The sequence below is a fragment of the Numenius arquata genome, chromosome 2 (assembly GCF_964106895.1).
Source record: "Numenius arquata chromosome 2, bNumArq3.hap1.1, whole genome shotgun sequence".
In the NCBI taxonomy this organism is placed as follows: domain Eukaryota; kingdom Metazoa; phylum Chordata; class Aves; order Charadriiformes; family Scolopacidae; genus Numenius; species Numenius arquata.
In genome coordinates, this window is record NC_133577.1 from 101,265,294 (window position 1) to 101,337,382 (window position 72,089).

General features: G+C 38.4%; 2 protein-coding genes across 2 annotated transcripts; one reads left to right on the top strand and one right to left on the bottom strand.

Annotated features, from left to right (window-relative positions):
* Positions 1-4,623: 4,623 nt before the first annotated feature.
* PNPLA8 (patatin like domain 8, phospholipase A2) lies at positions 4,624-46,957 on the bottom strand. The gene is made up of 10 exons (XM_074168005.1): positions 46,708-46,957; positions 44,341-45,554; positions 43,077-43,226; positions 41,711-41,862; positions 39,896-39,990; positions 34,953-35,124; positions 30,159-30,216; positions 27,731-27,925; positions 7,808-8,003; positions 4,624-5,755 (listed from the first exon to the last, which is right to left on the bottom strand). The coding sequence occupies exons 2-10, from the start codon at positions 45,460-45,462 to the stop codon at positions 5,481-5,483; spliced, it is 2,415 nt and encodes an 804-aa protein (XP_074024106.1). The 5' UTR covers positions 45,463-45,554; positions 46,708-46,957; the 3' UTR covers positions 4,624-5,480.
* A 15,983-nt stretch (positions 46,958-62,940) lies between these two features.
* Positions 62,941-65,146, top strand: LOC141478603 (arg8-vasotocin receptor-like). The gene is made up of 2 exons (XM_074167634.1): positions 62,941-63,856; positions 64,947-65,146. The coding sequence occupies exons 1-2, from the start codon at positions 62,941-62,943 to the stop codon at positions 65,144-65,146; spliced, it is 1,116 nt and encodes a 371-aa protein (XP_074023735.1).
* Positions 65,147-72,089: the final 6,943 nt, after the last annotated feature.

Below are 72,089 nucleotides of genomic sequence, written 5' to 3' on the forward strand. Positions count from 1 at the left end.
GCAAGTCTTGTCCTTTAGCTTACTATCTTTTCCTTCTTGAGGTATTTTTAAACAGCAGCAAGTAGTCTCCTTCCAGCCCTTGTTTTGTTAGACGAAACAAGCTGAGCTCTCTTAAATCTTCCCTTTGGCAACCCTTCTTTGCATCTGTTTTAGCCTGAATATCTCTTTCTCTAATAGCAGTGACCAAAACTATAATTATGTTCAACTGCTGCTGTCTGCGCCTTGTGCAATAGAATCGGTATCTTCATACCGCTGCTGGAATGGACACTGCCAGGAAATATCCTAAAATCAGTGATCAAACTTCAACATTTTAAAGTTTTTTGTTTTTTTTTCCTTTGGTAGTGAAACCTCTTTCAATTAAGATCTCCTTCTGCATAGATAATTATAAACTAAGAGATGACCTAGAGGCTTTTTCTCCTTCAGACTTTGCATAAAGGGAGATTATTTTGTGTCTATACCATTTAATTTCTTGGTCTGGACTCTTTCTTCCTTTCAAAATCAGAGCAAGGACATTATGTCAATTTTGCAAAGATTTGACATTATCCCTGCATTGGGTCTGTCTGAGATGGAGTTAATTTTCCCCACAGCAGCCCTCATAGTGTTGTGCTTTCTGTTGGTAGTTAAACTAGTGTTGATAGCATTTTGGCTGCTGCTGAGCAGCGCTCACACAGCATCAAGGCTCTCTCCAACATATCCCCCTCAGCAGCAGCTGGGGGTGGGCAGGATCTTGGGAGGCGACAGAGCCAGGACAGCTGACCCAAACTGACCAAAAACATATTCCATACCACATGACGTTTTCCCAGCAATAAAAGCTAAGAGAGAGGAGCAGAGTTGGGGGGCATTTGTTATTATCACGTTTCTCTTCTGGAGCAACCGCTATGCATACTGAAGCCCTGCTTCCCAGGAAGTGGCTGGACATCACCTGCTGATGGGAAGTAGAGAATAAATCTTTTGTTTTCCTTTGCTTCCACATGTGGCCTTTGCTTTTGCTTTACTAAACTGCTTTTATCTCGACCCACGATTTTTTTTCCATCTTATTTTCTCCCCCCGCTGTCCTGCTGAGGGAGGGAGTGATAGAGCCACTTGGTGGGCACCTGGCATCCAGCCAAGGTCAACCCACCATGATCACTTTCTAAACTAGAGCACGAACTCCCTGATTTTCTTTCCAGGATGAAAACCTGGCTCGTTTCAAATGGGAATGCTCATCTGGGCAGATAAACCTTGTTGTCTTCTCTGACTTGATGAGCAACCTGGAATGGTCATCTACTATCCTCTTGTGATTTCTAATTTAAGGTTGAAAATTCACATTGATTTCTCATTCTTTCGGGTTTATTCACATTTTCCTGGGCAAGGAATTCTCTGGTGCATTGATACGTATCCTTCTTTTTGTAGCTGTGACTGCTGACTCAATTTCAGTTTCTTAATGGGAAAAACCGCACAGCATTCCCAAGGGTACTTCTTCAAAGCAGTATTCCTTTAGCGTGATGTTCTGCATTAGATTATTCCTTCTCCCGTTGTCAATTTTACATTTTCATTCCTCAGAGGCACTTTTTTTCATTCTAGCCTATTTTATTCTCAAATTCGTGCTGCACTGAAATCCTGTTGTTCAAAATATTCATGATCCCTCCTAGATGCACCTGTGAAGAGAATTATCATGTTATTCAATCCATACAAATAATTAGTTAAAATATACTAGATTTTGACCCATCGCTAATCCCTCTGCACCTTATCAACAACCTCAATTTAAAATTATTTTCCCTTATTTATCCAGTCCTAATTCCTATACCGTTCTCCTTATTCCATTTTCTTCTACTAAAGTATCCTGCGGGATTCCACATCTAATGCCTCAATAAACTTCCCAAAAATAATTTTCCTTTATACACAGTGCTGTAGGAACACATCCACGATAGCTGGGATCCCTTGCAAACTGCTAGCATATTTTTTTGAAGTAGCTAAAACCTAATTACAGCTGGAGTTGTGAAACTGTTGCGCCTGCACATTTTAAAGTGGTTTAGAGGAGAGAACAAACTCCTAATTAGTGCCTGATAGACAGTGGAGCACTTGCAACACTGAGGATCAAAGAGTGCCGTTTGAAAGGATTCAATACGTGCATCTTGTGAATTTATACACACAGTGCCCTAAAACAGTCTGAATTAATTACTCTATAGCTCAACTCAATTCCGTGTGTACTTTTAAAAGCCACACCTAAGAAAAAATATTGTTACAGCAATAAAGAGGGGGAAAAGGGGTGAATGAAGATAAGATGGTAGCTTCCAGCAAAACCAGTGTAATCACAAATCCAGATCTTGCCGTAACTGAAATAAACTCTTCCTTCCCTCTCCTCAAAAGAGCAATACGTAAAAAATTAGCAATACATTTAAAAAGAATCAGAATCTTTTCATAGAATGAACCAATATAAATATAGTCTTTTCTTCTTGCTCTTTTTATGTAGCCTTGACCTCATTGGTTTAAGAGCTGAGATGTTTTTACCCTCTCTAGTCTCAAGAGTGAACCAGTGTTTCATGAGAGATTTACCCAGTGCTGCTGCTATCACGTATCTTTACATGCACGCGCTCTATCTCAAATATTACTATTTATGCAACTCAGGACCAAACTTTCTTTAATGCAAACCAAAGATTAAAACCAAGCTTTACAGAGGTCTAACGTGAAGCCCATGCACTTCCCATGTCCCAGTTTGTGGGATGAGGCCACACGTGCTGGGATTTGGCAGAGAGAAAGCAACCAGCTGCAAGTACCATTTTGCAGGTACCCTTTTGAAGGAGGCAAAACAGTACTTGCCTTCACTCCTGCGAGCCGGCTAAACGCATTCATGTGTATCCACTTGGAAAGGCCACCTTGAGCAACATGGAGACAACACAGATGGCTTCGCAAGTATACTGTAATTTCTTAAACATGGCATCTAAAAAGGCAGCCAAATAGCTGCACTCATCAGCCTGGAGTAAACAATGTAGTCTGGAAGGTGGATTAGAAAAGCCAAGGCTCTATACAAAATGACTGGTTTTTCAATAGAGCTGTAGTGGAAGCTTTTTAGGCAGCTCATGAAGAACTAGAAAAAGCCCTCATATTTAAATAAAGCTAATTTGAGATATTCTGCACTCATTCAAAAGACAGGTAGCTTTCCTGGTTTACATTCTCTAATCAACTCCTAGTATAATGTTAAGTTTATCCACGAGAAGAGTGCAGAGTAAGAGGAGAACTTCTCAATGAAGTAAAATTCTTGCATTACGGCACACCTGCAAAGCCCAGTTCAGTACAGGCACTTACCCCACTGTCTGAAAATTAGTAACTCACAGGTTTTATTTGTATACAAATTAAGTGGAAATGTTATCACTTTTTTTCAAAGAGCTATGACTGGAAACTTATGAATTCAGACTAATGCTTTTGATAGCCTTATAGATGATGCCATCACTTTGCTCTTTGCCAGGGGAAGAAGTGTATTATTTATGTTGTTACATGAGACTCTCCTGTATTGTCTATTTTTATTTAGGATGCTGGCAACACACCTTCACTGTAGACTTGATCAGAGTAACGCTTGATCTCGTCATTCTTTTACTTGGTTCTCAGTAACTGGAAGGAAAAAGGGGAGTTATATAAAGTGCAGCTGCACTAAGACCATAAAACTTTCCTTTTTGGTATTTTTATTGCCCTATTTAAGTAACTACTTTTGGTGTTCATAGTTTAATAAACAAGAAGAGGGGGATGGGTGGGGAATGAACAACATGCGCTTGTTCACTTATCTTTAAGGTCCCATAGCTTTTAAACTTTTTTTTCCACTGTTTTTCCGTTTTTCCCTTCCTCATGTACTGAATGACAAAGGCTTCTTTAGTCCTTATGCACCATGAATTTGTTTGCATTGGGAACAATTTAAAATATGTGAAGGCTACAGCTTACGTACCAATGACACTTCTGAGCTTCAACGGCAAAAACAAGCCAGAGAACTGAGCGAGCACCAGAGAAGTCTGGATAACCCAGTAAAATGTCACAGGCAAAAATAAATCAGATTAAAAAAAGAACAGCCCAAATCAAATGTTTTCTTGCAGAGTCACAGAATACTATGTAGCCACTGCTAAGACAATGCAGTATCTCAGCTGCCTTCCTCCAAGTTCCTTTCCTAAAGGCAGCCTAATAACATTCCCAATGTTTCAAGACAAGTACAAGGTGGCTATCAAAGTAAGTGTTATTTTTAGTAGATAACGCAATGACAGGTGATCAGTCCTGAAAGGCAGAGTGACAAATGCACTGTTTTTTTGGCGAAATTGGACATTTTATCTACTGCATAAAACATACATTTTATCTAGTAGATATTTTTATGTAGTGTAGCAGTCTAAGAGGTAAAAACTCTCCCAGAAACCCGTCAAGCAACCTTATTAACGTGTACGTGCCCAGTGTGGCACAGCAACTGCCTCTAACTCAAAGATCGCTGCAGTCACACTGTTCTGAAGAACTCATGTGTGCCTTCCCGGTGTTAAAAATGCCGTTTCATTGATGTTCTGCATCGTCCCAGCTCACCACGAGCAGAAAGGTGCAAAGGAAGGAGTAGTAAGATCCGTAGTAAGCTCTAAATGTAACGTCACAACTCTAATTTCAAGAGGATGCATATATGAAAGTTAAAAGACAAAAGGAAATGCATAATTTATTATTTCATGTATCAACTGCTAATTTTTTCCCAACTAGAGACACCCAAAGTTTGGCATTCAAACCTGAAGCTTCTATAGTAAGCTCCTGATTCACTTAGAACTATTTCAATATTTTATTTTCTTTATCCTGTGACAGGAACAGCTGCTAAAGCAAAGTTCTGGGGCATGGGATTATTTTCAAATAATGAATGAACCAATCTGAAGTTATCCGATGAAAACAATAAGCAGCAAGTCCTTAAAATCAGTTAATTTTGATAATTTAATATGCCAGTTGTAGTCATCCAAACATGTAAATACTGTTATGTACAAAACCCGCTGAAAATAAAAAAAAAAGAATTTAAATGTTATCTTTCAAATGTAGAAGTGCAATTAACACAGGCAACATTTTTGTAAGAACATTGGATTTCTATTAAATTCACTGGCTATGGAGGAGCCTAACAGGTATACTGCCTAAAGTGAATGAGGATTTTATTTTTTGTTAATTTTCAGGAAGTCTGGTAGTTGATAAATAAAGTTTTACTGCCACCATAATTATGGTACATACATCCAAAATGCATAACACAATTGTTTTCATAATTTCCAATTTTACTGACTTGAACGAAGTAGAGCAACAGCAAGATCCCTAAAGTTCAAAAAATAAGTAACACCATAAAACCTTGTATCAAGTAAGTGTGCACAAAACAGCCACCCTGAATTGCCTTCTCTGAATTCTGACAGCTTTGCAAAGATGTCATTTACTCCCAACACACACTCTTGCGTTACAGTACTGAATGGATTTTCTGGTACAAGATTTATATTTATGATCTTTCATGCATTACATATTCACAATTTGGAAAGAAATGGAAGGCCTTCATACATGTCAGCCTTTAATCTCATCCAGTCCTGAAGTCTCTGCAAAGTTGATTTTTCTTGTGTTAATATTTTTGCAGCTTTTCTCAGTTTTTCTTCGTTTCGTTCTAAATAGCGAATTCCATCTGTCTGCAGCTGATTGAGCTTCTCTTTACGACTTTCATCCAGAGGTATGTCTTCATTCATAAGAGGGTTAAATCTGAAGTAAGTATCTGGAGGTAAGAGCGCATCCAGCATGGTGTGAACTTCTGTATTGAAAACAAATGAAAGAAACAGTTATATTTACATGAGAGAAACAGTCTTCCAGGCAAGTGCTCTGGAGTGACACAGTAAGTGTGAATATGTGCAGCTTTGCTGAGCAGATGTTTCTCTACCGCTGCCTTACCAAAACCCCTTTCTCATTAGAAGGTTTGCAAATGACCCTGTAACTCTGTTTACTCCGGAAAAGCTTTCTCTTTTATTCTAAGACAACTTCGCTGGTATGACAATTAAGAAGGTTTTACAGCTATTCAGATTTGTAATCACATGTACATTCCATTCCGTTGCAAATGAGAGTGCATTCTGAAGAGCAGGCATGTACTGTACATACTCCCAATTCCGGATAGCCACGAGTTGTTACACTCGGTCCTAATGGAAGTAGGCATCATGAAACCAATAGCTATATATTCTTCTCTAATCTCAAGGACTGCAGTAAGAGAGATGTAGGTTTAAAGTTTTCTTTTGTGTGCAACTACTTCATTTTTTACGTATTACTACACATTTTCGGTTTGAATTTAACATTCATTTAATTTAAAATGTTCATGTTAAATTGTAACAGTTCCGTTAACTAGTACAGTAACAAACTGGCTATGAAATGTATTTTAGGTTCCTCTCGCTCTTTTTTCCTCTCTTTTATAAACCATTTTCTCTCTCCTTTTAGATTTCTTCTATTTGTTGGCTCCCTTAAAATTCCATTTCCATTACTTCTTTTGTCTCTCATTCTCCTTCATCTCCATCTTCTTTGCATTCTTACCATGCTTCCTCATTCTTTTACTGTTATATAAAAATTTTAAAGCGAAAAAACCATCATGGGTAAACAAGAGCAAAAGATTCTTGTTAACTTGAAATCCTCTCTGCTTGGTCCCTCCTCCTCTAAATTCCTCTACTGTCTCTGTTCTTGTCTCACCACATCCAGTCTTTCTTGCCCTATTTAATATTCTCTTTTCCCTTCAGAATATAACTTTCCATTTGCTCAAATCTACTCTCTGCTCTTTCCGTTCCCTCTCCTTTGGTCTCCACAATAAACTTTCCTCCTTTTCCCCAATCAAATTTCTTGCCTGATTTTTCTGCTGCAATGAAACATTTTTCCCGTAACGGAATGTCTCTCCTTCCCACTGCCTTTCCATGATTGTGCAAAAACCAAAGGTGGCCCACAATCTAGCTTCTTCTTACTAAAGATAGTTGACAGAGATCATGCAGCAAGGGATCTAGACTGTAAGAGTATTTCTTGACCCCTAGCTTTTTGCACTAGCAGTTCCCTTTATAAGACGAAAAAAAAAAGCATCTGCATATTAGTATTTCCTGTTTATGAAAACAAAACAGATGTAAACTGCTAGTGGTAGAGCTCCAGTGTACTCCCATCCTAGGAACAGAGTTTATTTTGGAAAACACATGCTTGGTTCCTCCTGACAGCAATGGAAGTCCTGACCAGTGACAGATACAGTCTAGTCCTTGGAAAAGCACATGTTAAAAACGTGTAGAGAAGAACTAAAATACTTCTTCTAAAGCTGTTGAAAACCAGTGTTCTATATTAACTTTTAAGCTTTTCTGTTTATGGGAAAACAAACCAAGTAAGAAAATACAATTTTTCTATTGAAACGAATTCCTGAGTATGCCTTTATTCAGAAGCACAAGTAAAAACGTATCACTTTGTATAAATCCTGCTGGACTATCATTGTCATTCTGATTTTTAAGGTATCTTTTATCTCTAGTATACTTATGTCATCAACCTTATATTAACACCTGAGAACTCATGACTAAAAGAGTTTAGCAACAACATAGTGAAGATGAAGACTCACAGAGATAAGAGCTAAGAAATGCATTCACATCATCTCCAGAAAAACTGTAATACTGGTACTAAAACACCAACTATACATAATGAGTTATGGAGAGATGCGTTTCAAGCAGTTTCCATGGGGCGGACTAAGAGGAAAAGGGGAAAGACAAAAGATTGCAGATTGCTCTCAGAATTGAAACTAGAATTCTAAAAAACATAAAAGCCTGAGAACAGTCACAATACAAACATATTGTAAGACACCAACCTTCTGTGTCAGTTGCGCTGCTGATAACATTTGTGAGTTTGGCTTTCAAACTGGTGTACGTGACGTTGGTCTTTCCCTCGCTTTCGTATCGACCAGTGCCCAGCGATACGAGACACTGCAATGGAACGCTGGGCCAGAGACACTTGCACTCATGAACTGCCAGCGCAGAAGGATTATTTAGAAGCAGTCCTCCATCCTGTAAATTAAAAGTAAGTACAAATGTTATATGTTATGTGTAGAAGAGGTAGGCTGAAACAGCAGCATTTACTGGACTATCTGAAGAAGTTATGACTTTGTCTTCTGAAGATCTTTTAGGTAAGACAGACACACATATTCACAACTTTTTAAACAATCAAAAAGTCCGCATCCTAAAATGTTTATTACTGGTATTACATAGATACATTCTGTAACTAAATCCAAATCACTACCTGTAGATTCCAAAATAAGTAAGTAAACAGATCACAAAAGCTAAGCTTGGCAAAGCTACTTTATAAGCACAGTCATTATCTAGGATGCTATAGCCTGGAGCAAGAGTTGGAAAATCACAGAATCATTTAAGTTGGAAGGAACCTGCTGAGTTTTCTGGTCCAATCCCCCTGCTCAAGCAGGGTCACCTAGTGCATGTTGCCCAGGGCCATGTCCAGTTGGGTTTTAGAGTTATGTCCAGAAATGGAGACTCCAAAACCTCTCTGGGCAACCTGTTTCAATGTTTGACCACCCTCACAGTAAAAACTTTTCTTGTGTTCAGATGGAATTTCACGTACTATTGTCTTTTGTCCTTCCAGCGGGTACCACTGGGAAGAGTACTGCTCCTTCATCTTCATTCCCTCCCATCCTTTATTGGTACACATTGGTAAGATCAACCCTGAGCCTTCTCTAGGCTGAACAGTCCCAGCTCTCTCACTCTCTCCTCATATGAGAAATGTCCCAGTCCCTTAATGATCTTTGTGGACCTGCACTGGACTTGCTCCAGTATGCTCATGTCTCTCTTTTACTGGGGAACTGGACGCAGTACTGCAGATGCAGCCTCAGCAGTGCAGAGAGGAAGGCTCACCTCCCTTGGTCTGCTGACAACACTGCTCTTGATGCAGCCCAGGATGCTGTTGGCCTTTTTTGCCACAAGGGTGCATTGCTGGCTCATGTTCAGCTTGTCCACCAGCACCCTGAGGTCCTTCTCCGCCAAGCTGCTTTACAACCAGTCAGTCCCCAGCATGGGTTGGTGCATGGGTTATCCCTCCCCAGATGCACGACTGCCCTTTCCCTCATTGAACTTCATGAGAGTTCCCCAACCTGTTGACGTCTCTCCCAGTGGTGGACCAACCATCTGGTGTACCAGCCATTCCTCTCAGATTTGTACCATCTGTGAACTCTGTCCCATCATTTAGGTCATTAAGGAAGACTTTAAATAGTATTGGCCCCAGCACTGACCACTGGTGTACACCTCTAGTGACTTGCTTCCAACTGGACTTTGTGACACTGATTCCAGCCCTCTGGTCCTGGTCATTCAGCTGGTTTGCAATCTACCTCACTGTCTACTATCTAATCCATACCTTGTCAGCTTGTCTATGATGATGTTATGGAAGATAGTGTCAAAGGCTTTACTGAAGTTGAGGTAAACAACATCCACAGCTTTCCACTTGTCCACCAAGCTAGTCACCTCATTGTAGAAGGCTACCAGGTTGGTCAATCATGAGTTCCCCTTTGTAAATCCATGCTGACTACTCATGATCACCTACTTGTCCTTCATGACTTTGAAAATCCTTTCCTGGAGGATTTCTTCCATCAGCTCCTGAGGGATTGGGCTGAGGCCAACTAGCTTGTAGCTCCCCAGAGGTTTCTTCTTGCCCTTCCTGAAGACAGAAGTGATATTTGCTCTCCCAACCTCTTCCAATCACCGTGGTAATTTAAAAATCACCTAGAATCACCTCACAGTGGCATCAGCCAGCTCCATCAGCACTCTTGGGTGCAACCCATCAGGCCCTATGGGATTCCTGAAAACCATTTTTACCAAAAAACCATTTAAAGACTGAGACAAAGGCAGCGTTAAGCATCTCAGCCTTTTCCATGTCATTTGTCACCAGCTCCCCTGCCCCTTTCAGTAGCGGGTCCATGTTTTCCCTAGTGTTCCTCTTGCTGTTTATATACTTGTAGAATCCTTTGTTGTTGCCTTTTACATCCTTCTCCAGATTCAACTCTAGGCCAGCTTTTGCTTTCCTGACTCCATCTCTGCAAGACCAGACAGGAGCTCTATACTCCTCCTGGGTCACTTGCTCCTGCTTCCACCTTTTGTGCACTTCCTTTTTATGTCTGAGTTTAGTTAGGGCTTTCTTGCTCATCCGTGTCTGCCACCTTTGCTTGATTTCCTACTTGTTGGGATGGTCCTTTCTTTATCTTGGAGGAAGTGATCACTGAGTACCAGCCGGCTCTCCTGGACCCCTCCTCTCTTCAAGGCCATAGCCCATGGGATTCTTCCAAGCAGACCTCTAAGGAGGATGAAGTCTGCTCCCGTGAAATCCAGGACTGTAGTCCTGATTTTTTCTCCGCTCTCTTCTCTTAGGGTCTTGATCTCCATCATCTCATGGTCACTGTAGCCAAGGCTTTCTTTAACTTTCATGTCCATGGCCAGTTCTTTATTCTTCCTAAGCATCAGGTACAGCAAAACACCTTTCGTTGTTGGCTCTTCCATCATCTGTGCCAGGAAGCTATCATCAATGCACTCAAGAAATCTTCTAGATTGCTTGAGCTCTTCTGTATTGTACTTTCATCAGGTATCAGGGTGATTCAGGTTGCCCCTGAGGACCAGACCCTGGGAACATGAGGCAGCTTTAAGTTGTCTGAAGATCAGAATTCAGCCCAAGACTAATAGGAACAAAGGCTACTCATATAAGTCTGCAAGTGAGGAGAGACATCTTTTGCCAGCAACGTCAAAATTATTGGTGATTAGGCTGGGAAAAAATACTTTAGGACTAATAAGAATCAGTATGACTGACAGTAAGTCTGAGAAGGATTCAGACAGAGATTTTGATCCAGCAAATCTCAAAAAGTACGTTCAGCCTTTATTGAAAGTAAAGTGATCATCACTCTAATTAAATGGATTACTTTGGACTTTGAATTCAACAGGACATTCTCTATTGTGAATGCCTTAAAAAAGCAGTTACAAAGGCAAAACTTAAGCTGAAAACATTATCAATACCAAAGACGCAGATCTTCATAGCCATTCAAAAATCTACACAAAACACTACATGTAAAATATAAAAGAAACAATATTGACGACAATAAGCATTATGCAAAAGCTCCTTATATCCTAAAGCTCCCCGAACTCCCTATACGCTACACCTGACCATCACGTTAGAAGAATAATAAAAAAAAAAAAAAAGCAACTCTACTCAGGAATAGCTTAGAATAAAAAACTGTTTTGGAGTCGATAAACACTTTACAGAAACTCCTTTTAACTACAGCTGTGTGAGATAAATTAAGTAAAAACAGGATTACTGAGCTGAGGTTTTTTTGAGTTTTTTTTTAAAAATTAAGCTTTCATTTCAACCTACAAAAAGCTCTTTGAATTCCTTCTGGATACTGTCCGCTTTGCTCAAAACAGTGCTAAAATGAATGGTCTCTTCAGTGCCCATTATCCTTTGCTTATGGTTAAATTAACTTCTACAAAGAAAACTGAACACAAGGATGTTTTTGTCCTTGATATAATTCCCCATGAATCTTAAGCTAAAAACTAAATAGTTATCTTTGTAGTGCTTACTTTCTTCTTTAAATCCTAGATTAAAAATAGGCTTACCAAATAATTGCCACTGATCTTGTCAATATAATTTAATTAAACATGATTGCTTCACCATGGGAAAATGAGTTTCATCAAAAGTTAGGGGGTATATAATACTAGAATACTACAATATTTTTGTAATATTGACAAATAAAAGATCAAAGAAAGGTACAGTACACATACCTGCACACACCAAACGCGTACTGTCATGATACCAACAGCTCTGTGCAATGGCTTCCGTATTTAAACATTCTCCAGTTTAGGTTTATGGAATTGACAGTAAATATCCATTCCTAGTAATTTTCAATTTAGACACCTTTTACATAACTGCTAGCATTTACAGAGCTATATGTAATTTTTGGAAAAGTAGAAGTAGGACTCAATAAGGAAGCCAATTGATTATTTTCTTCTGCTCCAGATGATGGTTGATAATGATAATATACCAGTCAATATTGTGCTTCAAATCAGCTTACTCTGTTAAACAAAGATGTTCATCATATTGCTCTTTTGCTTACAACGATAAACTACTGAAGCAGTAAGTAACATTATTAGTTAAATCAGACTATTAAGGACTCAGTGAAGGGAATACTGCAATAATGTATTTAATTCTGCAGCTCCAGAAACCTTAGAGCTAACTAAGTTAAAGGCTGAAATTCTTGTGGAAAAAAATTGCCACAAGTTTTAAAATTAGTTGCAATGATTTCACATGGATGTGAATTCTAAGAAAGCTGTAAACAACTAAGAATTTTCCAGTTCTAAGATTAAAAAATAGAAATCAACCCTTCGAATTCTGAATAATTCCTTTCCTTCCTATGAAAGCCAGGTCTAAATTTTTTAAGAAGTAAAAGAAACCATGACACATCCTTCTTCATGCTTGTCCTTGAGACACTGGAATACAATTCCAAAGTGATTGGCTCTGCAGTTTTGTACATAAGATATAATGAGGTCACAAGAATTTTCACTGATCCTTACTCTGAATTCCTATATATTTAGCCTGTCAATTCATTTTGGACAACTGCTAAATTTTGCATCTTTTTTTTTTTCCCGATTCTGTTCAAATTATCCTCTACATATAAAAATGAATCTAAATTATAACTTACGAATTAAAATATTTTAATTGTAAGCACGCAGTTTTCAAATGAAGTTTATAAAAATACATTAACCAAAATGAAATATAACCAAAAGACTGAACGATTGCTAGCAGCATGGAATGTCTTGGTGACTAATGCAATAGCTTTCTCTTCCATATTAGTTTCTATGAGCTTTCTTGCCACTTTAAAGTTTCATGCAGTTAAGCTGGAAGTAAACAAGGCAAATATTATCTGATCTATGGGTACACAGATGCTTGTTGGCCAAAATCTGAAAATCTGAATTCTTCTTTGTCTCTATTTTCAGGAGGAAGTAATTCATTTTATGAGTCCATTCAATTTCAAATGTTCTGTTTTCTTGGTACAATCTCATGTCTTTGATCCACCTATCTCTCAATCTTTATTTTTTCTGTTAGTACAATGGTAGAGTTAGGATCTTCCCAGCATGCTTCTGCAGGAGGGGAGAATGACAAACCAAGAATAGTAACCCAGAAGCAACAAGTTTAACCCAAACAATTAAATGTATTGATTCAGGCCATGGACTGAAAGACATTCATGGCTGGGGAACAAACAGAAGTAAACACCAGTAAAATACTTTTTAGAAACGCAGCAAAGTGGATAGTTGTGATGTGCTATGGGGAAAAATATGACAATTGTTGAAAGGATTAGGGAAACAAGGTATATTAGTGACAAGCTGCACCACATACTCTACAGAATGACTGTGGGGAAAGTTTCACGTCTGAATTTCCATGAATAAAAAAAAAAAAAATTGTATTTACACAATAACACATTTTAGAATGATTTTAACTATGGTGATCAGCAAATACCAACATTAGGAAGATCTGAAAAATGCACTGAGAGAATGCAACCTTCAAAATGTATGAAAATTGTTGCATTCTTTGTGTCCACTATCTGTTTTATGGAATATGGTTTCCGAACATAATTTGCAATTGAAAAGCATGTATTTCGTGAACCCATACTAACGTAGCACAATTCTGATCTCCTAAAGCCTTCATATAAACAAAATAATACAAACAAAAAAGGATCTTTATACCATGTACAATAGTACAAAAATCTTGTTGATATAAAGTGATATTTTAAATTACACCATAAACTTCAGATGCAATTCAAATTCTACAATGCAATGCTGATTTTATGCATGGCCCTAAACCTTTTCAGTTCCTAATTAATTTATCAGTTCCTTTTTGACAGACTGGAATGTCTTCAAATGTCCCTCCATTTTTATTATTAGACATTTTGCTATGGTATGGTACTGTCTGTGTGCACACAGAAAGAGAGACAATATGAACCATGTGTTAGATATAAACTACTAGATTATTAAGGTACACTTGGGCTAAAAGCAAAACCAGTAGGTCAAGTGAAATGATTATCCACTTTTATTCAGTACTCATGAGGTCAAACTGGGAATACTGTGTCCACTTTTGGACACCCAGTAACAAGGCACTGAAAAACTAGAATAGAACCAAAGAACCACGAAGATGGTTTGGGGGCTGGAGCACATAGCATATTAGAAGAGATGCAGGGAACTGGGTTTGCGTAACCTGGAAAAAGAGAAAGCCAAGGAGGAATCCAATCACAGTCTTCCACTACCTAAAAGGGGAGAAGACACACACAGACTCTCTTTCAAAAAGTGCAGAATAAGAGCCAGAGAACCTCCATCCTTGGATATCTTCAAAACTCAACTGGGCAAGGCCTTGAGCAACTTGGCTTAACTCTGAGGTTTATCCTGCTTTGAACAGGAGGCTGGACCAGATGTCCTCCTGATGCCCTCCCTGTCCTCCTCTGATTTTCCTAAGGTTCTACTCCATTTAAAGAAATACTATACGAATCATAGATGCACGTTATTTTAGCTACAAAACGACATTACATTTTAAAAGCCATTCTTATCAGAAACTGAACTTTGTCAGTCCAATCTAAGTCTTGTGGAAAATGCAAACATGCATTTTCCATATGTGACTAATACCTTGGAATCTGTAACTGAAACGGTAACTTACAGGAACTCTTTGAATGACTAAATTACTGACCAACATCCACAAAAATGTGCAATTGTCCCAAGTTCTGACTCAGGACTCAGTGCTGGGCAACGGGCCAGAGTAGACCCCTCATTCTCACTGTTCTCCCATTCTTAGATTGTCTGGCCTTCCCTACATTTCACCATCTCTTTTCATTTAGCTAGTTCTCAATCCAATTGCAAACTCTTTTTCACTTCCCAAACATACATGAGTCACCCCTTCCCTTTTGCATTACTCTGTGCTGCTACAGTCTTCATTTTCTGATCTTTGCAAAACCCCTCCACACTTGAGTCAACTTAATTTGCTGGCAGTACACTGAACACGAAGTGCCATATGTTAATGTAAGTTAATGTAACTAAGTGCTGAAAAAGGGTTTATAACTCTCCTCACATCATGCAGGTAAACAGTAGGGAAGAAGGCTTTTTTAAACATTTCTAATAAAAATAGTGCAAGTAATTAAATAAATTAATCTTAAAATGGAGCTTAATACATCTAAACCCAAGCTTGTTAGTGGTAGCAAAGCAGTGAACTCGGGGACTGGGACACTACTTTCAGTCTTTTGCCAAAGGCTTTCTAAGTGGTAAACATTTAATTATTATGTTTTGTTTAATTTTTTATCAGCTAATTCCCAAGTGAACTCAGTGAAATGTTTTTTTTTTTTCATACAGATTTTTCAAAAAAATTCCCCATGCAACTGTAACCATATTTTTAGGGCTTGCTGGTTGTTAGCCAGAAGACTGAAGCTGTAGCTAGCATTTTCTCTAAGCTTTCTGATAGTTGCAAAGTAGCCAGGGAAGGCTCCCTCATGATTTGACTACCAGATAAATATTTAAATTATTTAAAGCAGGAAAAATGCACTCTTTGTCAGCATATGCTCCAATGAAAACTCTGTGGCGAAGATGCCCTGCTTTCCCAGTTCTAGGGATAAAGAAAGGCCTGGTTAAACATTATTAAATAGATGGAGGCATATTCTACAATCAGAAGGAAAACACATTAGGAAGTCTCAACGAAAGCAAATGCTCCAGACCACTTGGAGCCTGGCTGCACTGAACCTTCTGAAAAATCTTGTCCCTTTTAAATAATTATGGTGAGTGTGCATAAAGCCACCACTCATACTTAAGTCAAAACCTTAGAAACAATTATTTAAACTCAAGATATTGAAAAAAAATAAAAATCAGTCTGAACAATACTTCACCATGGGCAGTTGTTTCTAACAAGTTCAGAATACTCTGTACATTCCTAGCCTATCATTACATTTCCTAATTCTGTCAGACTCAAGCTGTGCCTTGTATCGGTTCTGCATAACATCCTGTGTGCTGCACAGTTGCACTTAAATGATGCCAAGCTTTGTGCAAAAAGTTATCTAGCACTGGATGAATGATATATAACTTAAGAAAGCCAAGTCTGATATTTGGAAGCTGAGTTTGGTGGCTCCATAGTAACCATTTCACCTTACTGCCTATGCAGACATGCCTTGCATTTTAGTTCGCTTTTACAGACTTGCTCTGCTGTTTACTTTCATTGTCTTTGTGAAAAAGTGGAGACAGAATTAGTACAAAGCTATCACCGAGTAGGACAAGACAGACTAAGATTCTGAATGGACTTTTGAAAAATATTTTTCAAATTCTATGTTTGAAGTCAACATACAGATAACAAACATGCAGATAAAGGGTGGAGCTTTGCTTCAAATGAGGCGTTTGAAGAGTTGCTGCATATTACATGGGGTTACTTCTTAGAAAAAATGACTACTCCAAAAACATTTACTATAGTTTCCGTAAGTAAAATGGGTATGCCTTGCTGAATCATTCTCTAAAATCAGCTCAATACATTTACATAAGCAGCAGCAAAATGTCCTCAGAGTAGAAGACAGGAACGAGAAATAGGAGAGTTATTTTACTACCTGTAAGATCTACTTGTAAAGACAATTTTGAGATTCACATCCTGACCTCTCATTGCATTGGGTACCAGGTGCCATTATGAGCATGTTACTATATTCACATATAAAGCTTTAAGGCTTGCTCAGTCACACATCATTGGGCTACCAAACTACAGTTTTTGAAATACACTTTGTGAAAAAGGAATGTATACATTCAGATTTAACCACGAAATAAACTAGTCCCTATAGTGCTCAGCACAAATATACTGTCCCCAATACAAAGGTTACATTACCTTGTTCTGTTAAATACATACAGAAATGTTTGAAATATTACATTAATTATGGGTCTCCTCTTGTGAATACTCAGTTAGTCTGGTCACAGTACTACCAAGGATGAAACTGTTGAAGAGAAGCTCCCAGCAAGTACAGGAAATCTTTATGTCCCTGCACAAATTATTTTGACCCCAGAAAACAGATAATGTGTTATAAACATGAAACAGTACAGAAGTAGAATTGTTTCCTATTTATCTTGGTGACAGGAATGTATGGTGGTAACAATATTTCCAAGAATTCTCTAAAATATACAGTGCACTAGAACAATTTGGTTTAGCTTCATTCTAATGGTGGGTCTGATCCACTTCGCTGCCTGAGAGATGAGTGAGAAAAGATTTTTTAATAAATTAGATAATTTTCTATAAAGCATACAATGAGCTACCGTTATCTCTTTATACACATATTTCATGCAATTTATTTTGAAAGATACACCCTTGCTTCATAATCACGCTAATAGGAATGCTATTGCATCAACTACATACCATTTATGATGTATTCTACACTATGCTGATTCCCAAAGGCCTTAACTGGTGACAGATACTAATGAAATCCTCCTATACACCAAATTTCTAACAATTTCAGAATGAACTGATTCCATTACTTAAGAAGAAGGAGAAATGCTTCTTTAAATTCCCGAAATAAACGTCTTCTGCTCATTACTTCATGACGCTATCTCAAAATTTTAATTTCTTTTCAGACACTAGAAAAACAAACACTCCGGAAATGTGACAAGTAACTGCTCAAAAAAGTGATTCCCCTTGAACTGGTTAATGGAAAAATTCTTCAGAAAATATTTGTACAGAAAATGAAAATTAAATGCATTTGTATTTGTATTACTGAATGACACTAAAATTAAAGTTTCCATTACTGCTGTCTTTGACAGCTTATAAAAATCAGAAAGTACATTAGCTAGATTCGTACTTCTATTACACTAGTTGCAAAAAAGAGAACACTTTGTACTGAGATCACATCACATAAAGTATAAAAAAATATCTAACAAAGTTTGAAACGTTACTGAAAAGCCTCCTTTTCTAAACAACTGTTCACCCACGCAGTATTCATAATTTTTTTCCTAAATATTAGAAGCACCATATTACACTGTTTGCATATAAAGAAGTGTTATGCTAAAAGCTTCTGAGAGCTATGAATACTACTGCTATTACAAGCCAAACATTTAATAATATATTTTACACTATTTTACCCTACACTAGCCATGTTTGCTCTTGACATTTCTTTATAATGAATGGCTGGCTGAGGTAGACTGCTAGGTGATTATTCTAAATTATTAACTCATCCCAGCTAGTCATTAATTCACAGAAAATGACCAGCTGCTCTGAAGACATTACTGAATTCACGTTTTTGTCTCAGATATGGAAAATGTACTCTTACACTGCACTGATGAAGATTTGCTAAATATTAGCAGACATCATGAAAGAAAGAATTACTGGGCAATAAAATATATTGTCATTAAAAGCACAAGCTGTGCACTGCAGATTTAATTACATGAATTCTGCAATGAACAACAGGACAATCGCCAAAACAGTATTTTAACTGTGGTTCCCATATAATGAATTGCCTGTAATATTATAACTGAAGATCATAGTGTGCAACCTAAGAGAAAAAAGCTGCCCTGTGGTTGAATCTATACTGGCCCCAAACACAGGCCCAAGCTTGGGTTCTCTCTGTGGTGTTTGTGAAGTACAGGCAAGGTTCAAGAGTACACATACACACACACCAAAAACAAACAAAAAAACCCCAAAACAAAACAAAAAAGAAAATAAAAGAAAAAAGTCCCTAACAAAGAAAACCAAGCAAAAAAACCCATGGATCTGAAAAAAATCCTTCTGGATTCAGATAATGTTAGATGTCTCAAGTCTAGAAGGTTTGTCCTTTCTGACAACATTTAACTTAGGAAGCATATAAAAATGCTACGATGGGATATACCTGACTAAGGAAAAAGCTCTAGTAGTTACACAGAAGAATCACATTACTATAAAACCTCTACAAGTGAGGAAGAAATCCCAGATCCAGAGATATCCTAATCCTTGTGAGAGCTGACCATGTTAGATTTTCAAAATTCTATAAATTTCATTTCTGAAGCTAGCAATGGAAATATTCTTAAGACTCAGTATATTTTTACAGTAATAACCTGAGTGTTATTAATATTGCTTATTGATATTAGTTTTGCTAACTAATTGGGCTATGTTTTTAGCTGTCAATTTACTAAGGAATAGTAAAATGACAGGAAATTAAAAATGCTTTGAGAAAAATACAGAGGAGTATGAGGATTAGTAGTGACCCATAGAGAATCCAGGTCACTGGTATTGGATGTATCACTGATAAATTCATACACAAAATCTGTTGGTCATTCGTCTGTTTGAAACCACACAATAACCAGAACAGCGTAAACTAACTCTACAGACAATTTCTAAAACTAAATATATTACACACTCTGCAAATTTCTTATCTTTCATATTGTAATTTCAAACTGAAATTGGATTTCTCTTAAACCCCCCTTTTTTTTATTAAACTATGTAAGCTATTTAAATTTCTTAATACGATTTTATTCTTGATTTGTTGACTCAAACACAAGATTTCATTTAATTGCAACTAAAACAAAGCAGGTTCATAACTAAAGGATAAAGGATTTGATATTAAAATGGACAAAATTTAAGAAATAAAGTGAACTAATTATTGGAGATAATTGATATGAAGTGTTCAGGATTTGGATATGAACTACCTAGTATTTGTATCCATAGTGGGGGCAGGGGGAATAAGAACTAACTGAAGGGAAAAGTTCTGCACTTTCATGAGTACTCTAAATTAAGAAATACATGCCTAGAATGCAAAATACAAGAGGGGTTTATCAAAGGCAGATAAAAACTGAAACAGAAATTTTTAGATGAAGAAAATCTGGATTTATGAAGCATCTTACATACCAGACCACTGGGAGCGATGAAAGGGACCACAGTAGAGAAAGAACTGGCTGATCAGATGGGACAACAGTCTATATTTGAATGGAGAACTCTTTGGCTAGGACTGTTTTCTATCAGAGTTAGTCAATGGCTGGTTTGGGGCTCATTCTCTTTATTATTTTCTCAAAAGCATGCAACTGCTAATGAAATCTGTTGCTGTAAAGTTAGAGACTATGCAAATACAAAGGCCTTACTGTAAATACAGAATGAGTCTAAGGTCTAAGGAAACCCAAAGGAGAGGACGTGTAGCCAAGCAAAGTGCTCATAAACACAAAGCTACGCTCTTCAGAATGAAGCTGGAATCAGACCAATCATGAGAAAGATCTGAGTAGAGCACTATCACAGTGATTTAATCACCTACATATGAAGTAGCTGTTGAAAAGGCAACTGTAATTCTAAGTTGTATCTTCCTCTGAAATAGGAAATACATGACACAGTTAAGACATCATCTAGAATACAGTGTTCCAGCCTGATCAAATTGACTCCTCTGAATTTTGCTTCTAATTTATATTGTTCAACTTCGCACAGTATGTCTTGGGTCATGCCAAAACACGCTGAATAGTCCAGTTTCATGAAAGATTACTCAAACTGCACCAGGTGCAACGAAGGACCACTAGGATGATCAAGAGAACACAGAGCCTCTGTTGCAAGACTGAGACAGACTGGCATATTTGGACTAACAAAATAAAGAAGGCTATGAGCGCTTTCTATATACCTATCAGAAGGGTAAATACTACAAGAAGATAAGTTAATTAAACTAGAGAACGTTACTGGCACAAGGGCAATTTGTATCTATTAGCTACAAATACACTTAAGAGTGAAAATCAGAAGTTCTCTAGCCATGAAAAAAATGCAGAAGTATCTTCTTGAAATAACCTTGTACAAGGGTAGCAGCAGCCAAGACAGCTTTACATGTTTATGAACTACAGTCTATATGATGCAGTTGGCAACCATGACAGAGGACTGAATTTGACCTGAGGGAAACTGTTTTGTTCTATACTCCCTTATTGTTTTTTCCTAAGGAAATGCCAGCTGAAATAATTCTAAATTCTGTAGCTAAAATCCTAAAATATATCTACTACTAAAAACAGAAGTGTAAATATACCCCCAGTAAAAGAAACATTACAAGGTAAGGAATCTTTGAAGAGATTGCCAACTGATTTGGAATTTGCAAATTAACACTATAACACTATAGATTAATCCTTGTATTGGAAGAGAAGCTCAGTACAGGAAATAGGGCTGAGATATTGTGCCCGATTTGACTAATGGGAATGCACTGGGTATTGAACTAATTGACTTTATGCACATTTTGCTTACATGGTGAAAATTATTCCTATCACAATACTAAGATCTGTATGGACAAGAAGAGAGCAGGTTCCTAAACTACAATAGAGAAGGCAAATCAGTAGCTGAGTAGCTGACAATCCCTGAAGCGATTGCTCGCATTAAGTGCCAGACCACTACATAGCATAAGTAAGATTTCCTTAAGGGAAGAGGTAACAGCGTATCAATAGTCTTGCTACATTCTTAGGCTTTTATTTGCAGTGAGCTATTTTGTATGGAAATATGGCCCCATTCAAGTCAGTATTAGACAGATATAAATATAACCTGGGAAAATAAAAATTACAAGCTATCAAGAATTGACAGTAAATTGTTCTTTTTGACCTAAGAAATGGTGGCTGGTAACATCAGAACTTGAGAGTAGCAACCTAGATTGTCTGTACAGAGATTACTGAATTGATTCATTTCTTAATCTTTCACTATACAAGCCTCCTCTGATTTTAGAGGATTTATTTTATAGCAAATATTAGCTGGTTAACAGTGTGACTAAAGATATATGGGCTCAGAAGTCTAAGCAAAAAAACAGTTAAATGTAATACAGCCCATGTGGGAGTGAGGGTTGTTTTTTTTAAATAAGGTCTCTGAAAATTACATTAGCAGATGATCACTCTGAATCACTGGAGATAAAAATTATAATGCATCCAAGTTAAATGCCTAAATAAAATATATTCTCAATTTCATTTCACTAAACAAATCTTCCATAACACCTCATTTGGCAAGTTCTGGTGGGGAATCCTGCAAGCAATGTGCTCTGCAAAATACTACGGGTGCAGTAACCACTAGCAGTTTCACCAACTGGTAAACTGCATCACGTGTGTGCACCTTAAGAGCTGCTAACCAAACCTCTAGAATCCGTAAGAGACGAAATGCACAGATTCATATAGCTAATGCATTCCAGTAAACTCCCTCCTCCTTAAACAGTAGGCGACATTGCCTCCAAGGCTGTAGGAAAACGTGTATGGCAACAAGTAGACGGAGAAACAAAGAAATATTTGTTTCTATCATTGTGAGAACAAGATACACCTATTAAAGCACAGTCTGTATAAGCTCTGGTGCATACTGATCACCGTGGCATATCCTAAGAATGAAAAGAACTTCAATGTGACCTATATTCTATGTCTTCTTAGAGCCTGGGAAGCACCCTTGAATCTAATTTTAAAAGCTACCATGTAAAACCAATTAGGGTAGGATCTACTAAGCGACTCACTTTTGAAGGCCTCTACTGTAACAAGCTACAAAGATGAAATGGCTTTACAGATTTACTGCCTAATAAAAGGAAGGGAAGAGGCTGAAAACTATAAAGAACCTGTGTATTATCTTTTCTGAATGAAGGTGAAACTTGAAATTTTAGTTACATCATATTATTGTACTGTACATGTTTTTCATTTCTAGGTTGTATTCTCACTGCACATCACGTTACACCTGCGTTATTAAAACTCCACTAAGAGATTAGGTGCCAATTTAACTGCTTTAGTATCTGATCTTGCTTAAAGAAAATATGATTATTTGAACACCAGCATTTTAATAAATGGAACTGCAATACAGAAATGAAATCATGCAAAGCTATCAGGAAAAAGGTCATCAAGTCTTTTGTATTAAATTGATCATATTTTATTTTGAGAAAAAAACCCGTGGCTTTGTTAAACTCACCACCACCACACACACACACACACATAACCCCTGCTGCCCTTTTAATTGATCCTGTGGGACAAATTTAGTTTTTACTGTAAAACCTAGTAAATGAAGTGTACGTAATGATTTTGTTAAGTTTTAAATTGCTCTTTTAATTAATTGGCAATTTCCTCAGCATACTGTACTGTCTACTGAAGTGACAATTATTGAGTACCCCTAATGCTTTTCACACTACAGGAAAAAAAAAAAAAAAGAAAAAAATAGAGAGGAATATATATAAGAAACAACATCCCTTCATGGGAACTAGCAAAAATAAAAATAAAATCACTGGTTTTAACAGGATGGCGGAGAGGTTAAGAGACCCGCAGCGATTCGTAAATAGATTTTAATACAAAAAAGCTGATATATGCGGCAATACAGCTTCTATATTGTAACATTATGACCTGGTCTCTCTTGACTTGCACAGTTCCTGGAGAAGCATGTTACAGGGATTAAATCCCTTTGAATGTTAATGTGTTCCTCTTTTGAACCACAAAGAATATTAATCCTCTTCCCCTCATCTACCAACAGCTGCACTGGTTTTTCCTACTTGACAGAGTGGAACCAGATAGCATGGCACGATTGACCTGAATGAAAATATCGCTATTTGGTTTTGAACTGCTTGCTTTTTGCAGAAATTTAACAAACCTGTCATCAGCTTATCTGCAGCACAAATAAGAATAAGTGTTCAGGCACCTAGAAATCTCTTTCTAAACGATTATATCAGAAAAATTGTAAAAATAATTTATTACCTTATTAATAAATTAACACTCTTTACAATCCCCTCAAACATTTACAGTGACTAGAACAGGAAGTCAGACCGGAATGTTCCCAGAGAAAAGGCATGCATGTGTGTACACAAATACACATGCATATAAAAATATATATATTATGGAAAAGTGAGGGTTAAAGCAAACAGCTACAGTTCAGTTCAGGCATGATTCCAGCATACACATCTAGAATCATACATAAAATCTTTATGAACTAATCTCAACCCTACACATAACTCTCATTCAACTATTTCCTACAGTTTGCAAAAGGACTACAATTTCAACAAAAGCTAGATAATATAGCACTAGAATATGCAGGCTGACCATAAAAGAAATCTACTAAAATTCCATTATCAAAATAAATATTTTTACATATTTGAAGAGTCCTAAGTCAGATCAACTGCCAGAGTGCTTTTCAACTCAGATTTAAATTTATAACTGACTGATAAACCAATACAAAACACAGTCCTCATATAGGGTCCTTTAGAGTCCCAAACTTCAAAGCCAGGAAACAAATCCCATTATATTTATTTTCTGAATTTTCACAGACATTTTACAATCATTTTCACATTTTGACCATCTCTGTTCTTTGAATTATTTAGAAATATTGACACTGCAGAAGCAGACTTAAGTTAATAAGAAACTAGCATGGTTCATGTTCAGAGAAGAGATTATGTTGATTAATTAACATCAGTTTCCAATCCATTAAAAAAATCCTCAAAAGATCATCATCTTTCTGACACTGTACTACAATACTGAAGCCTTTGGCATAAATTATCATTTACAATTAATGTGTACTGCACCGATGTACTTCACAAAAATCATGGTACTATTGAGAATGTCTAGCAATGTTTTGCTTCATTTATTTCTGCAGTTCAAAAGCAGCCCAACCTGTTAGATAGTGTACAAGTTGGAAGCGATAAGACGGATAAGAGCAAGTATTTCCATATAAACTACAAATGTTAATATCATACATGACCTGGTTGATGAACTTCACATGACAATTGCTGTGCACTTTCAGAATAAAGACTCTTAACAAATATCTATCTCGTATTTCTGATATAATCTATAATTAAGGACTAAGACTTATTAACACACTGTAAAACTAATCACAGCTATTTTAAACAGGAATATGACTGCATTTAGGATTCTGTTTATATAAAAACATATTCCTGCATACATATTCTTTTCAATTCATCTTGGATACTTTAATAGAGATAAAAATCTTGATTACCTTGCATTTTCCACTGAGGTACCACTAAACCCAAGAACATAAGGGTAACGGTCTGCTACATATACAAAGACTCTTACCCCAGGGTTGAAACAAGGTAATTCAAGGTACCTTGAGCGTGCAGTGGTGGATTTAGAATCCGAGATAGAAATCTGAATGAAGACAGTTATGCAGGATTTGCCACATAGCACCTTGCTAGCCGGCTGTCCATAAAAAAAGACAAGGACATCCCACAGAAAATGCATAATTATGTAAATAGAAGTGTGATAAGAAAAGTGTAATCTGGAGAAAGAAAAGCATGAAGGACATGAAAGATGACAAGCTTTGGATTCTAAAAGAATTCAAAAGCATTTAAATACCATGCCTGGGAAGAAGACAGATTTTCAGATGATGTGGAAGTTTAAGTCAGAAAATTTAGCATCTAGTTCTACTACAATAAACAGTTGTGGTACTGAAAACATATTTAGTTCTTTATGACTAACAAAGGTGAACCACATCCTAAGCCCTTGCTTTCTAGTAATTAAAATAAGTGAAACGGAAAAGAACGGTGTTTGTGAAACAGCGTTGGTAAGATAATATGGAAGGGCTTTATCCAAACATTTTGAATAAGGAAAAATGAACTAGACTTCATTCTAGCTCTGTGTGTCTGAGAATACTGGATCTAATCTCTATTAACACTAACCATACATTCTCTGGTCTGGTGAATTGGACTTAAAAGTACAATTCAAAGTAAAATCCATCAAAAAGATGAAATGAATACCCACCTTACTGAATTTCACACAAGTCTGACAATTCAGAAATGATGTTAAGACAAATAATTGCCTAAGCACTACACAGAACCTAAAAATCATATTGTTTATGTAGCTATTCTTCATACAGAAGCACAGACAGACTTTGATGTACTCTCAATTCAAGGAAAGAGTGGGTGGAAAGGTGAGAAGAGGAAGAAAAGTGCTTCACATAGCTTAACACTGACCCATTCAAGCAGTTAAGGAGCAGCTTGGAACAGCTCCAAAGGCTAAAGCAGCTTCCTTTCCAGTTTTGCTTGGCCAGATGGAAGACAACCACATTTCAGTATTTCAGGCAGTGCTTAGGCTTGGAATATCTCTTGTGTTACTCCATTTTTAGCTTTAAAAAAATGCCAAAACTTATTAGCTTATTTCAGGTAGTATGTGATTAAAATGTTCCGAGGATAACAACATGTACCATACTGCGGAGGCTGGTGGGTGGAGGGGGAAGGGGGGGTGGGGGGGGAAAGATGCTAAACAAAAAACAGAAACAGAATAAAATGGAAGAACTCTTCTTCTTCCATTTTCTCCATCTTCTTCCATTCCATTCTTCCAGCCTTCCAAAGCCAGGCTGGATGGGGCTTTGAGCAACCTGTTCTAGTGGAGGTGTCCCTGCTCATGGCAGGGGGGTTGGAACTCGATGATCTTTAAGGTCCCTTCCAACTCTAACCATTCTATGATTCTATGATTCTCAGAATCTGGCTGATGTAGTAGCACTATCCTACCCTCCATGGGAAACCCTCCCCTTCACCCCTCACTTATGTAGACCTTTTATACAGCTGAATATAATTATTCCATTTCCTTATAAACGTTAATTAAAAAGACGGAAGTATGCTGGGCTTTTTTCTTTTTTCTTCTTTTTTTTTGGATAAAATTCTAGCTGTTTCTCTGTATCAATGCTTCTGTTTATTACCTCTTAAGCTAATACATTTTTCACTGTTTCATCTTATACTCATTTATCCATCAGTCTTTAAACTTCAGTATTATTTATGCACATTACAGTGCTAATGAGATCACACTGCCTTTTAATGAACATCATGAGAACTTCTGTATATGATCCAGGTACATCTTTTTACTCAAAATGTGCTATTATTGCTTTCTAGTAGTTAAGGCTAATGCCGTATCAATTAATATGATGGAAACGTTAATAGATGCTTTCTTTAAATTTAAAGTGATAGAATCCTACGCTGCCTTTGTTGAAGGTCTCTGGTTCAGTCACCCTTTGTAGTCCTTTCTGCCACAGGTCTGCAACAGATCTTTTTAAAAATAAATACTAATATTTTTAAATTAATATGTACTATATAAAGGATTCTTTTAAAACTCAGAGAACTGCAGAACAATAAAGGGCCACTGGAGGACAAGAACACAATGGTTAAAAAACTACTGAAGAAATTAATTTGCCTTGCTCTTTACTAACCAAGGTCACCAACAGAATCTATAATATAATAAAATAGCATACACTGTTGATAGGAGACATTGCTTTATCCTCAAGGGAATTTCTTCTGCAGTTGTCCTCTGGGTTTAATCTTACTGCTGTGGCATCTCTTATTCTTTTTATTAGCTCAGAACCACGGTAGAGCTTAATAAGCTATCAATGGAAAGAATTAAAAGCAGAACGTAAACCGAAATTATGCACTGATAAAAGGAACACTGAAATACATAACTTGATTTTTTCACACTTCACAGTATTGTTAGATTTTAAGTCATACCATATGCTTAGTGAAATAACGCTCAACGAAATACCAGTTGTAAGCAGGAAGTCAAAAGCAATTTACAACTCATATAAGGGTTCCTTCCAGGCAGAGAAGAAAGGAACAGCAGAAGAGCTTAAGTTCGAATTGAGAAGGCTACGATTTTTAAGCCTATACCCTTTCTAGTTCTACAAGGGCTATAAAAGCTAAAAATTTCCTTTCTTACCCCCATCTATCCTAGATTTCCTTTCTACTACCAACTTACTTGCTTAGTTCTGATTCAAAAATTCAGAGAGCTTTTTTCTCAGGTATAATATTGGAAAATATGTACTAAAAGAGAAGATTTCAACTCACCTGATGAAGATCGTTGCCCAAAACATACTCCTGAAAGTAACCCGGAGCAGCAGATGATGCTCTAATGGCCTGCCACAGTTTGTACTGACAGCCTCCAATATAATGAGACTTAACACCAGGAAAGTGATTGTAGTTTCTGAAAACAAATGCTTTCAGTGGTGTTCCTCTGTTTACAATGGTGCTTACCGCAGCTACCTAGTGAGTTAAGGAGGAACAAGAGTAGTTATATATGATGGTGATTATAACAATAATAATAATGATGATAACCTCCCACAATATGAAATCCAATTTATACATTAAATACATCTCTGGAACCCTACTTGGTTCATTATTTATTGACTTTTTTATAACGGCTATTAAATTCTAAAAAGTGAAAGTAAAATAAACCACCCTAACCCTCTCCCCCAATTAAATTCCCTAAAGAAAATGCTATTTTTAATCTGAAATTAACTGTTTCCAGTGACTATTCTGATTCTACCAATATTATCCATCAATGTTTAAGCAAAAAGTTGGTGTCATCTATATGATTTTAAAATGTTTTGCCTTTATCAATAGTAGTTTGTTCTCAAAAGTTTGTAACCAGGAATGCAACAATGCCATTAAATAGAATTTGGTTGATGTTTCCAACATTTGTTTCTCCAAAAAAATGATTACTTAATATTGCAACCTGAGTTAAGGGATCGCAGGAAGAATCTCTCCCAAATAAAAAAAAAAACCAAAACCAAAAGAATCAAACGTATCTTTCAAGGCTTTTTGCAAGGACACTGAAATGTCATTAACAGAAAGTCACATATGTAAATCTATGTGAAAAGCCAAACCAGTATTTTCATAAAACAAAACATGTAACTGCAAAAAAAAAAAAGTCACATTTTACAGATATAATGGCACAAAGCGAGAGTACCGATAGTTATGAGTGTTAGAATGTGGAAGATCTTTACTGACGATGCACCCAGCCTGGCTGGCACTGTTCACAACAGTCTTTAGCAGACAACTGGGTGTTCAATTCTATTTTTTTGACTGTTTCACATGGTAGAGTGTTTTTGGGAAACATTACTCAACAGCACTAGGAGCGGACACTGTGATATCACTATATGCATTTCCATTGTTTAGCTACGTAAGTTAAATCATTTCATTCACAGTAAATGCATCCTTATGAAAAAGAAAACAAGAAAAGTATAACTTCTGTATGACAATACAGAAGCAAAACACGTGCACGACTCATACTCCATCATTTGACGGCAGAAAAGTTTCCTGGTTTTGTCAAAAGGAAGGTTTGGTTTTAACACTACCAGAAGCAGCAAGAAAAAAAATTTTGGAAAATTTAACCGAAAGTTTATCAAACTGATGCTTGAATTTATTTTTGGTAATTCCTCCACTTCACGAATCAGTCTAAGCTGTAAAGTGCTGAGCACCTTCTAGAAAAATCCATCTCTCCACGAATTTAACAGCAGCAGAGCACACAACCGCATGTTTTATTTTGATTTTGCTGTGCCATGTGAAAAGTGCCACCACTGCCAGCACTACAAAGCAATTACTGGGAATAACTAGTTTCAACTCTATTTATATTCACATTTTATTACTGAAGAACATGGAAGGAAGCCAAAGATCCTGGTTCAAAGATAACTTTCAAGTCAACGTAGGACAGCTTCTCTCTCAGAAAGCAACATACCACTCCAGCCTTTTCATGTCCTTGTTTTAGACATGGACTAGGAACGCAGTCAGTCAAGCACATGTTTCTATGTTTAGAAAAATGTGAATATCTTCCATTTAACAGTAAAGCACTGAATATAGTGCTATGACACCAAACCACCTGTTAATTACAGATTGTTCTGAAATATGTGCTATTATATTTCTCTTTCTTCACACCCTATCCTTCACCAAAAATAAAATACCCTTGCTTTCTCATCTTTCACTCTCGTGCTGCTGCTGTATATAACACCCCTCCAATTAATTGGTGCCCTTTAGATCATACAGGAAAAGTAGAGATCTCAGGGCTGGTGAATGTGACTGGAGAAAACTTGGTAATCCAGATAAACTGAGGAGAAACCCTGTTCTCTCACTACACAATAATACAGATCACAGCTGACGTGACAGGACCTCCAGATACTAGAATTCTCTTACATGAAAAGACAAACTTTGCACAACTTCAAGAAGTTGACCTACTATGTCTCTGCTTATAAGTCTTTCAACATCTCTGAAATACATTCTAACTTCAAGCATTAAATAAAAATATGAGAAATTGCTGCAGAAATTTAAGAATATAATGAATTTTTATCCTATAAAAGCAAGGATTATCTCATATGGAAGTTTCGAGTCAGTGCTCACGCTGTTTATCCAAATTTCTTCTAGGGACAGTACTCTTACTCAGAACTCTTAAAAAGTACTTGTGGAAGCATAATTAGTATTTATCTTAGAAAAATGTACTTACCTTTGGACATTTGGAATTTCTTGCAGTTTCAATCATAAGATTTGAGCCCATTTTCTCTCTACAAATAAGTGTAAAAAATTGAAAATGCTCCATCAGTTTAGCATGAGCAAGACACATTTTTATCATCCTTACTTCTGAGAACTTTGCATTTAAAAGAAGCAATGTTTGGATTTCACTTTAATAATCAGATTTCTTTGGTTGACTTCAGTGGACCAATATTTCAAATAAGTCTGAAGAGTGATTGAGGTCTCGACTCATTTACTCACTTCACCACACACTTAACCAAAAGTGATCAGGATTACTTAACTACTTTGTGAGAGAAAAACAAAGTACTTCGTTTTTTTGATTCTTAAATGTAGCAATATCTTTATTAAGCGGTATTATAGTAATTAAAATTATTCTCCTGAATTATTATGAAAACAAAAGCAAAGACAGACAACAGTCTACACGATTTCGAAGAAAGTTAAAACATCTACATGTAATTTTCCATAACAATAATTCAGTATGCATTTAACAACTATTTTTCAGGTGGAATTTTTTCCTACCGATACGTTCTTATAAATATGACAGTGAAATCACACCAGTGGTCAGCATTGTAATTTATCATCACATCAGCATTAGGGTGAGTATTCTAATTGCCAACTAGAAGGTAGCCCTCCTGCATAGTGCAGGAGACTGGAGGATATCAGCATACTAGCCAATAATCTCATATCAGCATCTATTTCAACTTTGATTTCCTTACAGAAAAGGTACAAAACTCTACAAAGCAGATGCTCATTCATAATGATTCCAAATAGGTTTTCATTCAAATCAGCAAGTTCTCCCTTCCTGCAAATACAGCCCACATAAACACAGATTGCACATCTACCTTAGTCTGCAAAGACGGTTTTCGTCAGAAGGTAAAAGCTTTAAATGCTACAACAGCAGCAATCCTCAACGTAGGCAGTAAACTGTATTTGGAGGTAGGACAATTTACTGTTCCATTAGTGGATATCTGTGCTTGCAGGATGGCTGTGTATGTGTCCTTGAGAGGGAGGAAGGAAGGGAGACAGCTTCTAGTCCTATGATCGAACACTGCTGCTCACACAATTCTTATATCAATAGCGCTGTTTTATTTTATTTTTTCCAATAGCTGCATTAATTCCAGACTCACAGTCATCAACCAGGAGGGGAAGAGTGCCATCTACACTCACTAATTTATTATGGAAGGAGATGAAGGCACACAAAACCATGAAGTAGCAACATTCAGAAACAAGATGAGATTGACGGAGGTGAGATATGAAAGACATCTACTGATTTGCATCACTTTCATCTAATTCTTCCTAAATATCTGTATTAGATATTTTTTCCCCAAACCCTGAACACTAAAAAGCTGCATATACAATATCCACTGCTTAATGATAGGAATGGTCAAACTGAATAATTATTTTCTCACATCTTGTTTCTTATGAGGGCCAGGAACTGATGCTTCTCAGCAGGTAGAAGAAATCCCTTAAACTACTATGCAACTTTAGACATTAGGGTCTAAAGATAAATTCAAATTTATTTTAGCTTTGTTGCTAGCATTAATACTGTAATTATGTATTATATAAACGTCTTTGTCAAGCCTCATTGTTCAATTATTTTCTCTACTGAAGTCACAACAAAATTAATTCCAGTTTATTCACATACTGTGTTGAAAGAGAAAGTCTCGTAATTTTAATTTTATTGAATAGTCCCTTGTTCTTGAAGAAGAGATGAGAACTGTAATTCTCAAGAAATCTTACTGTCTCAAATTACTGCTTTAACTTGTTTGCTTTTTTTAATGATAGAGTCCCAGTTCCTTTGTGTGAGTTGTCTTTAGGTCACTGGCTACTTTTTACCAATCTTGCAACAGAGACATTCTCTAAAATGGGGTAACTGTGACTGTAAACAGTATTTTAAAGGAAACTGAAAATACAGGAAATATTATAATACTGTTACATTAATCCACAATACAATCTCAGCCATCACACACTGCATCATCTTGTTTGTCCACAAGCACACAGATGTTTCACTAAAGTGTCCATAACAACACCTGAATCACTTTTGGTATTAGTTTAAATCCTGTTAAGTATTTTACATCTTTCCACTCATGGGTTATTACTTTACACATAATTTCATTTGCCATCCTATTTTTTCCATTTATCTGCTTTGTTTCTGTCTGTCTATGACCTATGTCCTCTACACATGACACACCTAAACAAGTCTCCTTTACAAATGTTGCTCTTCAACATTCATCTTACAAATGTTTGAACCACTAATATTGCAACACTTATTTCAATAATGCTATGAAGAAAGTATTGCCAACCGTAGGCTTGAAGAAACATTCTAATGGGCTACAGCCAGGGTACAACCAAACAGTCTGGAGAAAGAGCATTCAATTTGAATGGCAAAATTGTAACTTTTACCCCCTTCTGACAACAACAACAGTACCAGGAAACTATGACTATTTACCAAACATACAGGAAAGGCTTTTATTGCATGTTCCATAAAGATACAGAACATCTCACTGATAATGCTGCAGAATCTGTTAAGTATGTCTGGAGAGACTCACTGGAACAGCATGTGTTGCCCATCTAGTCACTGGGGAGTGGTCTCAATTTATACTTTGATTTGCGTAAGAAATACTGTTTTGAAGTATTGTTACTTGTAATCCCAAACACACATCCATTTTCCTACCAACAGAGAACATGTAACTTTTACCCTACCCCCTACACAATGTTTGATTGCTTCTCGAGATTACAAATTCCCAGTACAGGATTTTAGTTAACTTGTGAAAACCTCTAGCTGCTCACCAAATTTCTCCCGTAGTTTCTCAGGACAGTATGAAAGAAGAAAATTGTATATGTAAACAACAGTCAAAAGAACACAGAAAACTATAAACCAGTTTCTTCTTACAAATGCAATTCAATGTAGCATTACATACATTGATGTACAGTAACTATAATTTTCTGCACAAAGTAATAAAAATAACTTATTAAAACCAGTACTCGAACTGTAATTTAAGGAATACATAAGAAGAGTTAAAATCAACGTGTATGTAAGACATAAAATCAATTCCCTAGAGCACTCAAAATAAAAATCTAGTCAACCAAAATCAGTTGTCATTTTCTGAAATGGAATTTATTATATGCCTCATGAATGCATGCAACATTAGCCTAATGCAACATTAGCTTAATTATTTTCAGCAAGAATACTTTCTGACAGAAAATAATACCATCAATATTGTGGTAAGGCTAAATGTATATTGCATGCCTGTATATGGTAAATGGATACTCTCTATTTCAAGCAACACTGACAAGTCTACTACCATTTAAGCCACCCAGCACAGGTAAAGCTTTTAAATTTAAAACAAAACATGAAGCAGTTTTCCCATGCAATGACAGAAAGTTAGACCTGACCTTCTTATTGCCATAAAGAGATGCTATATAACCTTCAAATTGCCTTCTTAGTTCTAGGCTTCCACACCACGAAGAAGCCTGCAGGAATCCCTACGGTTTCAATAAAATGTTGTGTAGACATAGCATCTCCCTTCAACGTTGCAGAATCAGGTCAATAAAAAGTAATTTGTTGATTAGTAAATTTAGTTTTTAATTTAATCTATGGATAATATAATAATTGCCTGGCTTCTGTCCATTGCACAGGAGTAAAATGCTTTACCTCCCTCGTGTTACATGTAGTCACAAAGAATAATAGCATTTTAATTAGAGGCATGTAAAATACTTTCACATGAGGTAATTCTGATTTTCACAAGACTTCTTTTAGCCGGGGAGGAAAAGCGGGAAGGCAGAGAAAAATCTCTTTGTTAAAAAAGAGGAACTCCAGATATCTGAGAAGGGAAACTTGCGATATTCATTTGATAAACACACTTATTCCTAAAAATATGCCCGAGCACAGAGAAATGCTTGGAAGCCTCTCTCTCCACTTCAGCAAAGAAATGAGATGTTTAAAAATCAGGCAGCACAGGTATTCCCACTACAATGTATAGAAAAAACTCTTTCAATCCCATAAAACACATTAATCATGTTCCCAAAGGAACTTCAGTTACTTATCCAAAGCAGCTTTTTGTCATTTTACATTTTGTCTCAGGGAAGGCTGTTTCAGTTCCTTCAATAGCAGTGCCAGCTTACTGTTTAGAAAACTACGACATTAGTTTGCTAAAATCTATAAACAATGGAACTGTCAATACAAATACAATTAATAAAACTAAGTAATAAAGCTTGTAATAAATATTAATTTCTTCCAGTGACTTTTCCTGAATAGTCACTAATGCATTTGTATACATATGTGTGAACAAATACCATTTCATTGGCAACTCTGACACCGCCGATACTTTTTAATTGCAATCCTTACAGCTCATTTCCCTTTTCAAAGAAAATGGGTAAAATCCCTCAATACAGCAGCTAAGATTAAAAATTCCTACTATAGCAGATTATTTCATTTCTCACCCTGTCGCCTATAAGAAAAAAAGGCACAGCAGGTGGCTAGTAAATTTGTAGCAGACCTATAATGAGTCAGATCAGGCAGAGCTGGCAAGCATACAGGAATATAATCAGAAATCAGTGCACTAAAGCTTACTTTATTCCCCAGAAACAGAAATCATTACATTAAAGGCTTTCAATGTTTTGGTAAAACAGTTATTTCAAAAGAATGAGAGTATATGCTAATCCTTACTACTTGTTTTAAGAATTTGCTTACCAGTGAAACAATAACAAAACTAAAGGCTCTCAGACATTTTACTAATTATTTTTCACCTGATCATTTTTCACTTACTTGAGCATTTTTTCCCAGACATCACTGTCATAAAAGGCGTGGCTCCAACCCATTTTGACTGTTCCAACAATGACATTCTGCTTAAAAACATCTGATCCTAACTTGCGATACAGTTCTTCACAATCATCCAGAGGGATATGGAACAACCCCAACATAAAAGCTAAGATAGCTCCTGAAAAAGAAATATTTTGAAATGTAAAATATAGCCTGGAGTAAGATTGTAAAGAAGTCTTACAATTTAATGTAGTTCATAGGTTAGCAGGATACCTATTTTGAAAAGGGAAGATCAATTTACATTTATATCACTAAATTCCTGTTCAAAGATCACAAACTATGTTTTAAAGGACATACACAAGACAGGAAGAGTCTACTTTAAAAAACAGAACTATAAGAAGTAGACAAATGGCATTATTTCATTTTGCAGATTTCATCCCTGCAAGCATGTATACAGCAGAAAGCAAATCCACTACTTTATTAGGAAAGAGTAAGAAAAATCAGTGCTGTGGTATTAAAAATATGTTTGGAGCATTATTTGCTATCTGGCAAACTCCGAGCCACTAAAGAAAAATTCTAGGAAAATTCTGTAAAAAGAAGGCAGTTTTGACTAGTTTGGAATACATTTGGTTGCAACCATTTATAATTAGTCATTCATACATACTGCCATCTAGTGTGTGCCTAAAAAACACATATATGACCTACCCTTGTAGGAATAAAACAACAGTATCTAAAAAGCATGGTTGCAGAATGCCATTAAAAAGACTGTGGCTTTAAAGGAGACCTAACTTCCAAGCTTCTTTTGCTCCCACAAAACCCACCCCCACCGTAGCAGAGTGTTAGTGGATTGATTGTCCCCATTTTTAAAAATGTAGCACACATGCTTAATATAACCTGGGCCTAGCTGACACATCAAAGTTTCATCAAGAGGAACTTACTCAATTGCCAAATCACCAAATGCCTATATTCGACACAGACTAAACATCTAGCAGCAGAGAAACATCATTTTCCTGAATCATGCAAATCCTATGCTACCTTCTTTTCCTCTTAACTCTCCAGCACCAATTATAGAATATCACATATTTTCTATTTTGGTAGACAGTTTCAAAGCCAAAGAGCCAAAATTCATACCAAATGCAAAACTCATTTTCACTTCACCTCCTGAGAAACAGCACCAAAAACTGCAGTCCGCATCAGCACAAAAGTGGCAGTAGTAAGTATCAGAGTCAAGGTACACATTAAAAGGCTTTGCTGATGGTAATCAGACATTCACAGGAGAGTAAAGTAAATATACTAAATAAATAAAATAAATATAACCTTAAAGACAGAAGTATTCCTTCCTTATTTGGTACTAGTAAGACTTCAGCTGAAGTGCTATATGAGTACCTGAATAACATTCTTCAAAAAAGATGTAGACCAATTGAAAAAACATAAGAAAAACAAAAAAGTCCCCAAAACACAATCACAGGTTAAGGAAATCAGCCTGTAAGAAGGCCCGAGTAAACAGGCTAGACAAAAGCTTTTAAATGCACAGAAGACTGCTGCAAAGAAAGAAGAAAGAATCCATTATCCATGTTGCTGGGGAGTCAGGACAAGAGGAAACAAATTTGGACTGCAACAGGAAGATCCACATTACACATTTGTATTTTTTTTCCCCCCAGATGTAAAGACCGCAAAACCGCAGTACAAATTTTCTGAAGAGGTCTGACATGATTAAAAATCTTAGAAAATTGTCAATACTTAAACACACACAGCTGATCCTTGCCTTGTGCAATGGGATAACCTCCTAAGGACCCTTCCAGGTGTTCAACAGTGTGTCTTGACTTAATCATGAGTTCTCCTGAAAAAATAGTTCTTCCATAGGAAGGTCTTCAAAATACATTTCAAAACTGGAAAGACATCATGGGCAAAAAAAATCACCAACAAGAGCGATGCCAGCTTTGTTTAAAGAGGCTCCTCATCTGCAAATCACTGAAGGCTGGAAGGATACATGGGGGCACTAGCCCTATGCTCTTCTCAACAACTTGGGAGGAATATACCGGGACAATATCCTTATGTGAAGTCCTTATGCAAACTTCACATAGATCCAAAGCTGACGATCAAAGAAGTGAGTACAATTCAGATGTCTTTGTAGCAAAATGCACTAGAAAACAATATGCTTAAAGAACCTTTGATCGCAGTATGTCAATGATCGAATCCCTCATATGATACATCTGAATGCCACTAATTATTAGATCGATATAGAAATTTAGGAAAAAAGTGTATTTTAAAAATTCTTGAAGGAGGCCAGCACATTTGAAAACGTGGTAGTACACACTTTGCCTGATTACATACTCTTGACATTATGAACTGCTTCGTGTGACTGAACTGTAGGTACATGGCTACTGAGAAGTATCTGGTATATTTGGAGACTGCATGAGTGGTAAAAAGAACATACAAGCCACACCCACAGCACACCAGCAGATAAATTGCCCTCAGTGGGTTAAGTGCTCTGTGCATCTATAAAAGCATGTCATTCTCTGGAGAACAGTGATAATTACTCTCACTTAGAGAATTCCCAGGAGCTTAGTTCATGGGGCAGTGATACTTCCTCCTCTCAACTGCCTTGTTTGCATCTCTACAGGCACAAACTCAGTACAGAATTTACATTAACATAGCTCCCCATAAAAAAAAATTCAGTGGCCATCACGGCGTTGCATGTGCTTTCAGATTTTCTGGTGCTTCCATGCCCAGAGATTATGCTCAGCAGTAGGTAGATGACCTAAATAGGCAGGGCCCATTACAGCATCCTTACAGTGACCTTTCTCTGCAACTGCCTGCTTTTACACCCTATGACCACCAATGAGTGAAGTATAGGGAACCTAACTACAAAGACAGACTATCATGCTGAATTCACAGCAAACATTCTTTCTAAACAAATGCAAAACAGCCAAATGATAACAAGAGGTAAAAAGCACAGTGCAAAAAAAAAATTGTAATGCACCATCCTTCCTTTCATATAATACATCACTCTTTAAACCCCAATTCATCCTGCTGCAAGCGTCTGACGCACGTACTATCAACACAAACTGAAACGGTGAAGTACACTGCTAGCACATGCTGACAGATATGTACAACCTGTCCTAGCCATGTCCTGCCACCTATTATTGCAAGCTGGATTACCGCAGACGAATGCTTGATAGTGCAAACAAAGCTTAAAAGAACATGTTAAATAATTACTAGCAGTACAAAACCCAAAGTATGGTGAAGAATTAAGAACAAAGTGAGTTCTGATCAGAATAGTGGGATCGAATTAAGAACACCAGGCCTCTCCGCCAAGGGTAAAACGTCTTTATCACGATTGAAGGAGACATTAAAGAAGTGTTTGGTTAGTGAAACTCTATGAAACCACCACCGACTACTAAATTAATTAGCAAAGGATTTTTTTTTTTCAAAGTATTAAAAATGTAAAGCAGGGATCTACAAATAAATTCTGTCTAGCAGACCTAAACATCCTCTTCTTCTCTACTATTCTGAGCCTACTAAGCAAATCTCTGTAAACACAAACATTGTATCTAGTCATGGTGATCTGCATGTCATGCTACTTCTGAATTAAACTGCACAGATGAGTATAGTGCAAAAAAATGAAGATTCTGGGTTTCTAACGGAAACTGAGCTATTGAACTACAGCATACCTCTTATGTTAGAAATCAGCATTATGCTGCCCCTGGTCTAGCATCATTTCCAAAAGAGACGACTGTCTTAAAATGAAACTTATGCTTTAGAGTTTCCTACTTCCTAGGGAGTAGTTAACTCTTCATTGAGTCACAAAGCAATAAGGCTGGGACGTCATATAGTCCAACCTCCTGGTCAAACAGGTTACTCAGGATTTGTTCAGCTGAGTTTTGACTATCTCCAGGGATAGAGAATCCACAGTGTGTGTAGGCAACTCCTTCCAGTGACTGACCATCCTTGAAAGGAAAACACAATTTGGCATAAGGAATCATAACTTCCCATATTCCAACTTGTCTGTTGACTTTTCTGCTATCACTGTGCATCTTCAGGAAGAGTCTAGCTTCATCTTGTCTGTATTTTCCCATTAGTTGAAACAGCAATAAGGCCTCTCGTTAGCCTTCTCTTAAAGCTGAATAAACCCAGTTCTTGTACTCTCCCCTTTTTGTCATGACCTCCAGTCCCCTGATCATCTACCTGGCCTTCTGCCAGACTCATTGGGTATGTACACGAACGTACCCAACAGATTAAGGGTCTACTGAGGAGCCTAAAGCTAGACATACAGTGGCCAAATAGAGACAATCTGTTGGGTATGTTCTTGTGCATACAAGCCAACACATGGTCAGCTTTCTTTGCTGCAAGGGTATACTGATGTTTAACTTGTTCCAACAGGACCAGGGATTTTTCTGTAAAGCTGGTTTCTAGCCCCATCAGCCCACCTCAGATGGAGGGCTTGGTACTTGGCTTTACTGAACCTTAGGTGGTTCCTGTCAAGCCATTTCTCCAGCCTGCACAGGCCAATCTGAACAGAGGGCATCACTGTACTGACCACTTCCTCTAATTTAGTATCATCCAGTATCTTGCTACAGGTGCACTCTGTCACACTGTGCAGGTCACTAGTAAAGACATGTAACACTGCTGACCCAGTATTATCTCTGAGGGACATTATCTTAGTTGTCTGTAAAGCCCCATAAACATCTAAGATACTCAGATCTATGTGCAAAATGAAGGTTTCACATTTGTTGAAAAAATGACAATTCTGTTTGAAGTTACAAGCATATCAAGAATCACCTAAAGTTCTTATTCAGAAGGCAAAAAAAAAAAAAGAGACTTTAGAAATCACACCTGTACTTTCCCAGCTTACAGTGGGAAACCGTCAACTTCTGCAAAATCTACATTTATTCTCAGATGTTCTTTTACTATATTGATAGCAAAATTCCAATGTGTGGCTTAATTACCTGTGCTTACACCACAAATGTAGTCAAAAAGTTGATGAACCGGCTTTCCAGTTAGTTCTTCTAGTTTCCGTAGAGTCTGAAGTGCAACTAAACCCCTGAAACACAAAAAAAGCCCTTCACGTACAATGGTAGTTTCATTTTACATAGCTCTAATTAATCCCACCTTTGCTTAATTATAACTATATCTGAATAACTACAACAGTAAGAATCCTGAATATTTCAGGGAATGAAAGAGTAGCAGAACACAAAATGGGATGATATACTAAATACGAATTGCATACTTAGGCATACCAAAAACAGTACTCAGCAGCTACAGCCATAATGTTTTGTAGCCATACTGTTCTGCAGCAAAGGCTGGAGAGGTTTTAGCTGCATTCACACCACAAAGGACTCAAAGTTTGGTCTTATCAGGGCTATATAATGCCCCTTGGGACACAGCAATTTTCTGTGTGTCTTTTTTTGCCTCAATTCAATGTGTCTGAAATAATAGGAGAGATACATTCCAGACCATCAGACTGGTGCTTCTATAGCATGCAACAGAAAAGGTGCTAACTGTGCTGGGCTAGAGCTAGAGAATTGTGTATGGCAAAAGGAGCACCAAACCAAATCCTGTCTTGCCAACACATTCTGGTGAGAACAGCACCTCCTGCATGCTGCCCCCAGATCTGTCCTGGCTTATGCTGAAGAGCACTAATCAACCCAGTCAAAAATTATAACCATCTGAACACCACCAATTAGGTGGCACAACACGCAGGAGTCATTACTCAGGCTCACTCTCCGGACATGTTTCATTTAGTGTTATAGATGTAGATACTGCTTTCTAAAGATAATGTGTCTTATAATGTCACTCTCCTAGAAATCCAACAGAAAAATTAACACACTTTATTTATACATATAGTATCCTTCTTTCTACTTTGTAAAATTTTTATGTTTTACGATGAACTTTTGGGAGCACAGATGTTGAAGTTGTGACAGACACTTACTCCTTACTGAAGACAACTAATTTTGATGCAAGTAAAGAAATACTATGGGGAAACAAAAAGTTCACAAAACGGTATTTCTGCAATGATTTCACACCTTCTATGAATAAAGATTTGTGAATCAGTAAATATTTGCCAACAAGATTTCTTCAAATATGCCTGAAAACACAGCTTTTAGTAAACATCAGGCTTCAAACTTAATGAACATACTTCTGCTACTACTCTTTACAAATTGTGGTAGGTGCATAAATTGACGCAGAACTGGGGCACACGTAACTAAGGACGTGTGGTGCAAAAATTTAAAAAAAAAAAAAAAAGGAAGTGTTAGCTGTAGAAGAAATATAAATCAACAGCATGGCTAGAATAGCTTTCACCACTAACCTATTCATTCTTTCATATGAGACCAGTCCTGCTAAGGCAGGTCACCCTCCAAACAAGTACAAGAACATTTCTTGTATTACAAAGTCACCGCAATCATAAGAGTGTAAACTACTTGTAGCATTTCACATCAATTTTGTATTTCTGAGATTAGAACTGTGAGCAGATTAACTCAAATAACCATTAAATTTACTTCCAGAAGGAGAATGAGCTAATCCAAGTACTTAAGTGTGTAGCCAACTTTAAATGGGTAATTTCAGTGTCATGGGACTACTAACGCATGGAAAATTAAGCACAAATGCATACAAAAATAACACCCATTACTTGGATAGTCAAATGTTACAGAAATGTAAATCATAAAATGCATCTTTGGGCACAAACTTGTCAAAGAGAAACTGAAAATTTATTTCGAGTTACAGTATGAAAAAGGCTACTATATATAAAAAAAAAGTTTCACCTTGTTCCTCCTCCATCAATAGTGAGGACTCGAATTCCCCAGCCTTTCACAGGGTCTGTATATCCAATTATGGCTAAAGTCTCTCTAACAGCAGCCTGAAGACTTTCGTCATTTGCCTGTCTCAGTCGCAGTAGGCATGGGATTAATTTTTCCTATTGATAAATACAAAGATATTTCATTCTAACTATGTGTTTATATCAAAGGAATCCATTCTTAAACCTACTAGTTTGGCATTTAAGTATAAAAAGAATACATCAGTTAAAATCAGAGGAAAACTTCTTTACATCTGTATGTACCAATCTCTCTCTCTAACAAGAGAAAGGACAGACTCCAATATTACATCAGACACACCTCATTGCTAAAGTAACTACCTATCAGAATTAAACAATCAAGGTGAAATGTAAATCTGTCAAATAGCTAGAAAAAGCTATATTTACCAGCAGTTTAGCTTTATTGACTTTAACGTCACATTGGTCAATTATAAACTCAAGTATGGTGCACACCAAGTATAGCTAAAAGCCCAGATTTTGCTGAATAGGCATCACACTCCTTCAAAACAGGAAATGCCTTCCAAGGGCACTAATATTAAAACAAAAATTAAAATTCTTCCTCACACTGAGTAACTTTTAAATGTCAATTATTATCACAAAAATATAGAGTATTATAACCAAAATGGGAGTACTGAACGTACTCTTTCATAACAAAGTAATTCACATCTATTCCTGTGGATGCCCTACCTGTACCCTGCCTGGATGATTCATCTGGTTTGTACTTCATTCCCAAAGATCTCCTTTACAGCAATTCTACCATCTATGTCGCACATCTGCCACATCTTTTAGTAAATGGCATGAGACTGGCAAGTGCCGTGATTTGGCTAGTACTGCTTGAATAGTCTATCACCCACCTCCTGTCCTCTCACTGCAGGAAAGAGAACGAGTAGGACTAGATTATAGGAACTTATTTGATGGTTATGCTCCACTCTTGTCATCTCTCTTCAAAGGAAGCATGCAAACAAGCATAAAAACTGTTGTGCATATGCAGATCAACTGTACCGTACATTCCCATCTGGTCAACTGTGACAGAGGACACAGCATACGACCTTCATCTACCACTAGAATAAGCTATACTATCTATCCACATGACAATGCCGTGTGCTTCTAAATTAAACATTGCAACCTTAATTACTGATAGTTTGCACACAAGTCTGCTTGAACCAGCTAAAAAAAAGCTATAGACATTCACATTGTGATCTTTACAAACAGAAAACATGACTAGCCCACAAAAGCACAGAGAAAGTTTTATGTTATTCTACATTGATTGTCTGTCAGCTATTTATATTTTGTCTAAGCATAAAGACTATTTGCACCTTAATTGCAACTCCTCTGCTCTCTGGAAATTCTAGAAGATGATAGGTCAGTTCTTCAACCCTGCTGATACAGACTCTTCGATTAGAGGATCTTCGTAGGGCTTGAACTAAAGCTCGAGTCCTGTTATCAATACTCACTCTTGCAATAATCTAAAAAAAGATAAAGTCATGCAGATAGCATAAAACAGCTCTAAGAAATAAGTACAATTTGTCAAGACTAATTCCACACTGTTATTTTAAGATTTCTCAGAAGTAACGGACAGGATGTTGTACTAGAGATCTTCTACAGGCTCCAAGTAAGCATTGCTTAAACATAAACAGGCAACCTTTTGATTCTTTGTTTACTGGAAAAATAAATAAGGAAGGTTCACAGCAACAATACATGAAAAAAACATGTGTCAGCATGTACTCAGAGGTATTTTCAGGGTAACTGTGAGATCATGGCATTTGGACTATGAAGGAGTGTAAGATTGCTATAACTACAACAACAAAAAAACAACTAGTTTATCTATATTTATGCACTCTGTATATATATAAACTAAATATATGCATATGGTATACACACACATACTATACACTTTTTATATAAACTTACATGTAGATGTATGTACTTATATTGAAAGTATATACACATTTTTATATATGTATACATACATATATGTATTTATAAGTACATACATCTATATGTAAGTTTACATCTTACATACAGTATCAGTATACATTTATACAGTTTTTATATATGTATATATATATACTTAAGTACATATATACATATAGATGTTCTTATATGTATGTAAACACATACACATGTATATACTTATTTACATAAGTATGTATACCTTATTGCAGCCTTTCAGTACTTAAAGGGGGCTTGTAAGAAAGATGGGGACAAACTTTCTCGCAGGGCCTGTTGCAACAGGACACGGGGCAATGGTTTTAAACTAAAAGAGGAAAGGTTTAGACTAGATAGAAGGAAGAAACTTTTTATGACGAGAGTGGTGAAACACTGGAACGGGCTACCCAGAACGGTGCTGGATGCACCATTCCTGGAAACATTCACAGTCAGCTTGGACCGGGCTCCAAGCAACCTGATCTAGCTGAAGATGTCCCTGTTTGTTGCAAGGGAGGTTGGACTAGATGACCTTTAAAGGTCTCTTCCAACCCAAACTATTCTATAAGTTTACATATAGGTATATACATATGCATGTGTGTATATATGCACTTGTATAAAATATACATATACATAGAAACAATAAAGACTTGCCTTTTCCCTCTGAAGAGACAGATGCCTTTCCCTCTCTTCTGCAGTCTTCACCTCTTTTGCTTTGTCCTCATCATCTTTCTCAGACACTTCTTGTTCTGGCTGTTTACTCTTTTCTTGTGAAACAGCTTTTGTATCAGATCTTAACTTGGGAACCAATCCACCAATGTAACTGTCTACAAAAGCTTGTACACTGTTACTGGGATATGAAAGAAAGTTTGCAATACTTTTTTTGGTGGCAACTGTAAGAGTAGTATCTGTCTTTACAGCACCCGGAGTCTCTGCTTCAGGAGCTAAAGTAGCTGCTGAATCCACTGTCTTTTCTTCACTCATTGCAGTATTTTCTGACGAATCAAGCTTACTCCTCTCTTCACTTTTAGAGTCCTGTAATAAAGCATTCCTTTTTTTCTCTTGATCCATAACAGAAATATTGTTAAAGTACCAGTTGACGTGATCAGCTACAAAGTTGTAAGTCTGTCCAAAATTTGTAGAAAAGTAGCTTATATGAAAAAGGTGGGTTTTAGTAGATGCTGAATCTTCTGGAGTATCTTGATGACTGTCACTTGAGCTTACTAACAAGGACTCTGAGTTCTCCTTTGCACAAGTGGATTTCTTTGCAGCTGGGCCTCTGTTGCAATCCTCCTGTGTTCTGGCATCTGTGACTTGTTTAGCATTTTCTAGATTTGCATTGATGTTATTTGCATCTGCATTACTTTTATTTGTTTTTCCCTGACTACCCGAGTGCGACTTTAATCGAGCTATGCGTGAAACTAGTTCACTGTGAGTGCCAGACACTGCCTTGGAAACAGATTCTATAGTATTCTTAATTCGTGACATGCGATTGTTCACTTTCGTAAGTCCTTTGGAAGAAGTTAAAAGTTGAGAAACTCTGTAGTATAAGTAGTCATGGCTGTAAATATATTTGTTATACCAAAATGTTCTGCTTCTGGCCCATTTGCACCGAGGCTCACTTGTATGAAAAACTCTGGGGTGAATGGCATGATTTATCCTCCAGCAGACTTTAGGTCTATACAAATACAAGTACTTGTTTCTTTGCTTCCACCAAAGGCCTTTTGGGCTAATCACAAAGAACAAATACGCGTCTAAAGATAAATGAACTGTCATTACTCATAAATAGTTGCACCTTTCGTATGTTGCTTGTCTACTTCATTCCAGAACATATATTTCAATAAATAAGTCTCATATCACGGTGTTGTCTGAAAAAGAAAAAAAAAAAAAACACAACCCAACAATGGAAACCCAAAACCACTAACAAGCTAAACTAAAATCACAGAGTTGCTTCAAGCAGACGCAGTTTACTTGTTGTTCAATTTGAATGTTTATCTTTACTGAAGCAATCTCACAGGAATATCTATTGCTCAGGACATTTGGTAATATTATCCCAACATTTTAATTTCAACATGTTATTCCCTAAAGGCCAGTTTAAGTCCATCTTGAGCAATGCAAAACACTTGCTGAAAGCATTTAGTGACATATATAGCATTGCTTCCTGGTCTTTAAAATAGAGAGAAATATGTATCTCTTTAGCAAATTATCTTGTGCAGAGACCAAATTTCAAACCAAACTGTCATTACATTACCACCCCTTTGCACAATTCTTCCCAGGGGAGAAAGGACACCAACTCTTCCAGCAAAGCTTCAGTATGAAGTCACAAGTTCAATACAACGTTCCTATCCTAAGAGCTGAAGGCAGTATATAATCCTTATTCTGGAAAGAGAGATGTTTCTGGGGTGGGTCAGAGTTTTACGCAGCATACAAGAGTTGCGCTGAAATTGCAGAAGCAAATCCACTATTTGTCTAAATGACAAGCCTAGACTTCTCTAGCTCCTGTGACAAGTGCCAGAGGAGGTCAGGCAGGCTGACACCTGCGCAGCCCTACGCCAAATCGGCAGCAGAGGCGATACCGCCGCAGGCAGCAGCGTCCTTACTTACAGTTTCCCTCAGCGGCTGCCTGAACCTGCGCCGGGCCCGTCCCAAGTCTGCCAGCCCTCCTGAGGCGTCACTACCACTACCGCCGCTGCCGCGCAGCCGGGCCCCAGACTGGCGATATATAGGGACAGGGTGCCCTCCCGCCCCGGGCGGGGGCACGGGCTCTCCCCCTGCCTTGCGCCATTTCGCAGAAACGATTTCGAGAGCGGCCTCGTAAACAAACACCGAGTCCCGTCCCCGGGTGTCGTCCCCCCTCCCGCCCCCAGCCCTGCCCGGTGGCGGACCCACGTCACGCGTTCACACGCACCCCTGCGTCACGCACGCGAGTCCCGCGTGCCTGGCACGCGCTCGCCGCCGCCTCCACCGCCCCCTCGACCCCCGCCTCTACGCCCCGCGGACCAGCCCAGCGGCGGCGGGTACCTGCTGGGCAACGGCTCCCGCCTCCCCCCGCTCCCCAGGCCGCAGCCAAGCGCCAGACGGGGCCTGCCGCCCCTCAGGAGCGGGGCGGGCCACGGCCCACGCGGTGCCAGCCCGGCGGAGCGGGCAGGAGGCCGGCGGCAGCGGCGACAACAACAACGACAGGCACCGGGCCGCGCTACTGCGCCTGCGCCTGCGCCGCGCCCCGCGCGCCGGAAACAGCTGAGACACGCGCCGCTTCACCGGCCGCCGCGAGCGGGGCGGGGCGTTGTGACGCACGGCGCCCCGGCCGCCCGTGGGGCGGGGCAAGGTCAGGGTGTGGCTGCGGCGGCGGCGACGGGGACGTGCGGAGCGGCACGCGAGGGGCGGGGCCAGGCCCGCCTCGCCTCAGGGCGGACCGGGGCTGGGGTGGCCGGTCGGTGAGGGCGGAGCGGGGCTTGCAGGGCGCTGCTGCCGCCGGGCCCTTGGTGCCGCCTCCCCCCGGCGGCGAGGAGGAGCGGAGCTTCTACCCAGCTTAGTTCCTCCACGGCCGGTCGGTGCATGGCGCCGTGGGCCCGTTCCCCCGCCTTTGTGAGGGGAAAATACCTCCACCGAAACGGTTGTCAAGCGCTGGAACAGGCTGCCCGGGGAAGTGGTTGAGTCGCCATCCCTGGAGGAATTCGGAAGACCAGTATGTGTGGTGCTGAGGGACATGGTTTAGTGGTGGACTTGGCAGCACTAGCGTAACGGTTGGACTCAATGATGTTAAAGTTCTCTGCCAACCAAAACGAGTCTATGATTCTATTTCCTGCTTAATACTAGGAGAAAGATCACAAACACTGTTTTTCATAGGTTTGACAGGTTTGAGGGGCACCTTCACAGAATGGTAGGGGTTGGAAGGGACCTCTGGAGATCTAGTCCAACCCCCCTGCCAAAATAGGTTCACGTAGAGCAGGTTGGACAGGAATGAATCCAGATGGGTTTTGAATATCTCCAGAGAAGAAGACTCCACAGCCTCTCTGGGCAGCCTGTTCCAGTGCTGTTACCCTCAAAGTAAAGAAGTTTTTCCTCATGTTGAGATAGAATTTCCTGTGTTCCACTTTGTGCCCGTTGCCTGTTGTCCTGTTGCCAGGCTCCACTGAAAAGAGCCTGTCACCTCCTCTTGACACTTGTCCTTTAGATATTTGTAAGCAATGATAGATTCCCTCTCAGTCTTCTCCAGGCTAAACAGATCCAGGTCTCTCAGCCTGTCCTCGTAAGAGAGGTGCTTCATTCCCTTGATCATCTTTGTAGTCCTCCCCTGGACTCTTTCCATTAGTTTCCTATCTTTCTTGAACCGGAGAGCCCAGAACTGGACACAGTACTCCATATGTGGCCTCACCAGAGCAGAGTAGAGGGGGAGGATGACCTCCCTTGACCTGCTGGCCACCTTCTTTATAGTGCACCCCAGGAGACCGTTGGCCGCCTTGGCCACAGGGCACAGACATTGGTATTCCCCAGCCAGACTTAAGAGCAGCAGCAGGCCTGTAAGCTTCCTGCCTACATGGCCTCTCTGAAAGACAATTTTCATTAAATTGCCTAAACTTAGGGCGATTGCGAAGGATGGTGAATGCGCCACGTGCCTCAGTGGACATCAGAACGCCTTGCTTTGAATGTTTGGAGGATAATGTTTTATTTGTGTTTTCAGACTCCAGTCATCTGCCTCTGTTCTTTCTCACAAATTAAAAAGTAAAATTAATTCTCTTACCTGGTATTTTCTTCCCCAAAGGAAAATTAATATCCATTTCATTATTATCACGTATTTTTTTATAAATTGAATAGATTGAACTTTCTACATCTCCCGATGCAAGACATTCTCCAGCTCTTGAATATTTTATGAATATTAACTGAATAATTTGTAATTCCTTTTTCACCCTCTGTCAATGTGGTGGGTTGACCTTGGCTGGTCGCCAGGTGCCCATGGAGCCTCTCTGTCACTCCCCCTCCATCCACAGGACAGGGGGAGGAAATACAATGGAAAGATCATAAGTCAAGATAAGGATCGAGAGATCACTTACCAAGTACCATCACGGGCAAAAAACCAGACTCCGCTTGGGGAAATTAATTTATTACCAATCAAATCAGAGTAGGGTAATGAGAAAAAAAAAAAAAGAAATAAAAAACTAAATCTTAAAACACCTTTCCCCCACCCCTTCCTTCTTCCTGGGCTCAACTTCACTCCTGGTTTTCTCCACCTCCCCCCGAGCGCCTCAGGGGGACAGGGAATGGGGGTTGTGGTCAGTTCATCACACATTGTCTCTGCTGTTCCTTCCTTCTCACACTCTTCCCCCGCTCCATTGTGGGGTCCCTCCCACAGGAGGCTGTCCTCCATGAACACTGCCAATGTCCTTCCCACAGGCTGCAGTTCTTCACGAACTGCTCCAGCATGGGTCCCTTCCATGAGGTGCAGCCTTCAGGAACAGACTGCTCCAGTGTGGTTCTCCCATGGTGTCACAAGTTCTGTCAGCAAACCCGCTCCAGCATGGGCTCCTTGATCCACAGGTTCTGCCAGGAGCCTGCCCTAGCGCAGGCTCTCCACAGGGTCACAACCTCCTTTGGGCACCCACCTGCTCTGGTGTGGTGTCCTCCATGGGCTGCAGGTGGATATCTGCTCCATTGTTAACCTCCATGGGCCGCAGGGGGACAGCCTGCCTCACCATGGTCTTCACTACGAGCTGCAGGGGAATCTCTGTCCGGCGCTTGGAGCACCTCCTCCCCCTCCTTCACTGACCCGAGTGTCTGCAGGGTAGTTCCTCTCGTTTTTACCCTTTCTTAGATAGGTTATCACAGGGGCGCTACCAGTGTCACTGATGGGCTCAGCTTTGGCCAGCAGCAGGACCATCTTGGAGCCGGCTGCCATTGGCTTTGTACAATATGGGGCCCGCTTCTGCTGTCTTCTCACAGAAGCCACCCTGCAGCTCCCTTGCTACTAAAACCTTGTCACGTAAACCCAACACAATCAAATTTTTGCACTCTTTAAAGAGTATCAAGGCAAGACTTGAAGGCAGCATTCCAGCATCACTTCCTCAGTGAAGTACTCAGTGGCCACAAATAGCTTGTGAGCCATGTATATTACCTAGGATCCTTCTGGCACAGGACAGTGGCGGTTCACACCCAGGTGCTCATCTGTTCCCTCCTAAAAACTTTCCAAATTGCTGCCTTCTGGATTAGAGTGGCCTGTTCTGCAGGCATGGTCTGCTCCACCTTGTCTGTAGATGACTACTCATCTGTCTGTGTTATCTAGTGATGGTTTATTTCAGGCAAATCTTTTTAAGACTTGTGTGCTATTCTTTAATTTATTGTGAGTTTTTCATTACATATGGCTGAGTTTTTAATTTTAATTTAATTTCATTTAATTTTAAAATTCAATAACTGAAACAGTAGTAGTGTCTGCCCCAAGTTCCAAATGCAGCTCAGGAGGGAGGTTTTGCTCCCTGTTTGACGTTTCTTTGGTTAAAGGCCACTTACTGTTAGGAGAGCAGCACAGCACTGATACGTTTTAGACTATGACAGCAGTGTTAGCTTAAGCAGCTTCCCCCAGCTGTGTCTGCCCTTGTGCAAGCCCCAGGACTCTTGTTTGCTTGCCAACGTGGTGAACTGAATTGGATCTCATCAGATGACTTAAGGAGCAGCGGCTCATCTGAAGTCACAGTCTGAGCTGGCTTTAAGCAGGGTAACTTGCATTCTTACCACAGTGAAGGATTAGGCAAAACAAGACCTACAACTTCAGTAAGAGGGAAGTTTGGCCACATTAAGCTTCACGGTGCCAGGACACATCCTGCCTCTCTTGACTGACAAACAGGGTATTTCGGGTAGGTGGCGGATGATCCCTTTTCACTGCACGTAGCTCCTTCCTAAACAGTCACACTTTCTCCCATAATCTCGTTGCAAAATTCTCTTCTGTCCCCGCTCAGGCCTTCATCTCACCACTGCAATATGTACAATGGTATGTCAGTTCATACCATTGCTAAGGAAAAGATTCAAGAATTTCACATTTCAGGTCTAATCACAAACCCACGCATTCTTGCCACATTGCTCTCCTCAAGGAAGAACAGACCTGTCTGATCTGACACGTTCAGAGGCAGATGATTCATCAGCTTCTTAAAACAACCACACAACTCTCCAAAAGAACTAAAAAACACTGGACAAGAAAAGATAAATTCATGTATTCCCAGGCACAAATTCTGCATCCACACCTTCTCAAATATTTTGCCAATTTAGCCTTCTCTTTATTGTGGTCATGACATTAAAAAGAAATTATCTCAAATTTATTTTTTTAAAAGATAGACACTTCAGCTAAGCTAATTTTGTAGGCTCTCTTAATAGTCAAAGGTGAGCTGATTCATCTCATTTGAATAAACACCTACTTTTTAGATAAGAGAAATGAATTCACCTGCAGTATTCAGAGGGTGGCAACCCCAATTATAGTTGTTTTCACATAGTATGGAAATGATCCCATTTATCACATTTTGAGACATATTTTAATTTTAATAGGATGTACCTTAACTGTTTTAAAAATACTTTCTTTTCAATACTTTCCATGGGAAGTCTCAAGCGAGAATTTGTTGTGATTATTGATGTTTTTTTTTTTTTTCCTGATATCTATTAGGTTGCATACCCAGCACCCAGGGTCCGTCATAGTGGTCCCTTAAAATGTGACAGTTTACAGTCTAGGACAACATTGAAAGTAGTTTGATTTTAATGAGTGCTATCCCTGTATCTTAATTTAAAAAAAAAAATCAAAGGCTTTCAAAATGTTTTCTCAATGTACATATTCATACATGTTTTTGTAAATCAAGTTACAGATCAAAAATTGTGGCAAATCTTCCTACTTTAATGAAGAGAGTTCTTTGGTGTATGTCCTTTTTGTCATGTTATATCCAAAGTATTGTAATGCCCGTACTACAAGTGAGTTAACTGTTCATTTATATGCATGCTATGCTTTTGAATGCCATTAATTAACATTCACATTTTTATGTTTGTCTTGGACTGCTGCTTGGAGAGAAAGTCATAATGCATTATGAGGCAGTTTGATAAAAATTGAATATTTACCAGACATAATTGTTCCAAAATTTGTCTTTCTAGGGTTCTCTTTCTTGATCTGTGAAATATGAAAGTTTTCTATTTTCTTACATTCTCCTTCACTATAAAAGGTGGTGTGAATATAGTGAAATTAATTAATTCTGGAATTCCTTACAAAATTAAGCCTTACTCTTTATTGCTATTCCATTTGCAGAGTTTAGTGACTTCAGCTCAGATGAGTTAAACCCAAATAGAGCAACTTCCAGGGGTGAGACATTAATTCTGAGAAATTAGTTTTGCATATACTTTCACTGTACATTTGATACAAAGGTATTATGTGAATAGCATCTGAGTATATACAAGCAGAGTTTTTATTTTTACTTGCCATATTGATTATGGATGGTATCCTGCACTGTCATCTAGGAGAGTCAAACAAATTAGAAAAACCCAAGTATCTCAAAGCACTATGACAAATTAACATACATTGGTAACGTAGTATTCTGCTAATAATGGTATCTGAGATAATTGCTTTAATCTAACATCGTCAATTAAGCCTTAGGGAAAATGCTGGTTTCTATTTTCATCAACATAGATGACATAGGCAGAAGCTGTGTAGTGCTCCCAAGTACTTTAAGCTTTGTAGATGCAAAACCCAGGTATTCTGCCTCTTAACACTAGATGGCAGACGAAAATGGGAAAACATTTCCTTGTTTTCAGAGCTGGAATATTGAAAAATTAATTTGCAACTTGAATGATCATTCACTGAAAGTTCTCAAAATAAGAAGAATGAAGACTATTGGACACAGACAAAATATCATGCTTATGATAGCATGGATACTTTCTGCAGCCTTTCATTTGGCTGCAGTTTTTTGGCACAAATACTGCAAATAATCAAACGAAACATTTCTACATTATTTTCTTACTGCTTTTTTTATCTCCGTTACTTCCCTTCAATATTTTGCTCTTGTCAAAGAAAAACTAAAGATCTTGAAGACTTGGAAAGGCTTAAACAACTCAAATAGAAGAGAAACTTCCAGAGAAAAGTGGTCTTGCTGGTGATATATTGCAACTGCTTCATATCTGCCTTACATCAGTTACCTAAAGTAACTAGGAAGGACTTTGGCCCTTATTGTCATTGAATCTTAGAAAATAATATGGAAGTAACATATTTGCTAAGGAGGCAGCTAGATTTCATAGAACATTGCAAATTGTTGTACTAAATATTATGTAACCAGTTCACCTAGCAGCCAGAGTATTTTGGGTTGTTACCCCATTCCTCTCCCAGATACATCTTCAAAAAGAAGTGTAGCAGGAGGGGCAGAATCCCCAAGGGTAGGTCCACACTGAATCACACATTGAAATGTCAGTTCTTCTAGGTGTAACACCACACGAATGTGACTGCAGGATGTGAGCCACCTTCTGCACCGTGGGTGGAGGCAGCTGCTCTCTGTGCATGCACAAGGTGCTGTTAGTTTGGTTAGTAGTTAGACAGTTTGGCACTGCTGTACAAAAACCTGCTTTGCATTGCCTATTATGTATAGATGTGTAGTGCATTTATGGGAGTGATAATCAGCACAGACTTCATTGCTATTAAACCATGATGTGCATATACAGTAGTAGAATAGTAACAGGTTGCCCTAAATCCCACCTGATCTTTCCCTTCCTGAGCTCCTACTGTGGCTTGCAGAGATTCCGAGCCAGCCTGGCTATCTTCAGTGCTGCATTGGGCAGTGCCAGTGGAGTTAGGAACTGTAATCCAAAAGAACCAAGTTGCCCCATGGTGTCTTTCCTGTTGGGCTTCTCATTTGAGAAAAGTAAATGTATGGGAACAGAAGGGTAAGTGCAAAGGTAAATATGATTTCTCTGCCGTGTGGTTAGGAAGTAATCTACAAGGATGGCGATGGCTTCTGGTGTTGGTTCCTCTGATTATTCTCTAGCAATAGAGAATAGCTTTTGGTATAAAATGCTTATATAGGACCAAACACCATTCCATGGGAGTGCTTTAGTCACAAGGATACAACATTGTGTCCCTTTTTCCAGGGCTTCGTCTTGGTTCCATGAATCTTCAGTTCTTTTCTGCATGGTCGCCTTGTTTCAACAAGAGGAGAAAGTGTTTTCCATTCTGCCTTGCCAATAAATTGGCGAACAGGAAATTATCTTAGGGAATCAGAAATGTGTATTTAAACCTTCTCAGAATGAAAATAACACTGAACCTATTTTCTTTCATCACCTGGGCAAATATTCTATTCAGAATAGTGTTATACTAGATATTGTCAATGACCACCTCTCTGTTCCTCTTCCCTACTATTCTTCCTGTTCCTCCTTTCGCTTTCTGGGGATCTCCATTTTCTCACCCCTTTTGAAAGAACTGGGCAAGTCCCAGCCCGTTCCTTGAAAGAATGGTTGTAAGGCACCTTTAGGGTTACAGGCTCTGCATTTTGAATGGGTAAAGGTAGGAGTTAAGACTCTAGATTAGAAACTGGATCTGGGATTTAGCTATGCCCCGCTCTGTTCATTTTCCTGCTGTGCTAAATCCAAGCAGTTTCTTGCTTCCCACGCAATGTAAAGGTGCCTGGATCCCTAAATCAGGGTTCTGTATTCTCCTCAGGGAATTGGTACCTGAAGTCATTTAAACAGCTCGTCTTGATATCCTGTGCCTCCACAGCTCATAGTCAATGGGCTCTGGCCCTGACCAGCACTTTTGTGCATTCTAGAAATCTAGCTGCTAAAAACAAGAGTGTACTAATCAAATTATTGTATAATAATTATGAATAATGCAGTTGATTACTTAGAATTTGAAATTAAGACTCATGCTAGAGGTCATATTACAATTCCTTTTCAGCCCCCTGGGATTACTTTAGTAGTCGTTCTGTTGTCATTCAGCACTCAAGAACTGATAGATGTGCATTTTGTTATTGCAGCATCTGGTTGAGAGTATGATTGTGCAAGTGCCAAAGTTCTTGGCATGAATGGAAGGAGGTCAAAATGCACAGTCTCTTTAGGTCCACTGGAATTAATTCACTGTCCTCATTGTTTGCAATTGCTTATTCAGTATCATCGGAGAAACTGAGTAATTGCTATTTACCTTATCTTTTAATTAAACCATTGAAATGTGTCTGACCATTGCACCAGACCTTGAGGTAGTTTACTATGTTCCAGTGTTTTTCCCTTTATTAAAAAACTCTGTTTATAACTTCTCACCTGTGGAAAAAGTACTTTGTCATTCTTCAAAAACAGTCCATCATAGTTCCTTCTCCTGAAGTTACATATTATTTCTCCATTTTTGTTTGCTCTGACCAGCCTCAGTGAGGTTCCTTATCCATCAGTTGTTTTCCACGGCCCTGGCGGCAGGTGAGCTGGCAGGCCATTTAGTGTCCTAATAGAGAATCCAGACTGTTTGGAATGCTGCAAATGAAAAAGATTTGTTGGCAGAAACCTGCGTACCTGATTTATAATGATTTCTTTCTATCTCAACTTAAAGTAGCCGGATGAAAGTTGTAGATTTACCAGTAAAAGCTCAGTATTGTTCAGGTAAACACTATGTATTAAAGTTGCATGAAATTTTACAGCTGCGATATGAAAAAAAGGTGTTATTTAGAGAATGATTTACAAGCTGTGGAAGATAATTCTGCCACCATAATTCAGGTACATGAATTAAGCAAACCAGTTCCAGGCTTTGGGCTGAGTGGGACTCTCACTCGCTGCTCTCAGTAATGTCTCTGAAATCAGAAACATGCCCAAAGAATGAGGTCAGCACCGGTGAATAATAAAGCTTTTACTGAAACAGGTTAAAAAGTTACTCTCTCAGACATAATCTCCTTAGGGATTAAAAAGAGGCAGGTAGTAATGTACGTAGTTAGTGGTACTGTTTTATGGTGAGTACCTATGACATGCCTAGTTACGAGTCACAGGGGGCCCGTACCCATTGTTTTTGCCTGGGCTCTAATGCCTGTGGCTAATTCCTACTGAAGGATGCACTTAATTTAGGAGGGTCTTGTTCCAAAACATTGCCTAACAGTAATTATAGCAGTTTGATGTGTTGCAGTCCTACATTTTAAGGATATAAAGCTGGATTTGTTGTTACATAGCTTTTAATCTTACTAAAGTAACTTGCCCTTTCTTTAAATACACAGTTAACACATACCCAAAACATAGGCATATGCACAACTAAGAGCTAGATCTGCTTTGAAGGGTTTAAATTCCATTTTTTGTATATATACAGGATTAGCAGGACAGAACATTGTCCCGTGTTCTTTATAATGTTAATATGAAAAAGTAAGGGTAGTTTGTAGTGCGTCTGGGCTGGAAATTGATGAGATTTTGGGTTGTCCTGACATTTTCTAATAGTCTTTTGGCTCCCCTAAAAGTTCTCCTTCCTGCCCAAAAGCGTTTTTGTCCAAATCGAAGCTTAACTTTCTCTGAGGAATGGAGTTATTGACTCTATTCATCATTTTGTGTCTTCTTGTGTTGTGACAACAGCATTAGTAGCTGCCTACATTGCATGATTGCGTATGTGCTCTCTGCAATACTGTCTGCAATACATTTTTCCCTGTCTTTTGTTGGCACATTGGCTTTAGCTGTTGCATTTGAGGCTGATTTAGTTCCATAGGCCCTTTCTAGTAACTTTCTAACTATATAGGGTTGGAGTGAATCATTAAGTCAGGTCCAAAGAACCTTGTAACATAACTCTTGAATTAGCAGTGAGATTTTTGTTTATTTTTTTTTAAGAAGCCAGAACTGTAGGAAGTTGTACTAGTACAGCAGCAAAAAAGTGTACATAATTTTAGTCAAGATGACTTACAGTGAAGTAGTTTGTCCACTGCATTTTGGAAATAAACAATATTTAATACTGGAAAATATGAATCTACCTTGCTGTAAATGCATCTGTGCTACAGACTAAATCCTTGAACAGTACTCGTGTATAGCTTTCAGTAATCTCCTGTATGAAGGAATCTGTATGCTACCTGTTACACTATTTCCGAAAGGAGTTCTCATTATATTTCATGTTACTGGTATGTATTTACATTACTTAATACATCTCAAGTCCATTCCGTATCGGTAGGGCAATTTCAATGCAATAGTATGTTAACTCTTTTTGTCTACCCTAGAATATATTACTAACTAAATGTTTTATATAAGAATGTATTAAGGAGTAAATGTTTCTACCATCTTCTTGATAACTGAATCTTTTACTGCGCACTCAAGTCCTTTCCATCCTATAAGGTCCATGGTATCTTGTTTTTACATTTTAATGTTTGAACAGAAATAGGATCACGTCAGCACTAAGGAAATAATTTTTGATTTCTCTAACATCCTCTAGAGACGTAGCTGACCACGTGAAAATTTATTTTTCTTAATTAATTGGTTTTCATGCCAAATGCAGTGGCAATAATCTACTAGCTCTTCTGATCTACAAAATTTGACAGAGAAAAGAGGCAGACCTGGGTTTCTTAAATCAAAAGGAGGCAGCAGTATTTTCCACTTGATCTTTTCTTAAATAGGAACTTTTTAGAACTTTTTTATGCATTCCAAAGTAAAAGAGTGCAAACCTATTATCTTTGCAAGTTGTATTTAATAAGTAATGTCTGTCATGAGATGAAATGGTTGCTGTTTTTTAAAAGTTGGGGGGGGGTGCTTTTAACACTAAAATGCATGTGCTTCTGCTTCAGCATATATTCCTTGCCTGGCTTGGCAAAAAGCATCTGCAATGCACTGCAATTCATGCAGTTTTTGGAAGACAAAGATTGTTCAGTCGGGCAAAGATTTAAGGAGTAATCTAATACCAGTCTATAAGTACTTTAAGGGCATCTACGGAATTGATGGAACCAATTATTCTCAGTGGTGGCAGGTGATCTAATAGGAGACAGTGGCCACTGTGAGAGGTTCTGAAGGCTCCTTAGGAAATAATTCTTCACAAAGAGCACTGGAATCAGCTGCTCAGAGAGGTGGAATTTCCGTACTTGCAGGATTTCAAGACCCAGCTGGACAAAGCTGTCTGACCTGACCTAGTGATGTTGGTAGTCTCACTTCAATAGGCAGTTAAGCTCTGGAGGAAGACCTCAGGGTGTCCCCTCCAACCAACATTTTGATGATTCAGTGATTCTATGATTAACATACTCCCTTCCAACCAATATTTCTATGATTCAGTGATGCTACGATTAAGGTACTCAAGCTAGTATAGTCAGAATTGTTTCCACAACAGAAATTGTGGCTGAGATTTGCCTAAATCCTACCTTTGAAAATATCTCCTTGAACAATAAAGTGACTTGAAATGATTACCCAGCTACAAGTTCAGAAAAAAATGCTTACTTGATTTACATCTCGTGTAAAGTAATCAGTAAATTACTCAGTAAATTCAAATGGATTACTTGACAGTACCACGGATTTGGAGTATCAAATGCCGGAGGACAGGTAAGGGAATTATTAATTGCATAATGTTGGAATTTTGCAAATTGCAACCATAATAACAAACTAGGCAATAACTCATCTTCCAATATAATATTTTAAAAATAATACACTTGGGAAACTACATGGAAAGAGTTGATAAAGTTAAATTGTTCCACAATCCTAACACAACGATAGGGTAAAGCCTATACTAAATGAGCCTTGGGCCATCTCAGTATACTCTAGGACAACTCAAACAGTACTTTGTACCTACATTTAGGTGCTGAAGTGAAGCCTTGATTCCCTTTGGATGTGGTGGGAGTTGACACACACAGCTCACACGTAAGCCATAGGCCGAGGGAAGTGTTTATTCCCCTCTACTCAGCACTCGTTATAGCACATCTGTAATGCTGCCTCTGGCTGTGGAGCCCCTGCACAGGAAAGGTGTGATGAGCTTGAGAGAGCTCAGCATAGGGCCATGAAGATCATCAGAGGGCTGGAAGATGTTACCTGTTGGGGGAGGCTGAGTGAGCTGGTCTTGTGCTCTGCACCAGGGGGGTACACCAATAAAGGGTGAGGTAAAATAGCTGTTTTTGAAAGACAGGGTAAAACCAGGAATATAGATAGCAAGGAAATCTTAGGTCCCTTCTGATGCTGGGAACCCCACTTTTGTGCAGCATCGGAGAGACACCAGATAGATCTTCCCCAGCATGCTGCACAGGCGCTGTCTGTGGAGGGGTTCCTCCTCCATCCCATGCCACGGAGCCTTTTATTTTGTGCAGCAAACAGTCATGTATCTTTTCCTGACAGGCTGGGATGTCATCTTTGTCATACCAATCACTAGCACAGAGCACAGTCTTTAGTAGCCCAGTATAGCAGCCATGTCCTGTTCAAGGTCACTAACTCCTCAAGTACAACATCTTCTGCAAGGCTTTCAGTATACCTTGTTCAGCCTGGAGGAGAGACAGCTTCAGGGCTGCTAACAGTGCCCTCTGGTACCTACGGGGAGGCTGGCAAGAAGTCCATGCCAGGCTCTTACTGAGGTCACAGCAGAAGAACGTGAGATGGTGGTCAGGATCAGGGGAGGGTCTAGTGGCACATAAGGAAGCTTTTCCACAATGAAAATAGTTGTGCATTTGTAACTGGTTACCCAAGGAGGTTGTGGGGTCTCTACTTAGGGACAAACCCTAAGTAAACTGGCCTGAATTCAGTGCTGTCCCTGCTTTGAGCAGCTGTGTGCTTCTGTAATTCTAAGCAGACACCTAAATTTAAGCCTTAATCCATGAGCTATATCCCTCCCTACTAGCTAATCAACAAACATTAGGTGACAGCTGACATTGAGAAATTCAGCAGAATTTAACTAAAATGTGGCTTTCCACACTACTGAAAGTAAACAATTTAGAAAAAGAATTTAACTTGGACAGATATGGTTTGGAATGAAGCAAAGCTGGGCAGCAGGAGAAGGATAATATTAGAGTAAAAGAACAGCTAAGACTACTTAAACATTTTCATCTGTTATCCTGTTTTTCTTTTCTCAGTGAATTATATTCCCAGAGTGGATTCAATTTCAATATAACATTATCCTGAATGTCTGCTAGCGTGGATGAAAAAGATGGAAAAGGCATAATTATAAAGTTATGAAACCATTAACATGTATTGAACTGATTATATGCAAGATGGAGTAGAGTCTTACATCACGAGGACAACTTGTACAAGGAGGGCCACCTCCCTTTTTATAAACATGGCAAAGGCTACTTCTTGCACAGTGTGCTTGCCCTCTAACCTATGTCCTCATGCTGGGTCTGACACCTACTATAGCATGTCTGCTGCCCAGACAGTGTGTGCTGCGTACGCCTAGGAAGAGTTGCCTGTTCCCAGGGAGCTTCTTTAGCTACTCTAGGTGTAGGCGCTAAAACAGGCCTGAAAGGTATGTCTACCCATACATTATGCATTGTGAAAATCATATAAATGTATGCTTCTGGTACTATATTCTGGTTAGTCTTCCAATAGTATCCCAAAAGTGACTTGTGTTGCATATTCTGGTCTTTTTATGTATAATGCCTTGATCATCTTTCAGATCATGAAATGTGAATTTATCTTCCATATCTGACCCTGGGCTTAGTTTTCTATTCAGCATATTCCCCTTTCAACCCTCTTAGTCCTAGCTCTGCCTAAATGTAGATAGCTACCCAGTATCCTGCTAGAAGAATAAAGATTCCACTTGGCTTTTTGTTAACTCATGGCACAAGGGTGGGCAAAGGAAATGATTTTGGAGCACACACTTGAAGCTTTGGAGCACACACGTCTCCATTGAAGGCAGAACTGGAGATCAGCCAGCCTGCTCTGCAGCGCAGTGTCTTCCATCAGCAGAATTGCCAGGGATTCATGGTCTGTGGCCAATTCAGTTATTCTTCTGGAAGGTGATGGGTGAAGGGAGGCCGAGGGTAAAGGCAAAACCATTTGTTCCCTACAGTCTTGCAGTGCTGTTTCCCACTAATAAGGATAGATTCCAAACTGGGGGAAAAACTAAAATCAAACAACCTCAGGAATCCAAGTTTCCTACAAACAGGCTTCAATTTAGGAAAAAATTATCAGGTATATTAGATTAAGTTGTTATGACTCATACTCTTTGCAACATGGTCATAGAGAAAAGCTGTTGGAGGGTCAGGCAGCTGCAGGCAGTGTTCAGCCAAAGCTGGATCATGGGTACTTATAACTGTTGTCAGTGGCAAAGTGTCCTGAGGTTGTTCAGCTTCTCTGTCACCTATTCTCATAGTGTTACCCTTGCTTGAGGTAGTAACATCAGTCCCGTGCTGGGATGGAAGGGGAAACGAGAGAGAGAAGAGATCACGCTGTTTTTATAAACCATTGTAGCCTCTCTCAGCATCCTGTTTATGAATTTTGCCCATCCCTTGTCTGTTGATACATGAAAACTTTTAGTGCCAAAGAGATGGTGGGCTGTTTGTGAGGTTCCTCAGCTGATTTTATAACATAGTCATGATCACAGAGATAGGCATGTTTAGTTTGGAGAAGAGGAGGCTGAGGGGAGACATCATTGCCCTCTACAACTACCTGAAAGGAGGTTGTAGAGAGGTGGGTGTTGGCCTCTTCTCCCAAGGGAATAATGACAGGACCAGAGGAAATGGTCTGAAGTTGCGGCAGGGGAGGTTTAGACTAGATATTAGGAAGAATTACTTTACTGAGAGAGTGGTCAGGCAGTGGAACAGCCTGCCCAGGGAGGTGGTGGAGTCGCCATCCCTGGAGGTATTTAAGAAACGTGTAGACATGGCACTTCAGGGCATGCTCTAGTGCCCGAGATTGTTGGTTTGTGTCTGTTTGTGGGTGGGTGTGGTGTGGGGTTGTGGGTGTTCTGGTTTTGTTGTTGTTGTTGTTGTTGTTTTTTGTTTTGGTTTGGTTTTGTTTTTTTTTTGTTGTTGTTGTTGTTGTTGGTCAGACTCAATGATCTCAAAGGTCCCTTCCAACCAAGAAGATTCTGTGATTCTGTGATTAATCAATGTAGGTGCAGTACTATGCACTATACATGCGGCACAGACATACTTTTAACCTTATCGGTTTCCTCTTCAGAAAGACTTCAAATTACCAGTCTCCCAACTGTAACCAAAAGGATATGAGTGCTCTAGCTTCAGACAAGATTGCATACAAATATGCGTTATCTTTCATATTCAATTAACTCATTTTATTCAATCCATCTTTTGTGATTAAGAGGTCAGACTGAGGGAGAAAAAATAAGATTAAATCAAAATTGGTCTTCTTATCTGCCAGTAACAATACGCAAAGTCAAACTGGAAGACTGAAGAACAATGAAGTTCTTGTGGTCATGATACAGCTTAATAAAAATAAAAAGGATTAGGTACTGAAAAATGACCTCCCAGCCTTTACCACTATAGTAGAATAGCGACCTTTGGAAATTGTTTCATTGTAGAGACCTTTTCCTCAGCTGGATTTTCCACTGAATTTTCTCTTATTTTTCTATTAAATTCTCAGTAGACTCACAGTCCCATTAGAAGTAATTTATTTCACATGTGTTATTTTTCATTTTGCTGAGAAAAAACCTCTAAGTCTTGACCCCGTCTTGCAATAAAAAGATTATTTTTAGGGCAGTTAAAATATTTTTCTTTTTTTTTCTTTTCTTTTTTTTTTTTTTCCAGAATCAGGTGACTCCAAAAAAGAGAAGGGAAAATAAAAAGCTGTGGAAAAAATGCATTTCTTTGTCTATGCTGCATTTAGGATGTGGTCATGTCCCAGGAGCCTAGAGAATTGCAGTTACGATGCGCCTGGGCTCAGGGGCCCAACTTTCCGTCTACGTGTAAACATTCCTCCGGCTTCAGCCAAAGCATGCACTTCTGGTTTGTGTAAAAAAAATATTTGCAAGAACTCTCCTGAGTAAGATCATTTAAGCATGATTTTGGCCACAGCTATTTACAAGTTCGGGCTTTGACTGAAGTGAGTAATTGAATTACGTTGAGCCTCTGAAGTTTGCCTTTTATTTATATATTTCCCCCAATTGTGTGGCTCGGTCTGCCATTGGCTGCGGTCCCTGCAGCCTACCCGAGGGCTCTGCAGTTACATAAGGCTCTGCTGGGAGCCTATATAAAGCCTTTTTGCACGCCAGCAACAGACAGAATTTTATCGAGATCCAGGTCCCACTGCTTTAGTTCACACAAGCAGGAGGAGATTTGCTTGAAGATAGACTGAAACCTGAACCCCGGGCTGGTTTGTTTGCTAGCCAGTACTTCACAGCTGTCAACCTGAGTTGCAAGTAGCAGCTACTGTGAGTAGCTTCTGTGCACTATGAAGAATTTTTCATTTCCTATGCAGGATAACACACATCAGACCGAGAGTCCTTCTCCTCACAGATTCCTGGGTTTGACAAATCAGTCAGATCCTGTTGGAAGACCAGAAAGGGATGAGCAATTAGCTCAAGTAGAGATTACTGTGCTGGGGGTCATATTTCTGACGGCGTCTGTGGGCAATTTTATTCTCATACTGGTGCTGTGGCGAAGAAGAAAGAAGCTCTCTAGGATGTATGTATTCATGCTTCACCTCAGCATTGCTGACTTAGTGGTAGCCTTTTTTCAAGTGCTGCCTCAACTCATATGGGATATTACAGATGTTTTCATAGGGCCAGATTTCTTGTGCAGAATTATCAAGTATCTACAATTGCTGGGCATGTTTGCCTCTACGTATATGATAGTGGTCATGACAGTGGACAGATATCAAGCAGTTTGTTACCCTATGGTCACTTTCCAAAAGAAGAGAGCTCTCTGGAACATCCCCATTTGCACCAGCTGGTCTATATCACTGATTCTTAGCCTGCCACAGGTATTTATCTTTTCTAAGACTGAAATATCTCCAGGTATCTTTGAATGTTGGGCTGAATTTATTCAGCCATGGGGCCCAAGGGCATATGTGACTTGGATTTTTGTAGTTATATTCTTCATTCCCTCAGCCATCCTTATCACGTGCCAGGTTAAGATTTGCAAAATAATCAAAAGAAATATATATGTGAAAAAACAGAATGAATACGAAGCAACAAATCAGAAGCAAGTCCTGCCATCCCGAGCGAGCAGTGTGAACTGTATTTCAAAGGCTATGATCAAGACTGTAAAAATGACAGTGGTGACAGTTGTTGCGTATGTTCTCTGTTGGTCACCTTTCTTCATTGCACAGCTGTGGTCTGTGTGGTTCCCCAGTGTCGTGACTGAAGGTAAGATACTCTCCATCCTCATTCATAACTTCATAGCAGGCTAGCACATTGCTGTATGGCTTTATATTTGCACTTTACTTTTGTGTAAAAGTTAGATGTGACCATTTGAGTATTATTAAAAGAAAATCGTGGATTGATTTTATCTGCTGTATTTAATTAGGTACAAAAAACTTCATGTGTTCTGTGATCAAAACATCATATAAGTGTGTATTTTGTGTGTGTGTGTATGTTTTGAGTGATTAATGATTTAAAGATTAATAAATAGCACAGGGAAAAGTATATCATCTACTCCAGCAAGGGTTCAGACTTTTAGAGGTTTTAGATATTGTAGGAGCAGTATTTTAGGTTCTTGAGGTAAAAAGGCATAATTAACTATTCAAAGTAAAAAAGTAAAGATTTCTTATTTACTGGATAGCACAGTGATGTTATAAGACATCTCATTTTATTTTATTAATACTGAAATCTTATCGATGAAGTCTCTGTAGTACACTATGAAACAAATAAAAGTTGTGAAACAGCTGTTATAAAGCAAAAAAATCAAGCCCGAGAAAGATATCAAAGAATACCACATTGTAAACAAGATTAATCTTGTCAAACTTATACTGTTGCCTCTTTGTGAAAGACAGCCTCTGTATGTGACTTTATTTAAAGTTTACCTATTCTAAACTCAAAGATATAAACCAAGGGAGAATGAAAAGGTAATAGCTCTGATGAAAAAAAAGCTTCTGATCTTTGTTTTAAGATTTCTTTCTGTCAGTGAAAATTTCAGTCTTACTGTACATATATTTATATCAACATCTATATATGTATTTATCTATATCTGTCTATCAGGTTAGCAATTGCTTTTAAATTTAATGCAGCTACATAAAAAAAGAGCTATATAGAACTATTCAACTCTGAAATGCATGCAATACAGTGTGCTTCATACCTTCAACAATTACAGAGTGCATAGAATAAATGGGAATTTCCTACTACTAGATTAACTTTAATATATGAGCAGGTACACCAGAAAGCAGCAGACTGTGCAAATGTTCCTTATTTGTATGAGCGCTTTATTTACTCTGTTATTCCTTTAACTGTTTCATTCTAGGTTCGGCATTCACCATTATCATGCTCCTTGGCAATTTAAATAGTTGCACCAACCCGTGGATTTACATGTATTTTTGTGGCCACATTCCGTATTGCACAAATAAGCAGCTGGAGAACACCTCAGCTCAAGAGGAATCGGTGATCACGGGGAGCATTCATCTCGTAGACAGAGACCCTGAGGAAAACAGTACTTCTACATAGATGTTGAATGCTTTTTGTTGTTTTGTTACACTTGCTATGTTCGCAAGGCATATGGGTATTTTACCACTGTCCCTTGCTTTGTGGGTAAGGAAGCTGGAAAAATGTCTTTTGTTGTATAAATGTATTTCTCTGCAGTTCTGTAGCATATACAAGAAGTTTCTGTGTTGTGCAAGCCTGGCTCAGTACTTCCATCACCACTGTGGTAGCAGAATGAATTCTTGTAAAGACTGACAAAGATACATAAAAGTATCTTAGACATTTTGCGTCCTAAAGTACTTTCTTTTCTGTGCACAGATTTCTAAGTAATAAAATTTTACAACTAACTAATCCAATAAATTGAAACACAATTTAAAAGGAATCTGATGTAATTAGACTTGGATATGTGTTCAAATTGAACCATGAATTGTTCATCATTCTGGTGTGATTGGGGGACAGTTTGACGAATCTTGAAAAAGCAGCAGGAAGTCAGAAAAATCCATTGCCAGCTATTATTAATACCTGTTTTAAGTTAACTCCTTATATACTTTTATAAAATGCCTAGCAGCTTAATATCATTTTTCAAAAAATAATTCAGTGCCCTTGGGACACTGAATACCTACTGCAGTTTCAAATGCCCTTGTGGCTTGCAGAAGGTCAGCAGCATAGTAGCAGTCCAGGCTTGTGGCTTCACACCACAGGAGTTGATCTTCCATGCATTCCCTGATGTGCAAGCAGTTAACTGAAACTCCCCAGGTGTACACGCACATTAAATAAAAATAGGCACCAGGAATGTATGCTTTCATTTGGTATTCAGATCTATTTTTTCTGGCATGCAATTTATTGACAGAGTGTGCTTAGAACCCCTTCAGGTTCCAATTCAATTATTTCCCCTTTGTGGTAAAAATAAATCTGCATATTTTTATCTCAAAATGCCATTTGCTTGCTAGTTTGTGGGTGGTTTATCCAGGTAGCTATTCCCCTTTCAGTGTCTGCAATCTAATCAGAGTATGGATGGAATATCAGCAAGACACTTTCAGGTGAGAATAGAGCTGCATTCACAGAGATTCTTGGTGATATTTGTGTATCATCTGCCTACATTATACTACGTTTCAGCAGGGCTATTCACGTTTCATTTTTATTAGTGCTAGCAGTCTCAAATTTCAATGGAAAAACTATAAAAGTGGGATTTTTTTAGTAGTCTTTAAGTTGTACTCAAAGAAATATTGATTTAAACTAAATACTGATTGAATTGTGTGAAGTGCTGCTGTACAATGAATAGTTACACTTCAGGATATGACTGAATATTCTATCATTTCTATTTCCTATATAGTTAGACCAGATAGGAGTAAACCCACAATATTTCTCTTATTTATGATGGGAAAAGCTAGTGTCCCAGTCCAACTGGCAAGAAGAAAAAATGTCCAGCAAGTAGGAAGAGGAGGAAGGTGGATGAATATACTGCTAGAACCAGACAAGAATGGGAAGACTCTGTATGAAGTCTCTTAGTATAATTGCAATTGATACCTTTTTCTTGCTGTTCCCCCCGCCCCCCTCTTTAATTAATAGTTGTTAGTTCTACTCCACAACATGTCCCCAGTTAGAGCAATTCTGTAACTCAGATGACAGTGTCTGTGTCTGGGGTATGAACGTCCAAGATATAATCTATACTATTGATAAGATATTTGTTGTATTCAGCCACTGACTTTCTAAGACACTCATTCAAATTAGCTCTCGGTTAGGTTCTCCCTTATGACTGAATTCAATGGTCAATGGTGAGGTTTTTTTTTTGTTTGTTTTTCTACTTCCTTTGATTGCAGTTAGTTACATAGTAAAATATGCAGTGTTGAAGGAAATTACAAATAGAAATGCTTCAAGGAATTACCTGTGTCATTGTACTACTGGATTTGCAGCAAAACACATTGAAAGCCTCAACAGGTATACATTTGCAAGGAAAACAGGCATTCAAATCGCATACAAATAATCACCCAGATCCAGAACTGACATAAGTCACGGGACTGCTCAGAGACCACAGTAGAGCCATGCCATTTTATACCACCTGATCTGGCCTCTGATATTACAAAAGAATAACTGCTGCTACTTAGCATTTCTGCATTGCTCTTATATTTTTTACTGGCTCTATAAATAATTTGGTAGAGCTTAATTCCTCAAATAACTGTAGCTCAATGTGTTCTATAAAAGTCTGAGAGCAATATTGACTGTCCATATTTCAGATACTTTGATCATGTAATGAATGAAGTGTCAGAACTTCTAAAGTTCAATAATGAATGCTCACTGTCTGTAATGTTCGGAACAATGATGTTTTTGTCTCTCAAGTGCTATCTTGTTGATTCTTTTGTTTTCTTTCCCCTGAGATCAGTTCTGCTGTTAAGAAGAAAAATAAAGGTTACTGTACTACGGTGTCAAACTACAGGCCATGGACACTTTAATTTCAGTCCATCAGGAGGTATTTGAATGGCGGGTATTCCTGCTTTCTTTTTCTAGCAAAGTGGATTGGGCTGCATTTTCCAGATGTAAACCATTATCCCACATGGCCTGCCCTGCCTACCCCATGGGCAGCGCTGACTCCTGACAAACACACTCAATAGGGAATTTGGTTCTGGTCCACATATTCCATTAAAACTCATTTTCAAATGATGGAAAATTCATTTTGATCCTTTTTTTTCTTTTTCCTGATAAAGTGTCCTTTACAGGACTTTTTTTATTTCTTAAAGAAAAAGACATTTAAAAATATAATGAAATTTTTCTCTTTGTAAATTTGGCCATCAGTTTTCCTGGGAGCTGTAATTTGAACATCTTGTGCCTCTGATTTCCTCTATATTTTGATTCCTCATCTGAAGTATATCTATTAAAATTCACTGTCACTTAGATTTCTAATAGACGTTACAGTGTCTCATTAGGAGGGATGACTGTGAGACATCACTGTAGTCTGGCCGAGGTGTTTAATCCATATTGGAGAATCAGAAGCTCAAACGTACAAGTCCCTGGAGGCACTGTGGAAGCACGTGTGAAAGAAAAAATCCAGTTATCAGATTAAAGCCTTTATCATCAATGCCTAGATTCTGTTTTCTCACACAAATCATTTCTGAGCAGAAAAACACATAGCGTACAAGTTCACAGTCTTGAAGAGACTGGCTATGTTGTTGAAACTGGCACTGCAGCATAGTTTCTGCTTATCTGGTGTTTGTTTTGTTTTGTTTTGTTTTGTTTTTTTTTGCTTTGCAGGGTTTTGTTACCAGTTGGGAAAAACACAGTTCAGAAAAAGGATTTAGGTTCTTTCTTAAAAATTATTGGTTTATGTTTTGTAGTACAGATAAGAAGAATCAAAGGCAATGTAATCTATTAATTTTGTGTAGATTTGTTAGAGGGGAAAAAAAACCAAACCAAAAAAACCCTAGTATAATGAAAGGAAAATCCCAACATGCGTTTTGCATTCTTTGCAGTATATTTTGGTAATTCTGTTATTCTACAGTACTGCTGCTGTATTTTCATAGCCAGTCCAAGTTCAGATACTTGTAAATAGTGAATACTGAAGCCAGAGGTGTCAGGTGGTAATCTCTTTAATCTTTCAACGGAATGATGCTGACAAATTTTAAAGACGGTGCCAAACTAATGTCCCACCAATTTCACCTTGATCACTTAGTTCTGACAATGGTAACCGGTTATCGGGTCAAAAAAACCGGCTCCTGTCTCTGTGTTGTTGGGAGAAGACTGGCAGTGTGATGTGGACACCCAAGTTGGAACTGGCAGAGTTTATTATGCGAGGCAGACATGGCATGCAGACATGGCTGTATTGTCTAATTCCCGAACACATGGCCAGGATAAAAGTGTCCTCAAGGGCTTGTGAATGTTAGCTATTCTTGGCTGAAGAGTATCATGAGCAGACAAAGGCAAAGCAAGATGATCCAGCTACTTCGTTCTTTCAGTCAAATCCAGTTTGGGTTGGATTCCTCAGAGAAAAAAAAAAAAAAAAAAGTGAGGAAAAAAAGAGAACAAAACAAAACAGAATAAAAAAAAAAGCAAGACACTTTCTGTCCTCATAAGGTAGGGATTTGGCCCTGAATGCCCTCGGTATCTACAGGAAACATCCATGATTGTGAACCAGTTAATTCATACATGCACTAAAACAGGATTGCAAAGGAAAACAGTTCAAAGGGGAATTGTATTACTTGCAGTAAGTCAATCACAAATAATTTATTTACTACTGTATTAGCTGATCCATATAGATTGAAATTGAAAGGAAATGACACTGTTAGGAATTCAGAAATAAAACCTGATATAATTTATGCTACTACATCAAAACTCCAACTGCTATCCCAAAACCCACCTCATCAGTCCTATGTGTGCCAGCCCAGGCCCCTCTATGCTCTCATGGTCCCAGGTAGAGTCTCATGATCTGCGATACAGTTCCCAATCTCTTCCCGCCCTAATCTCTTGCAGAGGTACCCCAGGTTGTCTTCACTTCACCTCTCTGAAACAAAGGGATAGAAGCTGTGTCTTTTTCTTGGCCTTACATGATGCTCCTGTCATCTCCTTAAGAAGGCAAATTATGGACATCTTTACAAGCCCTCTGTAAAATTTCCATTACTTTGTGCTTTACTTTTTCAGGAATAAAAGGAAGAATAGTTTTTGTGTGAAATTAAGTAGACCATACCCACTCCCTCTTGCTTCCTTTTCTTGCCAACGCAGAAGACCAAAGCATACGTAGGTCATATAAGCAAAGCATAGCACCAGTAGGTTGATAGCAACTAATTTAGCGAACCTATTCTGTCATCCAGTTTTATAATGAACTTTGGAGGTAGTTAAACTCTAACCAAAGGCTTCTTGAATTTCCATCCAAATGTTGCCCTAGAAATGCAGTGCAAAATCATAGTCAAGTTCTATTGTATTCATCAAATGTTTTTTTATATCTTGACTGACACTCTGAAAGAACTTCAGAATTGTGTATTTATGTTTCTTGCATCCATTTCAGTATACTTACCAAAAATTGTTAAAAGTGTATGTTACCCAAATTTGAGCAACAAATCTCCCAAATTCTGAATTAACCACACAGGAATCGGTAGAACCTTGTGGAGGAAACATTTCAGTACCACCTGGGAAAGAAGTTTGAAAAAATGCCAAACAAAACCATTTGACCTTGAAAATCTATGAAAATTATGGCTGGAGGGTTGGATACAACTAGAGACAGACATCACCTTACATCCCAGTAACCACTTTCCAAGAGAACTGATGCAGTAACAAATATCAAAACCACATACAAGAAAGACTTGATGTGATTGTCGTCATCATAGTTGTTGTCATCATTATCATCATCATTATCATTATTTAAATGAAATCAGCATATAATCTACAGTAAGTTTTAAAACAAAACATAAACTTGGCACAGTGCAACAAATGTAGACCAGTTCTGAAGCTGAAATAATATAAAAGGCATGATTTCAATCACAAATGCATCTCTTATCTCTGATGTTGTTATTTTATTTAGCTAAAAAGATAGAGATATTTTCTTTGGTTCCAAGATTATTGTTCTGTGCACTGAGTTCCATGAAGCTATGCAAAGATGAATTTGCACACAAAGCATTAAAAATTTATTTCATATTTATGCATTGAGTTGTGTATACATTAAATCAAAGCTATTGCTTTGAGATGTTGGTCTTGTATTCCTCAGCTTATTCTCGAGTTCAGTTATTATCTCTATGACCACCTTTGAAGAGATACAAGGAATAAATTATCTGCTAGCTGTCACAGTATATTGGAAATATTTGCCCATGTCTCTAAATGTGTTAATAGATGTCTGGCCTCAAATGATTTAATGCTGAGTGGCTCCAGCTTTTGACTTACTGATGGGAAAAATTGTACTTCATCATAGAGAATACAAGCCTTCTGGCAAGCACAGTCATGATGCGAACACACTGCTTATTGATACATTTAATATAAATTCCAGTCTGCTGGCAATGTGATTCATATTCTTGATCCTCTGTTGACAAGACTGATGCAATCTCATGTTCTGAGACGGTATGTGTTCAGCTGTAACTATCTATTCACAAAAAATATGTTAGCAAAACCTGAGGAAAGTAATCCTTATTTTCTTCTCAGCACCTGGGTATCTTTCAGTTTAATGCATTTGCTGTGAAAGAAGAGATTAAAAACTCCACTGTAGCATTTGGGCTTGATTTGTGTTTCCATTCACACAGAGGAGTAATACTGGATTGTATGACACTTACATGTAGACTGTATTAAAGGAATGATATGATGGAAAGTCAAATACTCAGAGCTCCAAAAGTGCCTGAATGTCAGTATGCACATGCTTAATACATGAGATAATAACATGGAGCTGCCATAGGGCTGCTCTGCTGCTGCTCCTGCAGATCCTGGATGGAGCGTGCCCAGTATATACACAGTTTTGGGGGAATTTCACTGCTAAAGTCTCCCTGATGAGGATGTGGAAGACCAAATAGGAGTAAGATGTCATATAAAAGCTCCCTCAGAGTGCACTAAGAGTGCACATGAACTAAAGGTGCATACTGGATAATAAAGAATATTGTGTTTATTTAGGCTATGAACAGTGATGACAACAGATGAGCAGAACTGGACCATGTGTATTATTAACAAGGCTGTCTGCCTGTGGACGTATGCACACAAACAGGCAGAGCGATCAACAAGTATCTCAGGTGTTGTCCATCTTGGAGGCACCAGCACAGGCATATCCTTAGATACTTCTTGTGGGGTTTTTTGTGATGAATCGGTGCACTGAATATTCAACTGGGCATGAACACAATAAAGCAAGTGATTAGTGCATGGAAGTTGACAGCGTTGCTTAGTGCATACAGATGACTGTGCAGGCGAGTTCTACCAAGGTGCCACCAGCTCTTTCGGGAGCCCAGAGAGTGCTCTGCCCAACACTCCCCCATCTCCACCTCTTCCTCATTCTGTGGGACTAAAAGTA

What these genes read in the sequence shown, in the direction of transcription:
- PNPLA8 (XM_074168005.1), bottom strand. Translation starts at nt 45,462, where the DNA reads ATGACAGTTCATTTATCTTTAGACGCGTATTTGTTCTTTGTGATTAGC. An exon ending in ATTGATGGAGGAGGAACAAG is followed by an intron (nt 39,991 to 41,710) that starts GTGAAACTTTTT and finishes TTTGTGTTTCAG; the next exon opens with GGGTTTAGTTGCACTTCAGA. An exon ending in GTCTGGGAAAAAATGCTCAA is followed by an intron (nt 30,217 to 34,952) that starts GTAAGTGAAAAA and finishes ACTTATTTGTAG; the next exon opens with AGAGAAAATGGGCTCAAATC.
- LOC141478603 (XM_074167634.1), top strand. Translation starts at nt 62,941, where the DNA reads ATGAAGAATTTTTCATTTCCTATGCAGGATAACACACATCAGACCGAG. An exon ending in CCCCAGTGTCGTGACTGAAG is followed by an intron (nt 63,857 to 64,946) that starts GTAAGATACTCT and finishes GTTTCATTCTAG; the next exon opens with GTTCGGCATTCACCATTATC.